Source organism: Camellia sinensis, chromosome 15 (genome assembly GCF_055761805.1).
Source record: "Camellia sinensis isolate YWXY chromosome 15, ASM5576180v1, whole genome shotgun sequence".
NCBI lineage: Eukaryota > Viridiplantae > Streptophyta > Magnoliopsida > Ericales > Theaceae > Camellia > Camellia sinensis.
In genome coordinates, this window is record NC_138975.1 from 117,556,301 (window position 1) to 117,628,389 (window position 72,089).

The window sequence follows — 72,089 nt, forward strand, 5'->3', positions numbered from 1 at the left end:
GACTAATTTCTACAAAAATTGAAGCCAAACGTAAACCCTAACTCTCCGAGTTCAGGTTTACCTTAGATCGCAAGTTGTCGTTCGTCCTCCGTCGTCCTTTGTCGTCTTTTGTCGTTGTTCATCGTCCTCCGTCGTCCTCTCACGTCGTTCGTCCACCGTCTTGTCGTCCTTCATATTTCTTCAAGAGACAGGTAAGAGAGACGAGAGTGAAGAGATAGAAAGGAGAGAGAGGCGAGAGCAGGTGAATGAGAGAGATGAGGCGAGAGATGTGAGAGAGATGAGGCGAGAGTGAGTGAATCAGAGGGATGAGGCGAGAGAGGAGGCGAGAGTGAGAGAGGTGAGAGTCAATTTGTTGAAGGTGGTATATTTGTACTTTCGAGCCATTCAAGCCCGAAATATTCGAGCTACGGATCATTTTCGTTTCATTCATCAAACCAAGAGAGAACCATATGATGAAGTTGAGAATTCATCAAACTATAATTTGATGAAACTTTAAAAAGATGAAATATTGAAAATAATTTTCTTTTATCAAATTTGATGAAAAGAGAAATTTAGAATAAGAGATGAATTTTAAAAAAAAAATTGATGAAAAAGTTGGGATAATTCTTATTAAATCAAACTTTTTTTACTTATATTTAAAATTAAATTAGATGAAAAAATTGATGAATAGGAAATGCTCTGAGATATTCTTAGTTTCGGCCTTGAATATAATCTCCGGGCCATTCTATTTGAACCCAAAAATTATCTTAGTACGTCCAATTCAAATTTTAATATTTTAATTCCTATTATACTCTAATGTGAATTTATTAATATGGACAACACATATTAAATATTAAAATAAAATATATTTTTTTCTCATGGTACAATCTAATTAATTATACGTATCATTCCTATTCAAATCTCTTCATCTTCTTCCTCAAGTTTTAATTATTTTCTATTTTTCTTCTTCCTTACTTCAAAACTCTATTCCACCCCACCAAGATTCACCAATATTATCAATATCATTGTTTTTTATTATATTGCTAATTGCAAATAGAAGAAAGTTTGAACAAAATCAAACAATGGATGAGAGTAATATCAAAACAGTTTTTTGAAGCAATTCATCAAAGAGAATGTAAGTATTCACATAAATATCAAAATACAATTATTGATTTATGTATTTTTTTTAACATAAAAGTGAGTATTCAGCCTGTTTTTTGTTATTATTGTTTGGACTTTCAGAACCGAATAATTTCACTTTGTTCGGTTCTGAAAGTCTGAACAATAATGACCAAAAAAAAGGTTAAACATTCGTCGCCCTCCTTCGCCGATGCTTTTTCGCTGGTGTCAGGTTTCCTAATCGTATTCTATGTATGTATGTGAACAAAAGAAAGGTTTTTCAAAAGTAATTTGAATTTCTTAACTTATTTTATTATGGTGTACCTCAAAAAGTTATTTTTTTTATTAAAAATATATATATATAAAAAAGGAGATGTACTGAATATTTTTTTTGAGTGTAAATAAAATCTCCCATGATCTCCTAATGAGTTTATAAAAAAACACAAGCGCAAAGCCTAAATGAATGAGGTCTGGGCTGTCTGTGCAATACGTTCAACAATTGGATCATTACAAAACAAAAACTTGTGGTTTTGTGCAATTTACTGAAACTATGGCATTAATATAGGTTTTATTGGAATTAAGATAAATTAGTGCTTTGGGCTTGGCTCATAAAATTTACAAAACTTACAAACCCAAAAAAAGAAATGAATAAATAACAATCAAATTGGCCTTTGACTGGTGAGCATTAGGCCCAGTGGCTCGGCCCTTGGTTGCCTCCCCTACAAAATTTTAAAAAATAAAAAAGTTCGAGTTCAAATTCCCTCTGTTTCGTGTAAGTATTTGAATAAATAACACGACAATTATGTCTACAATAAATAACTACAAATAAGTGATAAATATTAATAATTAAAATTATATTTTTTTTTATAAATTATAATAATTTTTAAAAGGGAAAACTTCACTTTAACCCTCTATAGTTTGTACCATGTGCGGTTTACCTCCCTGACATGTAGAAATGATCACATAACCCCTATGCGGTTTATGGATTGAAATGTACCATTAAATATTTTGTCTAATTTAACTAGAACTGTGAAACACATGGCAGACATAAGGGGTTATATGCTCATTTTCAAAGTTCAAAGGGGTAAATCACACATTGAATAAAGCACAGGGGGGGTTAAAATGCACTTTATCTACCATACAAATGACTAAAATATAAGAGTATTTTAATCTTTTTAATTAAATCGTTAACGAATTTAACGATACACTTCAGTACACAAATCACAAGGAAGTTATGTGATTATTTTCAAACGATAAGAAGATAAACTGCACATGACCCAAATTATAAGCATATAAAGTGAAATTTGCCCTTTTTTAAAATTACTGCTTAATCCTAATTTCTACTAAAATTTTCCAGTCCTGTAAGAAACCAGTAGAGGGAAGGGATTTGCCTACCCTTTATCACTACCCTACCTAATATATTTTTATGTATATGTATTTGTATGTGAGGCAAATATTCGTCGCTTTATGTACTTCTCGTGTCCAAGCTTCGCTTCTTTCCGAGTGACTTGAGAACACAAAGATAGTGAGTTATCCGGCAGTGTGCTGCTGGAAAAACCCTCTGACGGTCAAATTAGCACACTAAGAGAAAAGAAGAGAGAGAGAGAGAGAGAGAGAGAGAGAGAGAAATGGGTAGGTAGCTTTGATAATCAAATGTTCTAGACCTGTGCATGGAGGTGCAGCACCGTTTATATAGTTTCGGCACACTCTTCTCTCTCTCTGTCATCCTCCTGACACGTGGATATGTTTCCCTCTTACCTTCTTCTACGTGTAAGTGCAAATACTGCCAAACACCAAATGGCGAAACTGCCTAATGGTATTGACGCATACTATTGGCAGGTTTTTTTCCTCGTAATCCAATTGGGCCACGTAGCAGCTCTTACCATGCTATCCATGACCTGACGCAAAGCCGTTTACCAACTTCCATCAATCGGCTCAGCTTCGAGTTGTCCAACCGGTCAACCGCAGCTCGGCCAAATGTTGCTCGGTTCATACAGAGAATGGTATCATTAGCTCAGACTATCCTTAGGTCGATAGATTTCATATGTAGCCCGATCTTTTGTTCAATGTAAATTCCCCTCAATTGCACACAGCTCGACCTACACTTCTCGACCGAGCACATGCATAGCTCGGCCCATTCTGCTGATTGGATTTTTTCCTCTCAATTGCTTCTTAATTCCATCCGTATTGGTGTGACCGGAATTACATTACTAGGCCGGGCTAGACTCTTTGCTCAGTGGTTCGCCTTGCTCGGTTGTTGGCCTTTAATCCTTTCTGTTGTAACACAATTGAGATTACTCAACTTCAGCTCGGTTTAGTGTTCAACATTGGGATAGTTCGATTATGACATTCAAATGCCCATTTTTTTTCCTTTTCTTTTTTTCTTTTTTTATCTCAACCCACACATATACTACATCCTGGCCCCTATCATGGCATAACCTTTAATTGACGCAAATATTTTCAACTTTGCATTTGGTGGAATGGGTGTGGGGCCAGAAACTTAACTTTATAGTACCAAACCAATTTTATAATAAAAATGCTTGGTAGGTCAAGCCTTGCATGATCATGGAATAAATTTTCTCACTTGGAAATATTGCCGTGCACTTTTTCAACAACAAACATATTAATTAATATATTTGTGTTTGGAGGTCCCATCTTGAAACTTTGAAAAGAATCTCTTGCTTTGATCATGTGTTAATTAAGAGCCCATGTAGCCATTTTCCAAAAATTTCCCCCATGCAGCACTGAGAAGCAAAGGCCAATCTACTACTGGTTTTGGAAAACAAAAACCAAGGGCCATCTAAACCAGCTACCAACCGAATTTAAAATAACTTTAAATTCTCACCATCACCCCACGTGATAGCAGTAACAATAAATAACTTTGCAGCCGGTCAATGCTCATTTGGTGTGCTATCGGCAATGTATGGACATCACCATACTCTCCAAAAAAGAGACCATCATATTGCCAATACACTGAGGCTGGAGCACAGACAACCCATCATAGCCAGATTATCTTGACCTCTTATAGTTCTCAACCTCAATTCATTTGCAACAGCTCTGGTGAAAGCTTCACCACACGCCGGTGAATCAATAGCAAGCAAAACAAACTCAACATTAGCGACCCATCACGAGGAGAAGCCATTTCTGGTGAACCAAACCAAAACTCGATAGCGCACGACGTTACCAGCTACCACCACCACCTCGGAAGCTAAAAAACCCTAAGGGATAGTGACACCCACAACCTAGGCATAAACCTAGCATTTATCTCATTATTAAGAGACCATATTTTCTTACAGTTCAAACACTTCTTTTTACAAGACTGCCATGGTCACTGGAATAAAGATGACCACCGAAGTTGCAACACTCTAAAGTACAACAGACCCATGTAGTTCTATTCGTCTAACAAAATTCTCATTGTATCTCTCATGGCTGGGCTGCCTATTGTAGCCCCAAATCCATACTGAATTCGATACTTTTGCTCCACGGCCGAGCTAGAACAGAGTTCTCTCATAACTGAGCTACTTTCCATCAGATAGCCACTTGCCTTATGATCGAGCTAATTTTCCATTCTCATCATTTAAGCCGAGCTGAACGAAGGTGGAACAAAATCTTGCAGATGCTTTATAACTGAGCTAGGGAACGACTTTATATCCTAACCGTGCTATTTGCTCCGGTCCTAAATCTAGATAAATTTCAACACCACTCCTCCATAGCTGAGCTAAACTCCAATTTTGGTTTATAGGCTGACCTTAATGTGCTAAAGTCTTTTCACAACTCTATTTCCAAGCTAGGATCAAACCGAACGCCCAGTTCTTACCTCATTACCGAGTTAGTGACTCAACACTACTTTTTCCTTTAGCTTCAAAGCCGAGCTAGAAATATTGCCCTTACTAAAAAATCGAGCTAATTCTGCCATACAAACTTCAAACAAATATTCAACCTTTACTTTGCTGAGCTTAATCTAATTTTAAGCAAGAAATGCACATGATTGAACAAAACATCAACTTTTCCTTTTGTTAAGCTAAAACTACTCTAGGCAAGGAAATCACTTGGACAAACACACCATATTTCCCTCTTTTGCCAAGCTAAATTTGCTCTAGGCGGGAATTTCACTATGTTTGACAAATTACAAACTTCCCCTCTTGTCGAGCTGGATCTACTCTAGGTAAGGAATTCACTTAGTTGGACAAATCACCAACTTTACATCTTGCCGAGCTGAATCTACTCTAAGCAAGGAATTAACTTAGTTAGACAAATCACCATCTCTACATCTTGCCGAGCTGAATATGCTCTAAGCAAGGAATTCACTTAGTTAGACAAATCACCAACTCCCCTTCTTGCCGAGCTGGATCTGCTCTAGGCAAGGAATTCACTTGGTTGGACAAATCACCAACTCCCCCTCTTGCCGAACTGGATCTGCTCTAGGCAAGGAATTCACTTGGTTGGACAAATCACCAACTCCCCCTTTTGCTGAGCTGAATCTGCTCTAGGCAAGGACCAAGTTTCCACATGTCAGGCTTTATTTGTTCTGGCGAGGATCAATTTTTTCTCTTGCCAAGCTCAATCTGCCATAGACAAAGAATTAATTAAGTTGGACAAGACCCCATCTTTTTCTCATGTCGAGCTTACTCTGCTTCGGCAAGGTTAAAGTTTCCCTCTTGCCGAGCTTATTCGGCTTCGGCAAGGAATTTCAAAGTTGATCAAAACCATCAACAAACCTCTTGCCGAGCAAAATCCGCCTGGCAAGGAATTTCAAAGTTGATCAAAACCATCAACAAACCTCTTGTTGAGCAAAATTCGCTCGGTAAGGAATTCTAAAATTGAACAAAACACCAACGTTTATCTTGTCGAGCAAAATCAGCTTGGTAAGGAATTCTAATCCATCAAGATGATCGTCAGTAACCCCTTGGACCATGATAAATCCGCTTGGCAAGGCAAAAATACAACAATTTTCAAGAAAATGGTCTACTTGTTTCATTGCGCTAATGGCAAAAAGGGTTACAAAAATAGAGCTAAGAACAAAACTTTAGATTAACAAGTTCGATGTTCTGGAGATAGATCGGCATGTATATTCTATGAGTTTTATGCCTATTTTCATTGGCCTTCTTACTGACATCTTCCAAAATTGAACTCCCTCAATCTTTTCCATGGTGATTTGCATGGCCATTCTCTTGTCCGACTGCGTGAACCTTTTCCACTACGCTCTTGTCCTCTACTACCAGACTTGTCGTCATAATAGCTGCGGTTGCATCGTCTTTGACTTGGATGTGCTCATTAATGTGTTGCATGAGCAGTTCCATGGTCGACGGTTGATTCTTTGTGAGCGAGTCTCTCAGTCGATGTCTAACTAGAAGACCACGTTTATATTGAGTGATTGCAAGGTTGGTCAGGCAGTCAAGGATCTCGTTGAAAGTCTCCCAATACTTAGTGTTATACGCCTTCAAAGAGTCATCGAGCTCCATCTTTACTCCTAAGAGACGATTAACTTCCTTGGGCGTTTTGGTGTTTTATTGAATTTGGTGACAAATGCCTCTGCCAATTGTTGCCACTCCTCAATGCTCTCTTCCAACAGCCTTTCGAACCATTTTAGGCCCAATTTGCCTAATTTCAATGGGAAAATAGGGCACATCAATGCTTCGTTCCTCCTGTGTCTAGCCATACCTTGCCGGAAATGGCTCACGTGCATATAGGGATCGATCTTTCCGTCATAGAGCATGAACTTGGGCTGGTGGAACCCAGTTGGAAGTGGCTTGTTCTCTATTTCAATGGAAAAAGAGGTGGCACTTAATCTTGCCAATTCCCTGTCTAGTGGCGCGTGTGCCGCCGGGTGTGGTGGCAGCATTACGACCTCTTCACTGGCTCGCACTTCGGGGCCTAACAGTTGTAGTGTCGGTATCCTCTGTGCCTCGTGCCGGCGCACTCGCTCTTCCAAGACATCATTGAGGTCCCCCGATCGGCCAGAGTAAGAGTTCCTCGACGTCATTGGTGGACGTGAATGTTGATAGCTGTTGTCTTTAGTGCGAGATAATACAGCTAGCGCGATCGAGTCGCCAGCTCTAAAGCTCTTCATAATAGAGAGTAAAGGAGTAAGTCGTCTACTCCAACTGCTAGAGTGTTGGGACTAGGCGTGCTCACTGTGATTTCCCACTCCAGCAACGCCCTTTCTCTTTAGTTGGCGTTTCATGGCCTTTATCTTGATCGCCATCTTCTTGATAATGGTGTCTTGGTCCCCCAGCTTGCTCTCTAGGTGTTGAATGTTGGATTTTTGCTATCGGTGATGCCCTTAGGGCTCAGAGAGCGCCCAGAGCTCCTTGCGCATTTGTCTCGCGCTTCTCTAGAAGGTCTTCTGGTGCACGAGACAGTCTTCAAATCGGCCATTGTCGAAACGGCAGGCAAGCCATCTCTACACCAAACTGACTCAGGAGTGATGCCGTTAACAACGAACGTTGGAACATCATCGTTGTTCGCCATGGATGGTGATCAAAAAAGCTTGGAGGACAAGGTTTTGTTTGTCATAGATTTCCCACAGACGGCGTCAATTGTACGGGAGGCAAATATTCGTCGCTTTTCGTACTCCTCATGTCCAAGCTTCGCTTCTTTCCGAGTGACCTGAGAACACAAAGAAGGTGAGCTACCCAGCAGTGTGCTGCTGGAAAAACCCTCCGACGGTCAAGTTAGCACACTAAGAGAGAATGTGAGAGTGAGAGAGAGAGAGAGAGAGAGAGAGAGAGAGAGAGAGAATATGTATGTAGCTCTAATAACCAGATGTTCCAGACCTGTGCATGGAGGCGCAACACCGTTTATATAGTTTTTACACGCTCCTCTCTGTCTGTCCTCCTCCTAACGCGTGGATATGTTCCCCTCTTACCTTCTTCTACATGTAAGTGTAAATACTACAAAACACCAAATGGCGAAACCGCCTAATGGTATTGACGCATACTATTGGAGGGTTTTCCTCCTCGCAATCCAATTGGGCCACGTAGCAGCTCTTGTCGTGCTAACCATGACCCGGTGCAAAGCTGTTTTCCAACTTCCATCAATCGGCTCAACTCCAAGTTGTCCAATCGGTTAACCGTAGCTTGGCCAAATGTTGCTCGGTTCATATAGAGGATGATGTTATTAGCTTGGACTATCCTTAGGTCGGCTGATTTCATATGTAGCTCGGTCTTTTGTTCAGTGTAAATTCCCCTCAATTGCACACAGCTCGACCCACACTTCTCGACCGAGCACATGCATAGCTCAGCCCATTCTGCTCATTGGATTTTCCCCTCTCAATATTTATATGTAATTTAATTTGTTAAGTATAATATGACTACAATAACAAACTATATATTTGTCATCTTTAATCTTTTTAACTTTTATAACTTATCGATTGTTATTTCTCATATGTAATGTTATCTTTCTCTTTTAATTTCACTCATTCTTTTAAGTCAACAAATTATCCTGACATCTCTCATATCCCCTTCTTGTCACCTCTCTATTTATTTATCCCAATCGAGAGGGGGCCAGGGGTAGGACACCCTAAACCCAACCTCACTCTATTACCATCCCTTATATTCATCACAAAATTGTATATAATGAGTCACTCCATTTTACATTATTTTATCACTTTTAAATAAGAAATATCTTTTGTTACTTTTAAATAATAAAGATTTTAATAGAGAAAGTTAAGCCTTTTCTATAAGTTAAGCCCCCACGTAAAATCTAAACTGGTTATGAGTAACAAAACCCAACTATAATTTGGTTACAATAATAGCACCATGACAATCACACCTGTCAATCAACTCTTATTTTTGAATGCTCAAGAATGTCACACTCAACCCAATTATATGCTTTATATATTTATTGATAATGCAGTTTGGTTGGGAGAAGAGGAAATGAGAGGCACAGCAGGCTGCTGTGAGGCCCAATAGGGACGTGTCCCGAGTCTTTTTCGATGATTTGAACCGTTCATATTGTAAAGCTCGTCGAATAGATCATTTATTAAAAAAATCAAGTGAATTGGACATTTTTAGCCTCATAATAAAAACACATTTGTTTTTCAAAAAAAAAATGGTTAACATGATTTTAATAATTTTTAAAAAACAATTAGGACTTGATCATGGGGTTACAAATGTCCAATTAATTTGATTTTTATATGAATAATATACTCGACAAACCTTACAATATGAACGGTTCAGATTATCAAAATACAGCAAAAAAAATGCCTTTACGGAACTGCACAGCAGCAACCCTCAGTCAGATTGATCTAAGCGTTTTACAGGTTGACTGTTTTTCGTCTTCCTAATTGTACCTACAACCAATCCAGTAGGTAAGTTCCAAAATGGGGTTGGTTTGGACCTTGTTGGGCTATGCCCATCATTTATATATATTGACTACAATTTTTTATCCATTACTTTGTGCAACAAGGTCGCGTTTGTTTGATTGTAGTATATTATTTTTTATGAGATTAGGCTTTGTTTGGAAAATTGACTATTTCAATAGGTTATTTTAGTTTTTAACTATTTTAGTAGATTAAAATTTTTGTGTTTTAAAAGATGGTTGGATTTTTTTTTATAGTTGTATGTGATATTTGTGAAAAAAAAAGTGAAATGATTATGGATTTAATGTGACATTTTATTGACTATTTTAACTTATGTTGTCTTTTATAAATTCTAGCCAAAAACAAAAACCCACTTACCAAATGAGATTATTTATAGGATTGTGAGAGATAAAATTATATTATGAAATTAGATGAAATAAGGATTGTATATATAATAGAATTATGGATAAGATTGTTGTGAGGGATAAGATTATATCATGGGATAATAAATAAGATAAATAATTGGATAAAGTGAGTATATTTGGTAAGGATAAAATAAAAAGATATAATTATTTTTGATTGAAGGATGGATAAAGAGGCTTCATTCTTCTAATACCACATTATCTACGATATTATTTAATCCCTTTATTTTTTTCTATGTAATTATCCATATAAGTACTACAATTATCCGAAATTTAATATGCAAAACAAACACTAGAATTATCAGTGAAATCCACATGTTTCTTACCTTTAATTCCACATCCCTTATCCCACAATCAAATACCAAATTAATACCCCCTCTAAAAAAAAAAAATTTTACCCAATTGATACTTTCATGGACTGAAATATTTCCCCCACACTCAATGCGTCTTTTTATACTTCAATCAATCATCACCCAATAGTGTATATTATCCCTATCTTATAGTTGGCAGGTTTAGAAACTTCACTATTTTAATTCTTGTTTTGAAATTTTGACTATTTTAATTTAGTTAAAAAAAGTTGTATTTGAGATGATAGTCAGTTTTTTTATTGTAGTTGATTGGTGGTTGTTAGAGAAAAAATAAAATAATTATAGTTTGAATGTGACATTTTATCTTATTTACTATTTTAACCTATTTTATTTTTATTGATTATTTTAGTCAAAAACATATTCCCAAACACCCCAATTAGAGGCCTTGAGTTCAAATTTGGGCAATCCAAATTTCTTTTCTTCCCTTTTGTTTTTTAGATTTAGGTTGTATAATTTGTTTTAAAAAATTAAAAAAAATATTTTATTAATTTTTTATGTACAGTTTTTTTATTATAATTTTTAATAAAAAATATTTTAAAATTAATATAAAGTTGTGTTATTTATTTTAAGGAGACTTACCACGCAATACCCTTAATCACCCTTATTTACGTATAAGTCTTTTTTTTTTTAAATATTTTTTTAACCTATCTATAACTTAAAAAAAGTGTTGAGGCAACATAAACATTTTAAAACTTAGGTGATGTTTGATTCACTATGCTAAAATGATCATTTCATTAAAAAATCTATTTCCATATTTGATTAATTAAAAAAATAATAAAATTATATTATAAATGAAATCATAAATCATCCGAAATCATCCTTCACCTATAAGTTATAAAATATTTTTAAATTAACATGAAATGATTCGTGTTATTTATTTTAAAGAGACTTACAATCCAATTCTATTAATCAAACTTATTTCTGTATAAGTTTTTTAATTTTTATTTTTTACCTATCAACATCTTCAAAAAGTGTTGAGGCAAAATAAACATTTTAAAACTTAGGTGGTATTTAGTTCACTAGAATGAAATAATTATTTCATTAAAAAATCTATTACCATATTTGATTAATTAAAAAATAACAAAAAATACATTATAAATAAAATCATAAATCACCTTAAATGATCATTCACTACTCTCCCTATTCTAGTCCAATGCATTTCATTCTAATAAATCAATATTAAAAAAGGGTATAGAATTTATAAGCATTTAAATTCATTGTATAATACTTATCCCCAATTCGAATTAAAAAAATCACCTTATTTGGTTTTGAGTTTTCAAAAATAATTTTTTGAAATTTCAATTCGTATTTTTATATTTTAAATAATTTTTACAATATTTTAATCATTTTTTTTTTTGATCCACATAATCTTAATGCATTAAAAAGTAAAAAAATTGTACATTTAAAAAAAAAAATTCATTAAATACAAAAATACAAAAATATATTAAATTTTCATATTTTTTATTTAGTGAATCTTTAAATTTTTTTTCATAAACATTATACTTTTTAAGCATATTTTAAATTAGGAATATCTAAAAAATAAAAAATTTACCTAAAATATTAAAAAAATTCATTAAAAAACAAAAAAACAAAAAACTCAATTTTCTCAAACTCACCTTAATTTATCATTTATTTATTTATATATACCTTAATTTATCATTTATTTATTTATATATTATTTTCTTGGGCTTGGGCCAAACGGGTAAGTCCAATTTTTAGAATCTTTTTAGAACCCTGATTTGTTATATATTACAAAAAAAGGCCCGGAACTAGAACGATCGTGATCCTGAAGACCCCTCATTCTCTCTCTCTCTCTCTCTCTCTCTCTCTCAAAAACCAGTCTGGCAACGAGGGTTTCTCCGGAGATTCCAACGGCGAAATCGTCACTGGTGTCTGTGCTGAAAGCATACTGGTTTCCTCTGATTCTCTTCGCATCATCCATGTTCTATCAGCTCCTGATCCTTCCTCGTTCCTACCCTCCTTCTCACTACGATGGTCACACTCACTCACCCACTATCAAACTTTCTCTTCTCTCCCTTTCTTCACTACCTACTTTTCATAACAATCAATTTTTGTAATTTCAGTTTTGGGGATCAAGAGGTATAGTTCCATGGAACAAGTCACTGAAGCCTACGAGAAGTTATCATCCAAGTGGTAATAATGCTCTTCACTCTCTAAAATATCATCCTTTAGTACATCAAGTTTTCAATCTATATATGCATACATAGTGAAGTGTGATACTAAGCAGTCTAGCCTCTCTAAAATCTTATATTCTGTTTTAACCCTTGACAGTTTTATTTGTGACTTGTGAGATACTAAATTGGGAGGTTAACTTTGTGTCTTTACCTCTAAAATTACGAACACGTGACAAGACACGGTGGTGACGCAGATAGATAAATTTTTTAAAAATATAGGACACGATGTGTTGGGATACGTTTAAAACATATTATTTTATTATATATATATTTTTAAATATGTAATATATATTTTATGTTAAATATTTAATTTTATCAAATTTATCATATGCTATTTTAGTAAAAAAATTAAATATTTTAATTTAAAAAGAAAAAAATAGTACTTAGTGTGTCCCTAATGTGTCCCTAGAGTGCCCGTAGGTATCCTCAATGTGTCCCTTGTTTGTCCCAATGTGTCCGCGGCGTGTCCAAAGTGTTCCAATGTGTTCAACTCTTTCTAGCATGTCTGACATGTGTCCAACGCGTGTTAGTGTCCGTGTCCGACATGTGTCAAACACCTGTATGTGACCTTCGGAGAGGTGTCTGTGCGTCATAGCTTTACGTCATTTTTATTAATCAATTTTTTATATTGTGTTCTTTCTAATATTTTGAAGGCATACATTTCATGGAGTGGCTTTACTATGGTATACAATGGTATACGATATTGGTAGGGCTTGTTTGATTGGTTGGAGTAATATTGACGGGATGGGATTAATAATCCATGGGATTAACCATTGGATTGACTGTTCAACTCAATTAAGGCTTGTTTAATTAGGCATACTATACAATAAGATTGAGATTATTAATTCATAGGACTCACATTCCATTGCTTGGTTGCAAATTTTATTATTCGGATTAGATTCCAATAGTTATTCTATCCAACATAATTGATAATTTTTTTTAATCTTACAACTTTTACATATAATTGGGATTATAAATTTTTATATCTATTGCAAAATAAACTTGGATAAGAGGAAATTATGTATTTCAGCAATCCAGTCGGATAACTAATCCTACACTAATCTCATGGATTGTTAATACCCTCGCTATTAATCCTTACTAATCAAACAAGTCCTTAGTGGATTATTAATAATAATGCCTACTTCCATATGGTATTGAATATCCCATGATTTAGTGGGATTAGAAATCCTACGTATTACTAAGCCGGCCACCATTTATGTCATCCAAACGCTCTAATACTAGAATCAAACAGGCTCATAATGAAATATATTTATGTAAATGGCAGTGCAATGTTTATATAATATATTCTCAATCAACTTGACATTCAAAAGATGGACCTATGAACTCAAAATAGAGTAGAATATGAAGAAAGAGAAAGTGAAAACTCTTTATTTTAAAGCCTAAAAGGTGTGTATATTTATTGTTAAAGAAAAAGTAAAATATAATTGTGGAACCGTTGGGTTGGACTGGCTTGACCCATGTTTATTTCACTATAATAACAAAAGAATGGTGGGAATAGACTTGTGAGACCACACAAGCTTATTCTAATCTACCCTAGAACCTTAACATGTGAAAATCCTCCAAACAACTTGAACACTAAATATCCATACAATCTTGTTTGGGGTCTTTACTGCAAGGGAAGAAGTAAGCGAGAATCTCTCTTTTAATCTGTCAATTTGATAGAATCTGCACTTGGCCTTTCTAGCAATTGCCTAAAATAATAGAGGAAACATGAATGAACCTCTTTGCGCATACTTGAATCAAATATAATTGGAGTGTATTTTTTCAGGCAATTAGAAGAAAAGAAACAAGTAGGGTGACATGGGTACCCTTGTTTAAGGCCTTTGGCACTTGGGAAATATTCCTTTAGTTCATTATCATTGCCATTAATTAAAAAGCTGGGAGAAGTAATACATGTCTTAACCCAACTTATAAACTTTTTAGGAAACCCCGTCCATCAAGTGTCTGGAGCTTGGAATGCCAACTTACTGAATCATAGGCTTTTCTTAAGTCCACCTTCAAAGCACATTTCCTGCCATTAGCACTGTGATGATATTTCCTGAGAAAGCAGCACATTATCAGCAATCCTCTCCATCCTCCATAATGGGCAGTTTGACAATGTGACACAAATGAAGGATTTAAGTCTATCTGCTACAATTTTAGCAACGCACTTATAAATGATATTACAATAAGAGATAGGCCTATCACTTAGATTTGAAGGATTAGGCAGCTTGCCGATCCAATTAATCACTATAGATTGAACTTCTCTCAGCAAGCACCAGAACTGAAGAAAAAAGATATCCAAGCAATCACATCATCACCTATAATGGACCAAGCTTTTTTAAAGAACATAGCATTGCATCTATCAGCTGTTGGAGCTTTTTCATCTTTCAGTGAGAACATAGTGCTTCATCTCTGCAGGAGCAACATAACCTGAGTAACTCACATTTCCGACATTCAGTAAGTTGCTTCTTGATATAGTTTTTTATGCCACCTAAAAGTTTATCAAAAAATGAGACAATGTCTTTACTTCATTTGGATCAGTATGACGGAACCATCCTACTTTGTTATTCCCACTTTCCTATGGCTATCTCTTCTCTGATTTATAGCTTCAAAGTAAAAAACACTATTCTGGTCCCCTAAATTCAACTACTGAATTATAAAGTTCTGCTTAACATACTTTCCTCAGCCCTACGGCTACTTAACTTGCTAAAATTGAGCATAGCATTCTTGTCTTCGTGAATAAGAGCTACATCATTTCCACTTCCTTTCAACTATTTTTGTCTTCGTGAATAAGAGCTACATCATTTCCACTTCCTTTCAACTATTTTTGTGACCAGTCTTATTTCTCAACTCTTAACAATAATGACCACTATATTTAAGCCGTTTTTTTGGGTGAATAACTATATTTAAGCTTTGAACTGGTTATATTTCTCTCATTCAGAAGGAGAATTGACTTGTGGAAATATTTAGAAGTTAAATCTTGTAAGCATCAATTTCGTTGTTTGCAGGTTCTGAAGTTTGGTGATGGTTAAAGTTGTGCTCTTTAAAAGTTGAAGCATTAGTTTAATAATGGATGTCTATGATCACTGATTCACTACCAATATAGAAAACAGACTAATTTGCTTAATAATTGTCATATACTCAAGGTTCCACTTTGTTTGTTTGTTTGTTTTTAATTTATTTTTCTGCTGCAATATGTGTGTTTATATCACTTTGTGTCATTATATTAGTTGACATGATTATGCATTGTTGTGAATTAACCACAGTAACTTTTCTTGCTTAGTTGATGCTGATCTTTTCTAGAAGATGTTAATAAAATATGTAGCTAACTGTATACATGGTACTTTTTTTTCTCTCTAATTGGTGTTATACCAAATATTTTTATATTAAACTAACAAATGCATTGATTCAGGAATTCGGGCACAGAAGTTCCTCCTATAACTGAGTTTATCAAGGTTTGTAAGTCTCCATTTGCTTTACAAAAGCAGTGTCATGTGTATGTTCATGTATATATATGTGTATATGTCTCGTGTGGGGGGTGGGTTTTGAACATCCTGTAATATTGTTATATATTTTTATGTCGTGTGAAATATCGTTGTATTGTATATATGTTTTCCTGTTGTTATGCTTCTCCAATTTGACCACATTATTTATTGGAAGTTGAGAAACAAAATTTTTTCACGATGACATTATTGGAATAAATTTTCCAAGATGGATGAGTAGTAATACAGCAGAAGTATAGAACTGGAAGGTAGTGGTAGGATCAATTGGTACAGGATGAGAGACTTAGATTGGCTGATCATGTGAAACAAAGGCCAGTAATTGTGCCAACTAGAGAGAGCAATGTCTTGAAGGTGTTGCCTAATGAAGGGAATACAAAGAAAGGACTGGAAAAAACATGTTAGTTTATTTTGATTTAACTTTGGACCCTGTCCCAGATGAAATATTCATGAAATAAGATCATGGAAGCATAATATTTTATTGAGTTGAGCCATGTGATAATTTGTACAGATGCTTTGCATTGCACTTGATATTGCTTCTTGAAATTAAGAATAAATTTCCCCTTTGTTACTACTGGAATCTGTTATGACAATGAAATTATTCAAGGCGAAAGGATCTCCTTTGATAAATTTCCTTATGGTTACAAGATATCCCAATGCTTAATCAGTCAAATTATAAAAGTTCTCTTACTTATACAATCTGTGGCTTGTTTATGAGTCATTTTGAAAATTTGATCAAATTCTACATTTAAATTTTTTTTTGGTTGCTTCTTCAAAATATTTGAAAATTTTGTTTTCTGAAATATAAGGTTTTATTTATTTATTTTTTATTATAATGGTGTTTGATCTATAAATCTAATGCTTTATGAAGTTTTAATTGTCATGTGTACTTTCTGTCACAAAACACTGATGTGACACCATGCCCAGTTCGAAAGAGTTACTCAACGTGGAAGTCATCTCTGTTCATATGATATTTATATATTAAGAAAACCTTACGATAGGGTGCCTAATGATGTGATATAGTGGGTGTTAGAGAAAAAGAGTGTGGCCAAGGGATTTATTGATGCGATAATGGACATATATGATGAGGTTGTGACTATAATTACATGGAGGGGAAATTAGTAAATTTCCAATTACTAGAGGATTACATCAAGGGTCAACTTTGAGCTCTTATCTATTTGCCTTTGTTATGGATGAATTAACTATATATATTTAGTTAGCATGATGTCTTGTATACATTAAGTATGATGTCCCATGATGTATGTTGTTCGTAGATGATATTTGTTCTAGTGGATGAAATTAAGGGAGAAATTAACACTAGAATAGAACCTTGGAAAGAAACACTCAAGTGAAAAGGGTTTAAATTAGTGGGAGCTAAAAATGAATATTTGGAATGTAACTTTAGTATCGATAGTAGAAGAAATAATGAAATGAGAATTAAAAATTAGCAAATTACAAAGAGTGGACATTTTTTTAACCTAGGTTTGATTATTAATTAGGATGGAGAGGTTAGAGATAATGTGATCCATAAAATAAAAGTAGGTTGGCTCAAGTATAGAAGTGCTACTGACATATTATGTGATCGATGAATATTAACAAAATTGAAATGGAAATTTCGTAGCACTATGAGGTTAGTGATACTTTACAAGATAGAATGTTGGGCAACTAAAACAACATATTTATAAAGAGAACGAATTCTACACGGCTTAGCCGTAAACCACCTAGTTTACGGGCGGCCACTCAACAGATGCTATGTTGGCCATTGAACAGATGTCCACCACTCTGGTTTTCTCTTCTCTCTCGTTCTTTCTCTCGATGCTTTTTCTTCATTCCCTCTCTATACAATGGTACAAACCAAGCAATCAAAACGAAGAATCCTGATCATTGGTAGTGATGTGTTGATGAAGAAGCTGTCGATCAAGGCTGTATGGAAGTCAGATCTGGTGACTGGAGGAATGAAAAGCCACGCATGTTCAAGCTAGAAACGGAGCTCTTGAGTTCCAATCTAGAAAAACTGATTTGGTTTTGGGTTTTGTCTTGAAATTATTGTAATTATTTCATGGACGATGGAATTTATGATAAGCTCTACAAGATTTTGGGTTTTGTTTTGAAATTATTGTATTATTTTATGGAAGATGGAATTTATGATAAGATCTACAAGATTCTGCAATTACAAACTCATGGAAGGATGAGGATTTGCATCATTATCAACTGCAAAAAATTTATTTATTTATTTTTATTTTTATTTTTTTGCAATCCTTTGTAATTTTGATCTCCATGATATCATAGCTTCTGTATTCTTGCTCATAAAGTATTCTTAAGATTATATTCCCCCTTCGTTAGTTGCATCAGATAAATAATATAGTCTGAACATTGTAGATTATCAGTCAGATTTTTATGTGTGTATGTAGATCATATTATCAATAAGATGTTTTGAAAGAACTGAGTAAGAAATCTGGGAGAGAGAAGACAAAAACCAGAGGAGAAATTGAAAATAAGTAAAAAAACAAAATGGGTTTGACATGTCAACTATTGAATGCCTACCCGTAAAGTCCATCCATCACGGTTAAGTTATAAGGAATTTAATCTTGTTTATAAAATGAGTGTAGCTGAGATAGAGATATACGTAGAAGAACGTGTAGTAAGACTAGGAAATACACAATTAGAAATTGAATATATTCGTGACATGACTGGAGTAACACCGATCTAAGATGAGTTGAAAGAGAATATGCTAAGATGGTTTGATCATGTACAATGAAGTGTCTAGATGCAATAGTAACAAATAGTGATATGATCAGCATAAATAGAAATGTTAGGGAGAGCCCCAAACCTAAATTGATATGGGATGCTATAGTAAAAAATGATATGTATTTATTTAATTTAAGTTAATTGAGCATATAGCCCTTGACAAAGTAGAATGACGAAAAAGAATTCATGTTGCCAACACCACTTGATTGGATTAGTTTGGTTTGGTTTGGTTTGTCTAGAAATTATGTGGTTTTGTTGGCACCAATATCAAATCCTACTTTGGTTAACTTGAGTACTTCCAGTATTGTAAATATTTAAGTTATGTGGTCTGATTTCCAGATTCGATATGCTTTTGAGCTGCTGACAAATCCTTTATGGAAGAGGAATTACAACATATTTGGTATTGACGAGCTCATTGTGAGTTTTTAACTATCAACCTATCAATATGAAGCCTATGGTGCTTGTTTGAACCTTTACTATTTTTCTTTGCTCATTAGACTTTACTAATAATCTTTTGATGCGTGACATTGATTTGTTGACTGTAGCATGCTGTTGATAGCATCAAGGAGTGACATGCTGGGACAATTTTTTCTGAAATTGACCTTCCATTGCTGGAGTCTGCTTCCTTTGGTTAGTTGAGTTGTTCCATTCTAGACTATTTGCTTTTGTACCAAAGATTTTTATTTGGAAACATGTGCTATATGTTTCTTGTTGTGGGAAATACAACTCTAATATGATATCATCTCTTTCTTTTATTTTCTTTTCTTGTTAAATCAGATCCAGGGGATCATGATTTTGAGGTCATCACCTCTGGGAACTTTCTGTCTAAGTTTGAAAATTCAAAGGCATTGCTAATTCAGGTATTCTCAATAGGTACAGTGACTTGATATATCTTGGCTATTAGCAAAAGAGCAAGTACTTAGTGGACCAATGTTACATGGACTCTCTAAATAATTAACATTTTTAGTTGGACATTCACCTAGCAAGCATGTAAAGTTATTTAACTTTAATTATACATAAAACTCCGTTATTACATCAATTCTGTTACATATTTTATTCAAAGTGAGTGAAGTATAACACTTAATATCACTTGAAATACCATTTTAGCTTGTGAAATTATAAATAGTACTAGAAATCTATATGTAACATGCTTGATGACCTAGGACTTGGGAATTAGATGAATTGATGCTTAGACACATACTTGCACTCGACACTAGTACATGAAGCTTAGAATCTATGTACAAAGGATTGGCTGTGTTGTTTTTGTTCATTTTGTACAAATGATATTTCATGTAATATGTAACAAATATCTTAACTTGAAATATCCCAGAAAACCAAAATCTGAAAAATAAATAACAGTGAAAAAGAAAATCCTTGAAATTTAAACCTTTTTCTTTAATCTAGGGTTTCAATGTTAATGTCGGTGTGGATGGAAAGACTCTTCATGCTGATATAAAAACTTAGATACATTATTCATATGTTGGAATTTTTTTCTTAATAAGCAACAATTGAGTTTGTAGTCAAATGTTGAAAATGTGTGAAATACCAGCTATACAAAATAATCATAGAAGGCTGCTGTAAATATTATGAACTCTTGATCTTGTCTTTGTCATTCCTATTGTTGTCATGGTTATTCTAATATTAGTGTACTGGAAAGAGATCTTTTATAGGTGTTTATTGTTGTTTATCAAAACTTGGTTCAGGTATTTTCATTTGGGAGTAACTGCTCTGCCCATTTTTCTAATAACTGGAAGAAAATTGGTATGGATTTCTGATATTACTTGTTGCATATATTTGTTGTTGATGATGCTGTTTACTCGTGTTATATCTGCCTGCTTGCCCTCTTTTATTACTATATTTTTTCTTTTTTGATATGTTCTTTGCTTGCCTTCTTTCCTTCGTTGTACTTAATATGTCCATGATAAAGATATGGAACCTATATTTGTATAAAATGAATCTCTTTTCCATAGCTTGTGCTGCTCATTATAGGAAACTTAGTTCATTGAAAAAGATATGGGGTACAAAACCCAATTAAAGATTTTACTTTCAAAGTAAACTAAGTCGTTAGGCACGAGTTGTATTTAAATGAAACTTAAGTGAAATGATTTGATTACAATTTTGTGAAATAACAAACTAAAAAACTTATTTTTTCTCATAGTCAGGACATGTTTCTCCGACACAAGGCTGAGTAAACCTATTTACCTAATTAGTTTATTTACTTTTGTAACAGAATAGGTCTATCTGCATGCAAAATCTGATAATTCATTGAATCTCATTCATCCTTATTGGTCTTCTTGCATTCGAGTATGTGGCCAGCATAAGGTTTTTAGATATGGATGTAAAGTGGGAAGACTTGGGATTTTTGGAATATGGATTAAATGATATTGTATTCTATCATTTTAATTATTTGAAACATTTCATTTGTGTTCACTTTATGTTGGATAAGACAAGAGAAATGGGAGCAAGTATTCCAGTTCCTCCTTTGCGTATATTCTTTCCAACCTTAAAATTTAAGTTACAGTTGGACTAAAATTAACTCTGAAAGCATCTAAATGTTCTCCATCAGCACTGAATCAACATCACTCCAGGATAGCTTTCAAAATTTCCAAACCAAAAAATCACGGCAATGTAGCATTGATCCAGAAAATTACTAATATTCAAAAGCATCTGTAAACACTGATCTCGTACTACTGTTCAAAGCCCTAGAAAAATTAACTTTTTATTTCTGTTTCAGCCTAAATCAACCTTAACCCTTCCCCTTCCTCGTCTTATTGGCCCTCAATGGCCTCTCCCCAGGTCCTTCATTTTAGCCACTAAATTACTGTCAAATAGAATCTTTTTTGAAAATCCAGCAAACTGTTGTTTTTGAAATTCAACAAATTTAGTTTTTTTTTTCTTTTTCATTCTACAAACCCTAGAAGTTATCTTTTTGTCTTTTTAGAACCCTAACACTAAAACACATTCCAGCCCTAAACCCACCACAGACCCAAATGGAGGTGATTTTGTCATAATTTTCCTAAGAGTACAGTTATTTAAATTTAATGTCTCCCAAATGAAACACAATTTGTACGTTATATTGATGATAATTTATACTTTAATGTACATTTAACATTGACATGAGCGCTAATCAGCCTTTGAGAACATGGCATATGACACCCAAACAGAATATATATAACCATTAACCAATGATTTTGACATCATATGTTGGTAGCCTTTTGATAATCATTGAAGTATGTCAATAATAGTAAAAATACTAGGGAAATGGATGTCTCAATTTTGTCATCGCACATATCAATCAGAATATCTAATGAGACACTGTCACACTATTATTCCGTTTGGTAAGCCTCTCAAATTATAGTTCCACCCATTGATTTGAGTGTGGTGTTTGTTTTAAGCTTTCAAATCATAATTCTACACCGATTTCTCAAAACCCAATTCAAAACATAATCATTACTTTTCAAAACTCTTTTCAAAACTCAATTCAAATCAATATTTTTGCCGTTTGGTAACACTTACGTTTTCAGTTTTCTGTTTATATTTACAAAAATTTTAAAAACTCAAATAAAAACTTGTTTGGTAAAATTTTTGATTTATAAATTAGTGGTCTCAGTTTATAAATTTGGCTAAAAAATGAAAACACAAAAAATGTGTTTCTATTTTGAGTTTTCTGTTTTTTTTTTTTTTATCACCCAACACTAGCCACCACCTGCTACCATTTTCCACCACCGTCTTCCTCTACCACCACCCACCTGCCATCCACCTGCCACCACCCACCACCCGCCACCCGCCACTACCATCCACCGCCCGTCACCACTACCCGCTACCTACTTGCCACCACCACTTACCACCCACCTGCCACCACCATCCACCACCTGCCAACCACCACCACCACCACCACCACCACCACCACCACCACCACCATCACCCACCACCCACCTGCCACCACCACCCACTAGCTACCACCGATCACCAGCCATCATCACCTACCCACCTACCACCACCACCAGCTGCCACCCACCTGCCGCTGCCACCCACCACCACCACCACCACCACCACCATCACCCACCACCCACCCGCCACCCACCTACCACCACCGCCCACTACTCACCACCACCACCACCACCCACTAGCTACCACCGACCACCAGCCATCGTCACTCACCCACCCACCGCCACCATCACCTGCCACCCACCTGCCGCCACCACCCACTCGTTACCACCCACCACCCGCCACCGTCATCCACTCACCTACCATCACTACCCACCACCACCCGCCATCCGCCACCCACCTGCCACCACCACCCACTTGCTACCACCCGCCACCGTCACCCATCACCACCACCCGCTATTCGCCACCCACCTGCCACCACCACCCACCACCCGCCACCACCACCACCCACTCACTACCACCCACCACCCGTCACCCACCCACCCACCACCACCACCACCACCTACCTACCACCACCAGCTACCCACCATCTACCGTCACCACTTTCCACCACCGTCTTCCGCCGCCACTTGCCATTTCTTACTCTTTTTTATATTTTTAAATTTTTTTAAACATTTTGTCAATTACCAAACGCGTTTGTAGTTTATGTTTTTCTAAAACTAAACAAAAAATAAACAAAAACCAGTTTATAAAATTTTTGTAAATATAAACTGACAACGTAAACGTTACCAAACACACATTTTTTAAATATTTAAATATTTTAATTATGTTAAGATTTTAAATATTTTAATATTTAAATATGTTACGATTTTTTTAATTTTTTGAATATTTTTAAATATTACGATTTTAATTTTTAAAATTTTAAAATATTTTATAAAAATAAATTCAAACTCTATTTTATAAAAATATTTTTAAATATTTTAATTTTTTTGTTATGTATTTGGTTACGATTTGAGTGTAAAGTTGTGAAAGTAGTATGGAGTTTCGAGTTATGTGTTTGGTTATGAGTTTTAAAAATAATTTCTTAATTGAGTTTTGTTTTATGTGTTTGGTTACGATTTGAGTGTAGAGTTGTTTTTAAATTTAAAATTATTTAAATTTTTTGAATATTTAAATTATTTAAATTTTTACGATTTAAATTTTTAGATTATTTAAATTATTTAAATATTTATTATTTAAATTTTTTGAATATTTATTTTGAAAAAAAATTATTTCCTTTGTAGTATTTCAATTAAAAAATTGATTAATGTTATTTTCTGTTAATAATAATTTTTTTTAATTGAATTTTAAAAAGAGTTTGGTTATGAGTGTTGATCAGAATTTTCAATAGTGTGAAAGTAGTGTGTTTTGTTATGAGTTATAACAATTTGAATTAAGTTTTGAAAACTCTTTCCAAATCTCATAACCAAACAAATTTTCTTACTTCACATGTCAAATCAAACTTTCAAAACTCAATTCCACACTCAATTCAAAACTCAATTCAACACTCTATTCAAAAATCATAACCAAACAAATTTTCTACACTCAAATAATAATTTCAAAACACAAACTCAAAATACAATTCATATTCTCAAATCATAGTTAGAAAGTCTTACCAAACGGAGCCTATATATTGTATGTCTATGGATAATTGAGATAATTGAGTTACTATGTGATGGTATATAGTTGAACCACTTGTTGCTCTTTAACATCTTTCTTTCCTTTTTTTTTTTAACTTTCTTCAAGTTGTTCAATTTTGTAGTTGGAGCTTATTTATTTTCTTTCTCGATTTGTAGCTGTCATCATATTTTATTGACTCATTTTATAGCGAATATTTATTCATTATATATGGAGGATTAAAGAAAGTATGTTTGATGTAGTCTGTCTAATGAGGATATTGACATGATATTTGTTGATTTTGATAATATCATAACCTTAAAGTGTGGGTTGGTGGTTTAACCAAAGTTATAGCCCTTGAAAGAGTGGAATGGATAGGTAGAACTTTCATGCCCACTCGAGACAAACGGCACAAGGCTTTGTTGAGTGGGATAAATTGAATTGAGTTGTGTTTTAGAGGGGGGCGGGGGAAACCTAAGGTGGTACTTTAAATAGTGTCCCACGTATCAACCAAGGAGTTGAATGCTACTAAAGTAGTGCCCTTTTATATGGATGCCCTTGTCACCATTTGTCCATGGTTCTTGTATGACATCATATCAATTATTAATGTTCAATCCAACATCCATACACATTTTTGCTAGCTACTCTACAACATATAAGAGAGAAGATATGAAAGAATTCCTTGGCATCATTTGGCTTTTTCCTATAATTGGGAAAGAATAAACAAGTTGCTCTATTTCAATCCTAATCAAGGTTCTGAAAAGCGGTTGTGGTCGCCGTAACGGTGGCGGTGGCGCGGTTGCGGTTGCGGTTGCGGTTGCGGGGTGTAAAGGCCGTAGTGTAACGGTTGCGGTAATCGGAACCGTGAATTTTTTTATTTTTCGCACAATTTGACCAATGACAAAAATAAGAGAATAAATAAGAGTCTAATATATATATACACATATTTTAACCAAGCCAAATAGAAAATAACCACACTTATTATTATTATTATTTTCAAACAATATATAGATCGACACACACAAACAAAATGGTTGAGTGATAGCAGCGGAATAGAATAACATAGATCTTACAGCTTCAACAAATCAATAACATGTTCTTCATCTTCCCTCTTCTTTCTCTCTATCTCTTGCTCCTCCATTTTCTCTCTTTATATTCTCTCTTCTTTCTATCTCTCTTTCCCCATTTTCAGCTTTTTTTTGTGTGTTTTTTCGAAGGAAACAGTTTGGAACCGTTACGTAACGGTGCATAACAGGCCGTTACGGTTGTTACGGCACCGTTACGACCACTACGGCAGCCGCTACGGCCGACACACCTATGAATCTCAATCACAGTGCAAAAGCGGCCGTAATGGGTGGCGGTAACTACCAAAACCGTTACGTAACGGCGTTACGTAACGGTTGCGGCCGCTTTTTACAAACTTGATCCTAATACTACGATTTGATTTTCTAGAAGGATATAACTGGAGGATGGGAGATTATTTCATGTTATGGTGTTTGGCACAACAAACATAACATGAAATAAGGCAAGTAAAATTCTTAATAAAACTCAATGCATATCATAATTGGTCCACCTTGAAACTAGAAGTTTTGAATTTTTTTAAGGTTCATGCAAAAGTCCATTGCCATGGAAACCAACCTGAATTGGCACGTCATTGTGTCTTGTTATGTGTTTATGAAAATGTCCTAGAAGGGGGTGAATAGGACAATTCTTTTGTTTTTTTCTTCACCAGTCCTCAATGACCAATCTCAATTTTTCTAGCCATTCGGTATGTTTAAAACTTAGTAAGTGATTCAATGTGATAGAAAATATCTATCAAAGGTTCAAGTTTTATTTACCTTCTCGGTTGAAGTATCCATGAATCATCCAAACAACTGGTGACTTGCAATGGGCATGCCAGTACCCACCTAAATTCTCCTCACAAAGACAATCTCTAGGATTTGAGGAATGTTTCTCCTAGTCTAACCTAAAACCCACTAATCTACCTATTGTCTCCTATTCATGTATTACATTTGCATTTGATGAAGGTTTCTCCTAGGCTAACCTACATGCTACTAAGCTACCTAATATTTTGTCTTGAAGAACAACACTACTATTTTTTCTAGGTTTCACACAAAAGGCTCACCTAAAACCCACTACTTGAAGTCTCTAGGTTTTCACTCAAGGGCTCACCTAGAACCCACCACACTGGGTTTTACAAGGTCACCCTTAGCCTCTTCCTCAATTCAGAATTCAACGAGTTTCTAGGATCAGCTGCAATCTCAACCACAGTCCTTCACTCACAATGGGTTTGTAGGCTCCCCCACAACCTCTTTCACATTGTACAACTCACAATGGGTAGCCTACTACCACAAACTATCAGAGTCAAACAGGCACCAACACTAAGAGTTTTCCAAGTCTTGCCCCAACCTTTGCAATTTACAAAATACATATCAATGGGTGGTAAAGGTACCTCAACAATACACTAATAGGAAGAATTTATACCTTAAATTGAAGCCCAAAAGTTGTCCAAAGTTTGCTTTTCAAGATTCTCAAGCTTGGGCCAGTTGTTGATAGTTAGCGTATGATGCATACTCTTTCTAGGCTCTCCCAAATCTCTCAAGATATGTTCTCTAATGTATATAGGTAATATTGGGTCTCAAATCATCAAGTTCTGGGTTTAAAATGAAAGAAACTTATGTATAATGCGTGTGTTCCAACTGCTAGATAATGGCTAGTTTATTTTTTTCAAACTGCACCCAGTTTGGCCAGCCAAAATAGTTGATCATTCAAGTCTCTTTGATTTCTTCCACCCGCAACACAGGGCTAACTTCAAAAGATCATTAACTCTCATTTTAACTCTGTTTTGGGTGAAAATTGTGCTCAAATTGAAATTCTGTAAATCTAGTTTCATTTGAAATTGGTCAGTACTCAAGGATTTAAAATTTTAAACTAGGACCAACGTTATGGCCGATTAAAAAAAAAAAAAAAAAAGAAGCCTAGATCCTAAGTTATGGTTTTGGATGGCTAGGAGGTCATACTTAATTTACCAAAATGGTCACCAATCTTGACCGGGACCTGCATAAATGTCTTCCAAAGTCAAGTCTTTACCCTAGGTGGTTCTATTTAAGACATTTTGGTCTTCTTGTGTCACTTGGACATCCTTCTTGTCTATGACTTGAGTTCATTCATCCTTCCTTGACTCTTTGATGCCTCTTTGAAATTGTCAAGTGCTTGAGGCTTGTATGAGTTTTCCCTTTCCAAACCCCTCTATGGATATTGGATTCTTCACCCTTGCTACAATATAAGTCATGAAATTTCCAAACCCTATGGTTCTAGACTTTTACTGTTTCTTCATGTTATAGATTGAAAGTTAGCATTGTGATTAGAAAGCATAAAATGAGATCAACATATTTAAATAAAAAAAGGGGCAAAATCCATTTTACCTCCCTGTGGTTTGTGGTTTGGTCCAATAGCATAGCTCTGTCTTTTGAAAATAGCCAATTAACCCTCATGCTAAGAAGCATGGGTGCGGGTACGAGTACGGTTCGGGTACGCCGATACGGCAAAACCCCAAAAAAGTAGAGTACGGGTACGCTATGAAGCACGGGTACTCCAAAAATAGTGCCGTACACGCACCGGGTACTTACCGGGTGCGGGTACGTGTACCGGTACGGCTGCACGGGTACCGGGTACGGGAAAAACTAGTCGGGTACTTCTGCCTCAGTTGGGTACGGCTCGGGTACGGCAGGAGTACGCCTTTGGTGCGTTTTGGGTACAGCGGGGGCAGAAACCAAATTTTCTGAAAAATTGAGGGGTATCGGAGCAATATTAAGAAAAATTTAAAAAAAAAAAAAGGAAAAAATGTGTATACTGCCCTAATCTCATCACTTTTGTTGCCTTAATCTCATCGAAGCAAAAAGAGACGACTTCGACCATCTCCATCTCCCTCTTCTGTGACTTCTAAACAGAGATCGACCCTCACCCTCATCTTCGACCCTCACCCTCGTCTGCGACTTCGAAACAGCAGAGATCGACTTCGACCCTCACTCACCCTCGTCTGCGACTTCGAAACAGCAGAGATCGATCGACTTCGAAACACCAGAGATCGACTTCGAAACACCAGAGATCGTCATCGTCTTCGACTTCGACCCAGAGATTCGACCCTCGTCTTCGACTTCGACTTCGACCCTCGACCCTCGACTTCGACGCAGGTATATCTCTTCATCTGTATTTATTTATTTATTTTTCTTGTTTCTTCTTTAGTTATTAATACTGAAAATGCTAATAAATAATCATAAATGGTAATAATCGTAAATATTATTATTAGTTATTAATAATAAAAAATTACTTCATCTTTATTTATTATTTTTTTTTCTTGTTTCTTCTTTAGTTATTAATACTGAAAATGCTAATAAATATTAGAGATGAAAATGCTAATAATCATAAATGGTAATAATCATAAATATTATTATTAGTTATTAATAATAAAAAGTTAGAGATGAAAATGTAGGTTTGTAGGTTATTAATATTATTATTAGTTATTTTTTTATTTAACTTCAATTTGTAGGTTGAATCTTTTAACCATAATTATAAAAAAAAAAAAAAAAAAAATATCGGCGTACAGCAGCCGTACCCGTACCCTACTTTTTTGGGATTTTGCCGTATCGGCGTACCCGTACCGTACTCGTATCCGCACCCGTGCTTCATAGCGGGTATGGCTGCGGTACGCCGATATTTTTTTATTTTTTATAATTATGGTTAAAAGATCCAACCTACAAATTGAAGTTAAATATCAAAACTAAAAAGAGAACTATAAAACTAAAAGACAAAAATATTAATATATTTGAATTCAACATAACCAACACCAATGCAGTCCATAATCCAAGCAAAGGAATAACTTGGTTCTAATTTATTAATTTATTAATTTTTTATTAATATATTTGTGTTCTAATTTATTAACTTGGTTCTAATTTTTTATTAATATGTTTGTGTTCTAATTTATTAATTTTTTTTGATCTAATTTTTTTTTTTTGTTCTAAATATGATTGAATAACTTGGTTCTATACCTCTCTAATTTTTTTTTGGTTCTACACCAACATTAGATTATACCTCTTTGAAGAAGAAAGAAGAAACAAGAAAAAAAACAAAAAAATAAAGATGAAGAGATGATACCTCTCTGAAGGCGAAGAAGTCGTACCCGACGCCGTGGGTCAAAGTCGAAGTCGATCTCTGGGTCAAAGTCGAAGACGAGGGTGATGGTCGAAGTCGCCTCTTTGCTTCGATGAGATTAGGGCAAATCCGTATACACATTTTCTTTTTTCTTTTTTAATTTTTCTTAATATTGCTCCGGTACCTCTCAATTTTTCAGAAAATTGGATTTCTGCCCCCGCCGTGCCCAAAACGCACCAAAGGCATACCCATGCCGTACCCGACTACTTTTTTCCGTACCCGGTACGCGTGCAGCCGTACCGGTACGCGTACCCGCACCCGGTAAGTACCCAGTGCGTGTATGGCACTATTTTTGGAGTACCCGTGCTTCATAACCCTCATGTGATTTTGGATTAAATTGCTCCCGTTACATTTTCTGTCTAAAACTAAAACTACTATAAATTATACTACACATGCATTTTGAGAGAGTTGGGAAGAAAAATAATTAAATAAAGTCAATTTTTTAAGGTAAAAAGACAAAATCGCCCCTTTCACCATTTTTTTCAAAAAAAAAAAAAAAAAAAACCTAAATCTAAACCTACCATCACCTCCTCCACCATGCCAGCCACCCCTTCCTTACTCTTCCACCTCCCAGCCACCCCTACACCCTCCCATTTTCCCCTACCATCCTCCCCACCTTCTAGATACCACCTCCCTCCCTGCCGCCCAGCCACCGTCTCCCTCCCCTCAACCACTATACAAACTCCCCTGTCACTGCAATGCAATTGGCAGAATCTGCGATTCCTGCAAACCGAACGACAAAACTCATTCTTAGCTTATTAAATAGTTCATATATATACGCACTATATATACACAGAGACTTGGGTAATATGTAATCTTGTTTCTGTGATGAAGAAATAATATGATATCGAGTTTGATTTCGGTCCCTTTTTTTGAAACTGTAATGACAAATCTCAGCGTTTGTCTGAGATTCACCAACCCTCCCATGGTTCTACAGTTCTTCTATTGTTTAGCCATTTGTTTATTATGTTTCTTCTTTTGTTTACACTTTCAATTTTTTTTTTTTTTTTCAAACTCTGTTTTGCTTGGTAATGGTAATATATATATATATATATATATGTATATGAATATATTACAACTTAAGATGTGATTAAATTAGTAATTAGGTTACAAATTTAGAAATTAAGTTAGAAGTTAAAAAAATCAAGTTTCTTAATTGAGGCAATTTTGATTTATTTATTTATTTATTTTTACATTTATTCTTACACAAATAATGAGAAGTAGAGGAAGAAAACAAGGGTATAATTGTCTTTTTATCGTTAAAGCTAACAGAGTTAGTATTGCAATTTAATCCACAACCACATGGGGGGCTTGTGGCTAGTTTTAAAAGATAAGGGGTAAAGTGCTACGGGGACCATACCATAGGGCTTGTGGCTCCTTTTTTTTTTTTTTTTTGGACCATTGATTTAAAAGAATGCCAACACAGTTCTTGTCTATTTTTTTTTTCCTGATGCAAGTCTGGAAGCAAAAGCATATGCATTTTATCTTTTGTACTCGGTGAACATTGAAAAAGGAGTTGTTCTGCTATAAGAATCAAAGTAACAAATTGCTTACCTTGGCTAATATTTGTTTTCTTGTATCATTCTTTATTCTTCTCTTTTGTCTTTTTCCTTTTCTTGGTTGGACTGATCAACTTGGTTCTATTTCATTTTCTCTATGAAGTTTTATGTTTCTAGATTACCTTGTTGATAGAAGTGGTTTTTGTTTTCGTTTCTTTGTTTAGCTTCTCTATTGGATGGCATGGCAAATACTGGAATGGTTGAACTTGGAGAAGTTTAGCTTGCTACTTACCTTGCTGAGAAGACATTTACAGGGTAGCCTTCCTTTCAAAATGGTAAATAGTTTGTCAAATTTTTTAAATTTCAATTTTAGAATAATTACCAAGAAACTAAAAAAAACTAGGACTCTTGCCTCTATACACCTCCAAAATAGTTCATTGAGCAATCTTTAGGATTTTATAGCACAAAATCTCACCAAACAGATATTGATCTCCTAAGCTATGGATAAAATATTTGCTCTCTTTCATATAATTTACATGAATTATATGCAATGTGAATGATTAAGCACTGCAGACTAAATTTTTAAAAAACTGCAAATGGAACCGCAAAAAGATAGGACTGCATCTTGACATAAATGAACTGCACAAAGAATGTACCTAGTTAATTGTGCGGGCTTGGGATGTAGAAGTATTTTTAGGGCCGAATTTGGGATGGTTAGATTAGGGCCGAGGTTGGGCGGGCCTTGGGATAATGCATTTATTCTTGCTATAAAGTTGAAGCCTGACCCAAACCAGTCAATGCCCACCCCTAGTAGACAATCGATCTGGATTTTATGACTGAAATGATTGTCACTTGATTTTCTCCCTATTAAGAACTTTCTATCACTTTCTGGAATTTAGTCATGCTTTCAATTGAATAAATTATTTTATATTTTCTTGTTTGCCATTTATATATATTGTTTGATTATGCTTGTTAAAGAGTTGAGAGAACAACTATTATTGTTATAAGCACTTGACTTCTTCCCCTATTTTAACTTCATTTGATATGTAAAGGCTTGCCTTCACTCATTGCATTTCCCTCTGGATGTAACACTGCAAATTGTCTATATAGGTGAGTTTCTGCCTGAGGTTTAAATTTTGAAAGCTGCCCTCATGCTGCATTGTGAGTTTTAAAGTCAACACACAAGCTTTATAACTTTGCACATTTCTATTTATGCCCAATGCAATCTCTCTCTCTCTCTCTGTATATATATATATATATATGTATACATATATATATATATATTATGGGATTTGTCTTATAATTTTCTACTTGATGGATTCTAAAGGAAATTTTAACATCGTTTTGATTGTTTGATGCAGGTATGAGGGAGTTTCTGTTGATGCTGTTACTAATTGGTTTGCAACCACAATCCTAAGTTTGCCTTGCATTCTATACTACTCAAAGGATTCATTGGTAATAAATACACTCTTTCCTGGGTCCATATACACATTTTGTTATGACTAAATTGTGACGTAGGATAGTTTAGGAAACTTGGATGATGCTGTCTACACTTGAATTTTTAGTAGTTTTAGGGCCAAGAAAGGTTGTGGGTTTAGAGTTCAATAAGGTTGGATGGTTCTAGTGTTTGTGACCGTAACAGATTATAATTATCTTGAATTTTGAAGTTAATTTGTGGAGAATAAGGTAGAAGGAATGAACTTTTGTTGGGAACGATTGACTAGGCTTGCATTACGTTGTAATGCTGGAGCGGAATTTCATAGATTGATGCACTAAAAAAGCAATAAGACAAGAAATCATTATTTAGTTAGGAGTCTTTTCTGATAATTAGCATTTGATCAATATCATGCAATATTCTCTTGAATTTAATATTTGCATAATCATGACTAAGTTCATTATTGGATGGGGACTCCAGCATTTTTTTTTTTCTTTTCTAAACCCTTCTTTTTGTCTCACTCATGCTCTCTATTAAACTGATAGAGGTTTGGGTAAGATGGGTAACAATTTGACCATGTTCTTTTCACTTAAACAGAGAAGGTAAAAGAATTTTTTATCGCTAAATTACACTGACCACTCCTAAGGTTTGGCCATAATACTCTCATTGACCCTATCATATAAAAACTACATTGACCACCCTTGTTAGACTTTGTTGGAAACACTATTAAAACATGATGTCAATTTATTCTTTAAACTTTATGAATTAAAGCCCTTATTATTTCCTCCAATTTAGCACCCAAAACCTTTTTTTCTCAACATAATCATCACAACCCTCTTCTCCAAATGAAACCTGAACAAAATCATCTTTGATGATTCACTTCCACCAACAGGTCCAAGACCCATATTTCTCTAGCAGCCTCTTTCCCTCCATCTTTTATCTCTCTCTTTGATTTTTGATAGATCCACCATAATATGAGCCATAATAAATCCCATGCCCTCCACCTTTGACAATGGTAATCGGGTTGCTGTGTCCAATTAATGTATATGTGGAGAGAGAAGTGGTGGTGATAGATGATCTGGCTTAGAGTGACACATGTCACCATTTGGGCTAGTTATAATTTATATCAAGGGTAGAGTAGGCATTTCGAAATTTCAAAATATGATGTCATCATATTTCATTTTTATCACCAATGGTCAGTTAGCAACAGGAGGAAATCTATTACATGATTTCCCAAATAGAGGAAGCCAGTGTAATTATTAATACCATAGGGTAGCAAGTGTATTGAAGCCAAACCCTTTGGGGTGGACAGCATATTTTATCTTTAACCACTGGAGTTAGACAGTGGCGAGAACCAGTTTACATCATTAGGAGGTTATGGTTTGATTCCCTCCTTTCCTCAAATGTACAAGGAGAAAAAAAGAAAAAGAAAAAAGGAGTAACTGATCCTCCTCTTTTTCATGTATGCTGAATTTACCATGCACACGAAGCCATTAATTGGGGCAATTGTAAAAGGTTGGCAGACAAGTTTGAGAAAATCTGTTCAGCTGTGAAGGCTGCATCTCTGTGCGAATGATGGCTGACATTAGAGTTTTACCTAGTTTAGTCCTTCCTACTTCTCAATTGTCAAGCTGCATGCTTGCCTGACATAAATCACTAATGACTTTTGATATTCCTTTATCATTTTGCATAGTACTTTTAACTGAAACCAGCTTGCATTGGAGATAATAATGTTTCTCTTGCTTTCATGTTTTTTAATGGCCTTTTTATTGGAACTGATATGGAATTATATATTTATTCCAGCTACAAAGTTTTGTGGGAAAAAGCAGTCCTCATGAGGTACAAATTATTTTCAGTTCCCATATATTCCTTTATCATTTTGCATAGTACTTTTAACTGAAACCAGCTTGTATTGGAGAAAATAATGTTTCTCTTGCTTTCATGTTTTTTAATGGCCTTTTTATTGGAACTGATATGGAATTATATTTATTCCAGCTACAAAGTTTTGTGGGAAAAAGCAGTCCTCATGAGGTACAAATTATTTTCAGTTCCCATATATTGCTAATCAGTCTATTTTATTTACTGTGTACTATTTAGTATTATTTTTCACTTTGATAATTTTGATTATAATTTATTGTCACACCAATAAAACTATTTAACAGTTACTACTTGACCAAAAATTATGATCTAGCAATCTTCTTATGGACCCTTGAAACAAATAAGAGGAAGAAATGATACGTGTAATCATGTCTTTAGTTCTTTTATTTCTTTCCGTGAAATCCAAGTTATATATTTTATTTTAGCTGACTGTGCTACCCATCCAAATTGATACTTTACAACATGATGATATGTGAGGCATGTGTTCCTTCTTTGATGACACTGCCATGCTCATTCTTGCACTGTTTGGTTTCAATACCATGGGTAGATTCATGTTTTTTTATTTTATTTTTATTTTTTATATCTGTTATCATCCTTAATTGATTTTTCAATTCTGGATGACAGGTGAAAGTCATTTTCTTCTCAGAAACAGGGGAGCGTGCAGCTCCATTCGTGTGTCAAGCTGCCCTAAATTATTGGCCATATGCCGCTTTCACATTTGTGCCATGGCGAGCAGAGGAATCTTCCTTTTGGTGGAATGTGTACATGTATTTTCTTTCTTTTCTTTTTTGGGAGAACGTATAGGAATGCTTCCCCCCCCTCCTTTTTTTAAAAAAAGAAAAAGGAAAGGAAAGATTAATGTCTTAAATGTTCTTACAAGCTTCCTTCGGAATAATTTCCTAGTTTTGTGAATAATCTTGTCTTTTTTTTTTTTGATTGGCACCGGGTTGTTCGGATCAAAGCCTGACAAATCCCCAAATAATCTTGTCATTTAACCAGCAATAAATCTTAGAATAGTATAAGAACTATTTCAAATTTCCTTTCTTCATCGAATAGAAGTAGCTATCATTATTCTTTCTTATATTGGCTTGAAGGATTGATGATAAATGGGGAATTCTTTTTGTAGCAAAACCAGATTTTTTTGCAGTCACAACTATCTACTTCATGTTAACTTCTTCTTTGATCTGGAAAGCTGTTATATCTGGGATAAGTGTAGTTATGAAATTTCTTTATTTATTGCAGTAGTAGGAGGTAGAAAACTTCTGTCGTCATGTTACCCATGACAATAACAAAGTGTTATGTGTGAACAAACAAAATCCTACTTATGTTATGATGGAAGAAGAATGACAAGCTCAAATTTGATAGTGAAAAAGTTTTTCTTGCCTCACATGGAAAGACTTTCACGAACTTTTTCTTTCAACGATGTCTTTCTAAATTTCATTATGCAGTTGTATCCTCAAAGGGGATAACAATTTTCATTTCAGTATTATATGAAATATAAGGCATTTGAATGTTCAGGATGTTTCCCTGTAGCCCTACCCAGCCCTTGTATGTATTTTGAGCCTAGTCCCATCATAAGATCTGGGGTTCTGGAAGAGGCTTGACAGTTAGATCCAATATATCTACCAGAGTCCATGCTACACAGCTTTAAAGCTGTCAGGGTCTGATTATTCATATTCCAATCCTTTGAAAAATCTTGTGCAAACTTTTAAAATTTCATTTCATTCTTCTGTTTTGTAATCTCAATTAGGATCACAAATGTTCTATATCATTTCATGCTTTTGTTGGCATCTCCTTAAATTTCTATGTGAAGATTATGAAATCAACCTCCAAGCATATGTGTTTCTTCTATTTTGCTTTTGACTATAAAATTACAGAATAAGTTTTTAGATGAAAATCATGTGACGCAAATTACAGAATAAGTCTTCAGATGAAAATCAAGTGAGGAAAATTCTTTTCGCCAGTGTTGTTGAATACATGTCAAGTGTTGTTGAATACATGTCATGTATTGTTATATCACTTTTGTGCATTGTGTATCATGTCTCATGTCATATCATGTATAATAAAATACATTAACATATATGACTACAGATTGTGGGTAAGAAAAGTTAGAGGCGATCGGTCATTGACCTCTGGGAAGATGGTGGGCACTTAAATGGCCCGAGATCATCGGAGGTCGAAGAGGAGAAGACCAAGGTAGGCTTAGAGAGGAAGGGGGTGGCAGTGAGAGATCTTGAACACTTTGTATATGTTGTATGATTCTTGTTGCTCTTGTTATGATTGTGGTTGCTCTTATGATGCCATTATATAGACTCTAGGAGTATTGGAGCCCAAGCAACCTCAAGACAGATAGCGAGTTCTCCTCAACTCGACAGGAGGGTGATATCAGCCCTACTAGCTGTGTATTATGATTTAGGTCATTGGGAAGGTTGCATCATAGGAGCTGCAGGTGTAGGTATGATATCTTGAGAGGCGTATCGTATATGCAATAGGTATAAGTGTAAGGTTAACGTCCCTTTTCTCTAAGCTAGGTCAAGGTGGAAATGTCATTGCAGGGAGACAGTTACCCGACCTTGATGATCCCGAGGTCTTAGCCTCCAATCCACAATCCTCCAATGATCCCAAGTGGGAGTGCTTAGGTCCTGCTTCCAACCTAGGCAGCCAAGGGGGTGAGTGCATGGGTGAGCCAATGGCTCATCCTGAATAGCTAAGTAAACATAGGTGAGTCAAGGGTCCAACTATGTTGCTATGGAGTTGGGGTGAGTGTATAGAGAATATATTTCTTATGAGTCATGAAGGGCCATGGAGAGCTCTAGGTGAGCTGTGGTCCTGTTTTCATACTTGGTAGTGTGCATGCCCGTGCTTAGGCTAGGCATACAACCCCAACTCACCATGATGCCTCAGGGGTCTGTCACGTGGATGTGTGATGGTGATGACGTGACGCCCGTAGGGCTCGCCATGTGCCAAGCATGATATAGATACCCACACAGTTAAATAAATAAATAAAAAGTACTTTCATATGATACATAAATATATTGAAAAAATGAAGTACTAAAGCATATAATCAATGACATGAAAAATAATCTCTAAAAACTTACAAATTCGACAAAAAGGTAAATGTGCATTCATGAGAAACCCAAATATCCAACTAATAAGAAATTGGAAAGAAAATTCAAAATTTAATATAACAGAAGGATTAATGAGATTTCATTGCAAATATAAAAATAATACAAGATTTTTGTTTTTCAATTGAGCCCAACTTCTTGGTCGCTAGTTCGTTTGGTTCCCAGTTTGCAGCCAAAGGCTTTCTTTAGGACTTGGATGATGAGTATAGCTTAAACATACTTGTTATGAGGTACATGGTCATAATCCAAACAAGCCTTTTGGCCCAAATCTTGGGTCTCAACCCAATTCCAAATGGTCTGTGTGTGTGAGCTCTTTGTTTCTTTCACCTGAATTAGATTCATGATAGTTGTACAATTTTTTTGTAGCAAAGGGAGTATGAGAGTCATTTTTGCTTTTGGGTTTATTTGGATTTGGGTCTCTTTGGTATGGGTTTTTTTGATAATATGGTTTTGGATTGTTCAACGAGTGCGGGCAATGGCAATTGACATTGCGAAATGCTGTTAATAGGGCTAAAGGTGAAAGAGAAGGTATTGATAGCTAATCAAGAAATACATGTTAAATTGTGATACAATATGAAATTGATACAATGCAAGACGTATCTCACGATTCAATCTACCAACACATGAATCCGCAATACATATATTTTTCATAACGATTCTGACAACACTACTTTTCATATTTAATCGTCATGTCTTTTCTGAAATTTTCTTTTTCTTTTTCTACTTTTTTGTTCCTTTTTTTCTGGAAGGCATCTATTTTTTTGTTCCTCATTAAATAGTTCAGAGAAGAATCGATTGTTCTTTTTTCGTCTTTTTTGTCAATTATGCATCAGGCTAATGGGCTTATTGGTTAGAAAGATTGGTTACTCTAACCAGCATACTGGACTGTACTTTTTTTTTGGGAGACTAATTTTGGTTCCCTTTCCCCTTCCAATCTTTGGAAACTTGATCGTGAAACGCCACCTTAAAAAATGTGGCGCTTCATAATTTTTTTTTTCCAAAATAGAGTATGATCTTGATAGTGTTCTTATTATCAACAACAGGTTTGGAGTGGAATCTGCACTTGCAATTGTATTTTTAAAAGAACATGGTGTTAAACCTGTTGTGTACCATGGTATGTCACTCTCTTTTTATTTCGTTTCATAGTATTTCTTGGTACTCTTTGTAACATAAATAATGTGTACATAACAAGCTAAGCAGTGCACATTATCTGCAGGACCTGCCAACAATTCATGGTTTGCAGATATAATGGCACAGAATAAACATCAAGGTAATGCTGTTTGTTTGTACTTTATCAAGTTTTATAATATAGGGCCTTGACTTGCCACTATAGCAAAATTTGCCCTGTCATGTTACTTGAGTGAGTGCAACCATTGTGTAAATGGCTTGTTACAGTGATTCTAACGTGCAAGTAAACCTCATGTGATTGACAAGTGCAAACTGTTAGCTTCATGATTATTTGGAGGTTCTTGCTGCCATCAGTCTTTTTATCCACTGACTAGAGTCCTTCATGTAGTTATTTTCTTCAGCAAAAGGGGAAAAAATCTAGATTATATTTTGATATTTTTTTTCTGGGAACTGTACCAATCATTTCTCTGTCCTTGAAACATTGGATCAGCTAATCTGACTATGAAGTGTTTCCTCGGTACTTGTTTTCCTATGTAGAAATCTTCCTTGATAATTTCCTTCACACGAATTGAATTGTACAGAACTTGTCAGGTTATGATTTTGTTTTCATTTGATAGGATGTTGTGTTGCAACCTTTTTTCTGTATTGTGTAAATTTGTGGTAGAATCTTTAGTCAAATGTGGCCTGCCTTATAAAATAATCCTTTTTCTTCAGATTTTACGAGAGTACAAGCCTGCAAAGTGTCCACCATTTTCCCCACATAGTAGAATAAATGACTCTGCAATGCATCCTGCAAAGTTGCTTGTGAGGGATCGTCTTATGTCTGCATTTGAGAGTTACTGGGAAACTGATTAGGTTGTGTTTATTGGTTCCAATGAGCTGTGCTATTATGCAAATATTATTATAGATATCCTTTAGTTGATTTAGTTTACTTCTGTGATCTACTAAATGCTCGTAAGTTGTTCTATGTTGAGATTATGGTTATCATGGATGAGAGATTAGACAAAGCATACTTTGTTCCCATGAAGCAAGGCATAAATACAACCTTTTTAATGTATTAAACTATAAAAACACGAATGATAAACGATAAATAAAAGGAAAGAGCAAAACACAGGATAGTCTCATCAAAATTTCCAATCCGCATTCTGACACTGGGTTGCAAAGGAGTCAGTTTTGTGTTGCTTAAATCCCTTTACATATATGTAAATTCTTCGCTTTAGTCAGAATATGTTAGCTTCCTTAAATTTAAAAAAAAATAATAATGCTACAATATACCATAAAAAAGTTTGAAAATGAATATACTAATTAAAACAATGAGAAAGTCACAGATTTGTTAGCAGAAATCTTGACATTTTTGGGTTGGCTTAAAACATGTTCCCAGGGAGGGAGGGAGCACAAGGAAAAAAGGTAGAAATGTTAATGAATCTCACTGCAAATATCAGGGGTTTTGATCCCCACTTGTGAATGTTTGAACCTTAACGTTGTGCATATTGTGTTGTATTTGAAAGTAGTGGTGTTATAAAAATTTTAAGGTTGGAGTGCATGAATTAAAAAGTGGGTGATTGTTTTAGTGATTCCACTAATTAATTGGAGTTTGGCGATTGTTTTAGGGAATTCCTTGTTGGTTTTTTGGATGAACTAATTTTACGTTGAGTTTGATATATATATTTATTTATTATTTTAAAAAAGGTGGTAGCCTTGCACTGATAAAGATGGTTGTTATGTGCAACAAAGACTTGTAGATGCAACAGTAAGTACAAGTGAGATGATCACCATAAATGAAAACGTTAGGAGGGGAAGATCTAAATTGACATGTGATGTTGTAGTAAAAAATGATTTGAATTTATTAAATTTAATTTGTCCTATAGCCTTTAAGATGTGCAGAAAAGTAGAGAGGTGATGTGACCTAAAAAAGATAAAAAAAATAAAAAAATATGCTATTATAGGGGATGCCAAAAACCCCATTTGGTGACATCTTTGCTGTGGAGAGAATTTGGAGCTGGCCTGTCTAGCTCGAGACAGATAGCAATTAACAGAGGGGTTGCTGTTAGTGATATATGAGGAGGGAGAGGGATCAAATCTTTTGGGACTTTTGGGCCTTATTTTAGTCTTGTTTGACGTGGCTTGGGTCTTCCTTTCAAATGTTTGGGACCTTTTGCTTTCTTGGAGGGTAGCCAGAGTTGAAAAGAGAAAAAAGAGGCGATTGGCAGTTAGGACCTCCCATTTTATTTTGGAGCATCTGGATGGAGCTTAATAGAAGAAATTTTGATGGTGTTAAGAGTCTTAAGGCTTTCATTTTTGTTTTAAAGAGTAGAATTCTTACCATTTTTTACCATTGGATCTTGAGGGGTGTTGAGCCTTCATTGAATCCTTTTTTGAATTTTGTTGACAATTTTGAATATATTGATGGATAGGAGTTGTTTTTTATTGGGATATATTTACATATACATGTATAACACAAACCCGATTATACATTCTAAGATTTTGTGAAACTAACTGTAATACATTGGTTTATTCTCCATTCCTTATTTTTAGAGCTTCCACAATTGAGAAGTGTGACGTCCATGGAGCTGGGTTGTCATGCCCGTGGCTATTCTCGTGCTGGAAATGAAACGGCAATTTGGTACTGTGTTATTCTATCAGGAAGATCAAGCCCAGAACTCAACAAAATGCGTGCAGTGAGTTTGTTTGCCCTGCTTGTTATGTTAAATTAAATCCCCACTTGGTAGTTATTTCCTAGAAATGATTTAGCTACTTCGTTGGGAAATCATTGTCTAGTGATGCCAGCTGATTTTTCTAAACTTTGAAGACAAATCTTCATAAATTAAAATAGACAACTACCTAATAAAGAATAGAAAAGGTAACTTAAGGAAAATAGTAGAGAAAGCGGTTAGAAAGAAAACACAGAATGTGAAAGAACTTTATTTGTTGAATCCTGACAAAGATCCTGATGTTCATTTGAAGTTATGACACAGAAAGTGTGCTCATTCAAAATTTAACATTGAATATAACAGAAAGATTCATGTATGCATGCCGAAATGCTAGTATATTCTTCTAGTTTACTAAATGGAGTACATTACTCTGATAAAGACTCTGCGCAGGATCCAAGAAGCACTGTCCGCAGTTGATAACGATCCGCCATCGTCGCCAGCGGCTGTTGCACTGAAGGAAAAGCGGTTGACATTTACCTGGCTTGATGGGGAAGCCCAACAAGTAAGTGTCATCTTTTGTTTGTCTGGCATGTCAATGTTTTCCAAGTTTAGTTGTAGTTGAATTCACATTTGTAGTAGTGAATGGATTAATTAATTTGAGGGTCATGTATGTGATGCTGTATGTATGGTACTTGGTAGCAATTTATTCTGAAATTTAATCTCTTTGTCGAACTTAGTTGGGATCACTATTGGCATTGGAAGATTTTTGCCAAAGTGCCAGTATCTTAATCCAAATGGTGGCTAAGTTGGAAGAGGTGGTCAGTGATTATTGCTGTTATAAATTCTGACACTGTTATACTGCCATAAAATGATGTGAAATTATTTACATTACAAATCATTCAATCTAATAGCAGGATAAATTCTGAAACATTAAATGCTAAAACCACATGTGACCTTTGGCCTGAAAATGCAGGGTATCAAAAAACATCGTCATAACTTCCTTATGCGCTATACTCTCGTGCTGTAAGGAGCTGAGAATTTCTACTTGAAACTTTTGGAAATGTCCAAGAATCTGATTGCATTCATAAACCTTTTGACATCTGAATATGGTTTTTTGAGAAGATTATAGAGGCCTGTCACTGATTTGGAATTTTAGGATGTAATTCTCATTTTTATGGCTCTTCTTCTACTTTCGTTAAAAAAAATAAATAAATTCTAGTACTTTTTAATAATCTTTCAAAATATGTGTTATTAATCTTAGAAAATTATTGTATGATTTGAGCCACAAATCCTACAATATGTCATGTTTATACAAATATATTGTGTATTTAAAATATGTATTGAGGCTAGCTTCGAGGCGAGGCTAAGGTAAAATGCATTGAGTTCTTTTTATTATTTTTGGGCGAAACTCTCCAAAGACTTGCACATCACAGTTTGAGGCGTGCAACACGTGTGCACCTTGTACTCCTTTTGCACATAAATATGAGGAGCTGTGTTACATGGATTCTTCTATTTCCCCCACAGTACCTGTGTCCACTGGATATGACATTGGTAAGGGTGTGAGATATGTGTCCGACACTTGTACCCAATTTAGGCACTCAGATGCTTTAATTTGTGACAATACATGAAGAAGAAGAAACTCACATTTGTTAGTAAAGTAATATTTTTAGCCTCTCACATGAATTAGATATAGAAATTTCATATTTTTCCTATCTTATTTAATTTCTAGTATATTTCTACACAATTTATCACATCTCATCCGAGAATATTATATAAAATATAATATGTGCATATAACATGTCCCAGTGCCCATATCCCAATTTTGGATACGTATCCCAAGATTTAAATTTATGAAGGTTCGATGTTTGGATACACACCTGCACCCGATACTCGTATGTCAGTCCCATGTAACAATACGTATACGGAGAGCTTGTCTTGGTTTGTTGTTAAGCTTATTATAATACCTATTTTTTTTTTTCTTTTCTTCTAATACCTAGTTTATATTTAAACATAAAAAAGAAGAGTCTTCTGTAACCATCATATTCCATGGAAAAAACCAAGAAAAATATAAAGCAAAGCCTCAAGTAAGAAGTTCAATAGCTGAAACTAAGAATGTCAAGTTCATCTTCGATGAGGGCAAGTTTCCTATTCTGTAATGAAATGTTCAACACCTAGAGGAGAAAAGTATTTATACATTTATATTTAATTTTGAATAAAATTAAAATTAATGTGTACTAATTGGACGTTTTTTTTTATTTAGTTTTAAATAACTTTTTCTCACTAAATATAAAAATTTGAAATTTGAAATGCATGTGTTGATGCCTTGAGGCTTGCGCATTCACATTTGAAGGCTTTGGTATATACATATTTAGCCATGGCTTGTCTAGTGCAAAGCATGTACACCTCAATTGTTTGGTGTAGTAGATTATGTTCTCCATGTGAGACATGGCCAATTAAAAGTATTCATCATTCATTGTTATCCTATATGAGTTCCAAACCAACTTTTGGAACTCATAATTGTTTTGTTTTTTTGTCTTCAGCGATTTTTTTTTCCTTCATATTTTAGTTTTTATTTTTTATAGATCTGCCTAATTAGACACACTTAAAATTTAAAATATTTGAAAAAAAATCTGAAAAATGTTAAAAGACAATTTCATATTTTTTTACAAATATTTTATTTTTTAAGTACATCTAGATTAGGTGCATCTAAAAAGTGAAAAATAAAATAAAATAAAATATGAAAAAAGTTCACTAAAAACCCCCTTCCCCCCCCAATTTTTTTTTTTTAAAGAACAACAAAAGACTCAAAAGCTATTCATAAATTAAACCAAAGTAAGGTGTGAGTTTTTCATTATGCTTCTTGGTCATTTTAAAAGCTTTGCAGGTTATCTTTGACAAAAAAATTGTACTTTTGTCGGTTGATTCTATTTTGTGGATCGAGCTATATGTACAGGGAAATGTGATTCGTCTCAAAGAATGAAATACAAAGAACTGTAGGAAGTACATAGAATGAATTTCTATGATCAAGCCATATGTAGGAAGAATGTGATTCCTCTCCAGCTATACAAATAATACTATTCTGTAGGTCAAGCTATGTAGTGTAGGAAACAGAATGTGATTCCTCTCACAGAAGGTGTTATATAATAAAAATAAACTAAAGTTCACCAGGTTGCGTATACGAGGCATGTATTGCAATGGTGAAAATTATTCATAAACTCCAATAGTAATTGTGTAAGACGTCATCGCAGCTGCATGGTACATATGATTAGAGGTTGTTTGCTTCCGCTTTATTCAGTTGAAGGAATGATCTTTCCATCTCTCCACTGTTATTCCTAGAACCATTTGTAGGTTTTTTTCTTTTTTATGTAGAAGTATGTGTGCTTACTATTATGGATTATAATATTTTAATTAATAATGATCATGATGGACTAGTCTACGCTGGAACATTTAACAAATGATCTTTTGCAACTGTATTAGTCACTAAATTTCTCTTCTTCTCCAGCGATATTGTTTTTTCCACACTCAAATAGAGAACAGCTATGAAACATGTGGACCTAGGAGGGATATAACGGATATACCGCAGTTAATTATTGTACGTTACAAAAGGAATGCTACAAAAGATAGTAATAAAATTGAGGAAAAAAAGCCAAAAAACATATTGGAGGCATTTTTGAATGATGATGTGGATCCTGCATCACAACTTGTTGCGAGGTACAATGGTTCTGAAGAAAGTTCAGAGGTTTGGCCTTCTATCTGTTGTGAGATGGATTTTACTACATGGTTTAATTATTGAGTTATATTTCACTCTGTATTGAGCAGTTAACGTAAATGCAACATTCTTTGTGATTTAGTGTACCTTTTCACGTTGAGTTGTTTCTATTTATTTGGTTGGCAGATCATCAAGTGGATCTCTTAGATAATCGAAGATGGTGACTCTAGTTGAAGATGGTGACTCTAGGGAGCTCCCCTTTTTTGTAAGTTAGCATAGACAAACTTTTTTTAGAATTAAGCTTCCTTTTGGTGCTTGAATGGATGAATTTGTGTATTTTGCTGAGGAGTTTAATTACCTTCACTCCATTATTGATACTTAAGAAGCACGAACATGTGACATGACATTGACACACCGACACACGGACATGTAAATTTTCAAAAAATGTAGGACACGACATGTTGGGAACTTCTGCAAAATATATAATTTATTTATGTATTTATCAAATGTATGTCATATATAAGGATAAATAATTATTATGTCTTATATATAAATATTTAAGTAAAAGATATTCATTTTTGAAGTATAAAGGAGGAGAATAGGTATAAATTTACTTAATTTTTGTTGTATCATTGGATTCCAAGTTATTTATTCAAACTCGTAATATGTTTCATGTATGTTTAAGTGTTGGAAAGTGTCCAACTATGAAGCACGGGTACTCTGAAAATATTGTCATACTCATAACGGGTATTGGTACGCGTACCGTTAGGGTTGTACGCGTATCGGGTACATGAAATACGTACCGGGTAGTTTTTATACATTTTAGGGCAGGTGGGTACTTCATAGGTACATGATGGGTACATCGGGGGTACACCAAGTTATGGAACATTGATAGTGATACATTTAATTTATTAGAGAGTTATGATTTACTTGAAATTGCAAATCTTTTTCTTGATGTGTCAAAGATGAATTGAAGTCGACGGAAGTGAAAATTGATTTTTCAACTTTCCAAATTTTTCTAATTTGCTTTTGGAATGAAACTTAATTTTGTAATTTTTCCTATTTAATGGCATTAAAATAGCATAAGGCTATGAAGCACGGACACGGACACGGGACATGGCAATTTTCAAAAAATGGGGACACGGACACGGCGGGGGACACGGACACGGTGGGGGACACGGCGAATTTTATTTTATTTATTTTTATGTATTATGTAGATTCATATTACATTCATCCTAAATTAAAATTAACAAACACTAACATAGTAAATAAACATAACCATTACATTTAAACAAATTAATATATCATCTATTCACAAAAAAGTCATAATCAACGATAACAAGAACTAAGATGAGAAGGGAAAAACATTCAACATCCAACAATATTTTTCACAAAAGCACTAAATAAGAGGCAAAAGATTAAAAAATAAATAAATAAATAAAAAATAGCCCTGCCGTGTCCCATGCCATGTCCCCGTTGTGTCCCATGCCGTCTCCCCATATGGACACGCGTGTCCCTGCCGTGTCCCCTACAAAAAAATCATTAAATTAAAGGGACACGCCATCTGGCGTGTCCCCGTGTCGGACACCGCCATGGCACTGATTTTGGAGTGTCCATGCTTCATAGGCATAAGGACTTTGCTTTGATATTGGTATTGTTAAACTATGATTTCTCTTTTGGTTTTGTAATTTTCCTTTTAGTTTTGGTATTGAACTTTGATTTGTAGATTGAATCTCAAACAATAAACTATGAAAAATAAAAAATTTGTTGACATAGTACCCGTATCTTTTTTTTTTTTTTTGGAAAGGTTTTGCCGTATTAGCGTACTCGTACCAGTATCCATACCCACACCCGTGCTACATAGGTATTCAATGAGTGTCGGACACGGCACTTTACGTTCTTAGAAGTGTCCATGCTTCTTAGATTGATACTCATTGAACTTTGTGGTTTTTTTTAAGGATGTATACGCTCTGGAGCTTAGAGTTGCATCTCTTTCATACGAGATGTTGCCTGCTAAAACCTTTTTTGTTTTGTCTCATCGCAGAGAGCAAAAACTCCTGCACTTGTTCCTGAAGATGCAGATCCTATTTGGTCAGTAGGTGCCAAAACCATTCTATCCAAAGGGACAGGAATGAAACAGAGAATTGGTAGCATCATGAATGGAATCCACAATCGCCTGGGAGATCCAAGGATCGGCCCAATCTTACTCTTGGGAGCAATGATGTCTTTTGGTGGCATCTGGTTGCGAAGGAGCCAATCAACTCATCCAAGTCAATCAAATAATCAAACTCAACTGAGCAAAAAAGTAAGTCATGGCAGATTGTGCTCCTGGGAGCATTGTTATTGTTATTTTTTGTTCCAGCTATTATCTTCATCTCCAATCCAATGTAATTTCATTGATATTCTTCTGACTCATGATTATTCCTTTCTTTTATTTCCCTTTTCTACTTTTCAGCATCATTGTTTTCCTTGTAATTACTTTTTATATATGTAATGTCTTGGCTGCATTTTAGCGTTCTTTGTCTTGGCTACTTTACCTTTCTTATTTGGAAAAGGAAGCACATATGTGATTGTATCACTAAGTTATAAAATTTTAGTGAAAAATTCTCATGAAGATTATGAGGAGATATGTAAAATTTTAGTAGGTTAATTCCTATAAAAGAAAATTTTCAACAAGTATAGATTAATATATTGTTCAAAACTTAACGGAGTCTTGAGGTTAATTTCATATTCCTCCCTGAGATTTTGTGATGACTAAAAAAAATAAAATAAATAAATAAATAAATAAATAAAAGAATGGAATATACGCATGATGATGTTTCGGTGGTGGTAATAAAATAAACAAAAGATGGAATAAAGATTATGATGATGTGTGTGGGTGGACAGTATTTGTTAAAGCTAAAGAAGAGACATGGGGTGGGGCCATTAAAAATAATACTTATCTCTCTCTCTCTCTCTCTCTCAAACCCACATTTATTTTTTTTATCATCACCCGAATATCTTGTATCTCCAAACAGCTCTTTGCTTGCTGGGTTCTTTTCAAATCGAATCTTTTCCTTCTTCATCACTCTCGAATCTCTCAAAACCTTGAAAAAAAAAAGAAAAAGGATTCGTTTGCATTTTAAACCCTAGACAGAGGCCTTTTTCACGAGATGCTGATTAATGGGTAGAAGAGATTTGTAGGTTTTGGAGGTCAAAAAAAAGAATGGGGTTTTTTTTTTTCTTCTCAAGTTCTGGATTGGGGCTTCAATGGGGTCTCCCAGAGGGTTCTTTCCACCCAGGAGGCTTATTTGCTAGTGTTGGACACGTGGGTAATATGGGTTTTGGCATTTCACCTAATTCACCAAATTCTCGAGACAACAATGGTGGATTCAAGGTACCTTACACAGATTTACATGTCAAATATGTATCTTCCCCAGAAGGTTTTCGAATTGTTGGTGTTCCAGAATTGATAGATGAGGAAGGGGTCGGACTAAACTTAAAATCGAGATTGCAAATCCTTCATTGAGGAGGTTGATAAGCGGGGTTGGAGGCAATTAGGACACATTTGATGGTTGGGAGTAGTGGCAATACTACTACTGAAGTGTTCCATAATATTATGAAAACTGATGGATGGAAAGGATTGTTTAGAGGCAATCTTGTTAATGTGATTCGGGTTGCACCAAGCAAAGCTATAGAGCATGTGTGGGAACATCACTGGAATCGCATATCTATTGCAGATATTGAAACTACTGTCAACAGCAGGTCAGCTGTACCTTACTCGCGGGCAGAGATCATGTTTCTGTTAGAGAAACTCGGGGATGATAAAATTATGATACACGAGGATACAGTATATATTCTTTGAAAAAATTCAAGTGGAGCCATCCTTAATTTAGTGTGTATTCTTGTTATTTTCTGAAGGACTGTTTGGGACTTGGATAGTCATTAATTGAAGAAAAGTAAACAAACATCAATGGTCTGTTTTTCTCCCTGCGGCTGTGTATGCTAGTTTTTGGCACTTAATTTTGTCAGAGAACGAAATTGAGTAGGGATATTGATAGTTGAAGAATTAGATGTTTAATTCAGAAATTGTGACTCTTTAAGCTTTTAAAAAGAAGTACCATTTCTCAATCCATATTCGAGCTACTCTGATTTCATTCTTTGTGAGGTTACATCGGGAATGGATGCTAAGAAATTGAAGTTCTTGAGGCCAAAGTGAAGAGCTTGGTGAGTGCAATGTGTTGACCGGTGGAGATCGGAACCCAACAAGTAAAAAATTGGGGTTTTTGCTTATTTCCTCGTCAAACTTGAGGTAGGGATTTTCTACACTCTAATATGACTTTTAGCTTAGTTATTTGCTATTGTGTATAAATGATGAGATTTGGTTGTGGTTTGGACAAATCTAAGATTTGGATGTGAAATGAAAAGAGGGTTTTTGATGAATATGAGGTAAATGAGTATGGGGTTTGAATATAAGATCTTGGTGTACCAAAATAGTTGATTTTGGGTGTTTGGGTCAATATTGGAAAAATGGGGATTTTTGCCATAACTTGATAAAATGATTATTTTGTTTAAATAATTGGAATTAACATTTAATATGTTAAATTGAATGGTTATTGATGTAGGTGGTGAAATTGGATATGTATTATCTCACACCTTTGGAAATTTTAAATAATTATTTATCTTGAGATTTAATATTTGTCTAGAGATAAATGTATTGGGCTATCGGTGGAGAATAGTCATGATTGTTGTAGAAATTGTATGAGGACTAGACGATTTAATGCTAATCTATTGTTGATTGTCATTGAATATGACCATACTATAAATACATTGTATATGTATGTTTATTGGGAGGAGATAGGGGATGTACTCCATATGTGATTTTATTTATAAATACATTACGTATGTATATTTGTTTGGGAGGAGAAAGGGGTTGGACTCTATTTAAAGCAAGTTGGTCGGAGTGTCCTGGGTGAAAGACCCGAAATTTTATATATAAATGGGTGCCGACTCCTTTGGACGAAATATCCGTAAAATGGCAAGTTTGAAGGGTTTATGTGTGTTTTGCATAAATGGAAAAACTATTGAGTTGTAATCTCATATTGGTTGTTGAAAGATATAGAATTTAACTCATGAATTGAGTAGTGCATATGAATTGGAAATGAATTGAAGGAAAATGGAGTAAGATTGATTTGAGTGGCATATGAATATGCAGGCCTTGTGAATACTTCCGTATCGGTATTGTGGTATTTATACCTTTGCTAAACCTTATATATTGTGTTAGATTATTTCTACTAGGTTGTTGGCTCACCCTATACAGGAATATCATTTTCAGGTGCAGGTGAAATATTTCCTCAAAGGCAATAGCATGGGTGGACGTTTGGGAAGCAAGGGCTTCTTATTTATGCCTTATTTGTGTATGTTTGTTATTTGTAAAGCCGAGGGCTTAAGATGTAATGAGTGGGACTCAATATGTGTAACCAAGCAATGACTTGGAAAGTTATAAGCCTACATGGCATTTAACTGTTTGTTAAACAATAAACTCTGATATATGAAAGTATGTTGTTTCTCATATTTAAATCCGCATATGAGTTATCTTTATAGTATTATTTTGGGGGCATTACAGATTTGGCAAGATGATATCTGGCACCCGAAACTTTCTGAGTAGGAAGGGTTGGACATGGGTGTTTCCATTGAGTCTCGTTAAAATATTAAGGCTACGTTTAGATTATAGAATTGAAGAGAGTAAGAGAAAAATGTGGGTGAAAATAAGTGAAATGTAGTTATATTTCATATACATTTTATCGAGTTTTTTATTGTCTTTTCTAAATACCACTTAAGTTCATGATCTAAATACAGTTTAAAAAAATAAATATCCTCCTTTCATGATCTTAACCAAAATGTCCACATGTAACAAATTGTTTTTACATTTGAAATTTTGATTTACTACGTTCAATTGCGTGCTAATTTATCTGTTAGAAGGGTCATATGGCATATGCATTGCATGCATTGGTAATTCAAAAAATATAAAAATTTTCGTTTAGTTCTTTAATGATATTCTCTCTAAAACACATGAGCATAGGACGAAATAAAACAAAAAAGAAAAAGACACTACACATAACAAAAGTTTGTACCTGATAGTGAGCGTGATACCTCTTTTTATCGAAGTTTTTTTAGCAACCAATGCTAATTTTGCATTTTATCCCTCTAGTTTAAAATTTTCTATTTGATGTCAATAGACAGTGAAATTTCTTTCTAATCTACAAACAATGAAATATGGTTTTTCATTTTGTAGCACTTAATTTTGGATTTTTAATTTTTAATATGAAATAGATAATAAAAATTTCATTGTTCGAAAAATAAATAACATTTTCTTTAATATTGCATATTCAATACGAACTCTTACTAAATGGATTTTGATGAGAGTATTCCAAAAATTACTTTCAAAAAATAAAATTTTAAATCAAAAATTAGTATTTAAAAGTTTAAAAAATAAAATTATTTATTCAGTAATTGGGTTGGGTTTGTTGCATGTGTCGTTCTCCTCACAATAAAACTTATGGGCTCGTTTGTTTTCTTATAAAAAAATCTTATTGTAGGGGATCTATTATAAAAAATCTCAACTTTTATTACTCAAGTCTCGTATTAATTTTTTTTATGGATATGAACCAATAGAGGGGCCAGTTTGGTTTGAATTGATATTAAATTTAAAACATATTTAAATGAATCGTGCACTTGAACCAAATAATTAAAATAAACAAGTCTTTAATATTTAAATTTAACACAAACATAAATAAATATTGTTAATACAAGCCAACAGTTGTGAATAGTATAGTGAAGTCCAACTCAAGTTTAAATACAACCAAAATAAATCAAATCCAGTAACACAACTAATAAAATAAAATTAAGTATTGTAAATTCCAACTCTACCTTCTAGTATTTTCTTCTTCCACTTCCCATTCTTCTTCTTATGCTTCTCAATATCAACTGAAAATCAAAATAAATAGTGAGAAATGATTAGTTGTAATCAAGTTCATTAGAATAGACCAATTAGGTAAAAACATGCCGATATAGATTGAATCTTATAATATAAATAAATATATAGATTTGGTTATCAGGTTTGTTCGAGATAGATAGAACCTAAACAAAAAATTAATCCAAAAATTGAAGACTCAAAACTAAACCAATGTATTAAAAAAAAAAAAACAAACCAACCCAATAATTTTGGTTTGGTTTAGTTTTTTTGATTCTATGATAATTTGTCCACCCCTAAACCAATATGAAGGCAAAAAAGCAAAGAGAGATATATGTATTAACAAATTTTATGATGAGAATTAATGAGGGGGATGTGAAAGAAACGATAGGGTGTGTTTGGTAACGTTTACGTTTTCAGTTTATATTTATAAAAATTTTATAAACTGATTTTTGTTTATTTTAAAAAAAACATAAACTACAAAAGCGTTTGGTAATTGACAAAATGTTCAAAAAAATTTAAAAATATAAAAAAGAGTGAGAAATGGCAAGTGGTGGCAAGTGGCGACGGAAGACAGTGGTGGAAAGTGGTGACGGTGGGTGGCGGGTAGGTGGTGGTAGTGGGTGGGTGGGTGACGGTGGCGGGTGGTAGCGAGTGGTGGCAGCAGGTAGGTGGCGAATGGCGGGTAGTGGTGGTAGGTGACAGTGGCGGGTGATGTGTGGTAGCAAGTGGGTGGTGGTGGTGGTGGTGGCAGGTGGGTGGTGATGAGTGGTGGTGGATGGGTGGTGGGTGGTGGTGGGTGGATGGGTGACGGTGGCAGGTGGTGGGTGGTAGCGAGTGGGTAGTGGTGGTGGTGGTGGTGGTGGTGGTGGCGGGTGGTGGGTGGCTGAGGCAAATGGGTGGCGGGTGGTGGTGGTGGTGGGTAGGTGGGTGACGGTGGCAGGTGGCGAGTGGTAGGTGGTAGCGAGTAGGTGGTGGTGGCAGGTGGGTAGTGGGTGGGTGGTGGGTGATGGTGGTGGTGGTGGTGGTGGTGGTAGTGGGTGGGTGACAGGTGGCTGGTAGTGGTGGGTGGCTGGTGGTAGCAGGTGGTGGATGGTGGTGGCAGGTGGGTGGTGAGTAGTGGTGGCAAGTAGGTGGCGGGTGGTGGTGGCGGACGGTGGATGGTAGTGGCGGGTGGTGGGTGGTGGCAGGTGGATGGCAGGTGGGTAGTGGGTAGTGGTGGTGGTGGTGGCGGCGAGGAGTGGATGGTAGTGGCAAGTGGGTGGCAAGTGGGTGGTGGTGGCGGGTGGTGGAGGCAGGTGGGTGGTGAGTGGTGGTGGCAGGTGGTGATGTGAGGCGGGTGGTGGGTGGTGGTGGCGGAAGACGGCGGTGGAAAATGGTGGCGGATGGTGGCTAGTGTTGGGTGGTAAAAAAAAAAAACTGAAAATTCAAAATGGAAACACATTTTTTGTGTTTTCATTTTTTAGCCAAATTTATAAACTGACATCATTGATTTATAAATCAAAAATTTTACCAAACAAGTTTTTATTTGAGTTTTTAAAATTTTTATAAATATAAACAGAAAACTCAAAACGTAAGTGTTACCAAACAGCACCTAAGAGACCCAATAGTTGTTTCGTCTCTTGTGAAAGAAAGGATTATCCAGAATTAAGAAATTTACCAAATGTCGAGGGAAGACACATGTTGCACTTTGTAAAACTCTTCTCCTTCTTCACCATTGACCCTTCGAAGCTTGTTATTGAAATTTTCGCTCATATCCTTTGTTGTAAATCGTTGGAGGGTCGCAATGAATCTCAGTCCCTCTGGAACCATTTCTAGTCCTCGGCAAAAAACAATTTCTAAAGCAGAGAGATTGGGCATGGCTCCTTTTTCCACCTCCCACTCCTTTAAGTGCTCCAAATTAAAGAGATGTAGGGTTTTGAGTTGGGGTAAACCATTAGCAGAGCAAACCATTTTGTCCCCCACAAAGGCACAATTACCTAAATAGAGATATTGTAGGTTAGGTAGCCTCTCCAATGTTGGCATAGGGTCTTCTTCAAGTTCACATCCCACCAACGTTAACTCGATGAGGTTGGGAGAGAAACCCTGGCAGTACTCTGGTAACTTGGGAATAATTCCACGAATACTCAATCTGTAAAGATGGTGACACCCTAAGAGTTGTTGGAGAAGAGTCAAGTCTTCTTCTTCTTCTTTGCAAAATTCAACAATTGATAAGGATGTTTGTCGGAGGTGGTCAGCACCGACGCTTAGGTAGTTGATGAAAGCCGCTAAGTCCTGATTGTGCATCTTCCAGAAAGTTGCATCTTCTAGTTGCCGAAGATTGATCAATTTACACAGATCATTGACATCACAAGACCCTGTGTTAAACCCTCCTAATGTTTCGAGGTTGCTCAACCCATCAAATTTTAATTTAACATTGAAATTCAACGGAATATACAAATGCCTCAATTGTTCCATTCCATGTATGACTATCACTTCACCTGAGTTGAACTTGCAAAATTGTAAATCCAAGGTTTGCAGGTGTTTCAACTTGCAGATAGATGAATGCCATTTCGGTATCAAACAACCTCTAAACCTCAAGTACCTCAAGCTAATTAGGTTGCCTATTGATTCGACTGACTTTTCATCAAACTTAAATTCTTCAAGATCCAAATTCCTAAGCAATTTGAAGTATTTCAAATGGGAGTTCAACTCTATTGAAGACTCCTCGTGGACACTCCTTGAATTGCAGAACAATATGGATTTTAGATGTTTAGTTGTCTCCAATTCAGAGAGGACAACTCTTTTGACATCCCTATTCAAATGAATTGCAAGTTTGCGTATTTTAGGAGCAGTAGTTGTTGATGTGGTGGAAAAGCAATTAGCTAGATCAGTTTCGCGTTGGAGATGAATGATCCCGAGAAAATCATTCATTTTTGCCTTTGATAAACACAACTCCAACATAAGGTCATGAATGCGGCAATAATTGATCCTTTGAGTATACTCCTCTACTTCTACTTGAACCATGCACCTCTGTGCAAGCGCACCCAAGTAACGTTTTGCCACATCCATTATTGTTTCATCTCCCACTCTATCATCATCTACAATTATACCGTCACCTATCCACAAGTGATATAGTCTTTCAGGACTTATCCCATAATCCTCTGGAAAGTGACCAAAATATAGAAAACATGGCTTCAATTGATAAGGCAAGTCATGGTAGCTTAAAGCCAACACCTTTGATACTACATTGTCATGTTGTATGGGGTCGTCATTCCATTTATGCGAACGGACATTTTGGTATACAACCTCCCATTCCCTTAATGTATGCTTTGTTGCCAAAAGTCCACCAAGCACAATGATTGCTAACGGTAAACCAGCACACAGCTTTACCATTTTCCTCCCTATTACCTCCATATTTGTGTCAAGCACTCCAGAGTCTACGAAAATAACAAAATGCAAAATTTAAAAACAACAAAAATAGATTATTGTCTAGAGTCTATAAAAAAAAATGAAAATTCTAATGAATGCATGCGTGAATAAGCAATAAAAAATGAAAATTTGCCGACTTTTTTGAGACCCAAATCAAGTTTTTTAACATGGGACTCTCATACATATATAGATAGATAATTCTAAAGCGAGCTTGTAATATGGATTGATTTTTAAACTTTTTTTTTTTGTGCAAAATAAAATCGGTTGGTAATTTAAATTTTTTCAACTTTCGTATTCTCCAGTATAAAACTCAAATTAGTAGTTGTAAAATTACTAAGGCTTTGTTTGGGAAGAAGGGTTGGGTTGGGTTGGGTTGGGTTTGGGGCTATTTTAGCCACAAAAAGGCAAAATAGGTTTTTTAGCTCAATAAGACAAAACATCATATCCAACCCGTAATCATTACATTCTTTCTCTCACAAAAAGTCAAAAAAGCTAAAAAAACCCTTCCCAAATGAGGCTTTTTAAACCCAGGCTAAAATAACTAAAAATTCAAAGAGCCAAAAGGCCAACCCACTTTCCAAACGAATCCTAATCAAACTTGCATAATTCAATTTAACAATCAAATCCATTAAATCATTCTTGTGACAAAGTTAACCAAAGGTAAGATTTAATCAATTTCAATCTTAGAAAATTTATTTCTTCAGAAACAACTATCATAGGGATAGTCAATAACATTCTATACACAAACCATATATTTGGAAAATAATCATCCGTTAATTTTAAATAATTTACTACACCAACAAGATTTTTTGTTTCTATTTAAGGGATGGTTCTTTTTCAACCAATTTTTGGGGTCCAAAACAGCCGCGCCCTCAACTTTGCCTCAAAGTCAGCACTGTTTACATTGATACTTGCATCTTTTCAATCAAAAGTTCTATATCAACAAAGAAGAAAAAGCTCAAATTCATGCATGCATTTGGTGCAAAGGGAGTGATGTTAAGGAGCCAAGAAGTAAACTATGGCCCCGTTTGAGAATTTATTATTTTAATCAATTTTTAATTTTTTACAAAAAGATGAATAAAAAAAATAAAAAGAGTGATGCATGTACCCCTAACTTTCCTTCTAGATTCCATTCTTCAAGCTAGTATTACAAAGTTATCATACATGACTTACGTCATTCAAATTTTAATCAATAATTAGTGACTAGTCTTGGAGTATTATGTGTCATTGTCAACATGGTGTTTCATATTAATTGCATAGCAAAAACTTTTATGAATGGAACATGTTAACTCATCTTTGTGGGGATAGTTAAGAGACAAATGATGACTATTTAGTTTTTATTGCGGTTTCTCATTGACCGAGAGTATATCATGTAGACAACATGATACTCTGGATGTATCTAATAATTCTAAATAGAGATATTTGTATGATATTTTAAAATTAAAAGGTTTAACTGTACAATTTTGTAGTTTAAGAGGATACTAATATTCAATACTAGTTCACGAGATGTTATTATACTTAACACTAAATTTTTTAGCATCCAATTATGTTCCGGTCTTTTAGATTAGTAAATTACATAAAAGAAGTAGCTTTTCTTTCCAAGTGAAATGCTTGGACCACATTTTTTTTTGGGGGATGGAAATGCTATTTTATCATTAATTTACAAAATATTTAATCAGAATGATATGGTAGTTGTATTTTTGAAATAAAGGCCACTCCAAATGGGGGGAAGTGCTACTTTCAAGGTCTATAATTTTTGTGATATTTATAAACTATTGTATTGTTGGTTATGATTTGGTTATAATTTATTGTTATATTATTTATGATTCATTGTGATATTGATTATGAGATTATTTTAGATATGATTTAAAATATCTTTAGTTATACCTTCTGTGGTGTTTAGTTATGACTCATTTTTTTTTTAATTATAATTGAAAATAATCTAGTTAAGACATTTTTGATAATCAAAATTACAAATGTCATAACTTGCATATAGCATGACCCATCCAAATCTAAAATGAGAAGACTTAAATATGTCACATCATATATCTGTATATATATATATATATATATCCTAGTAGATGTTAATTTTCAGCAACAGTTTAAAAATTTTGTCACAAAAAATATCGCTAGATATAAGTTTTAACGACAATTTTAAAAATTGCCACAAAAAAGGTTACTAATTTTCAACTTTCAGTGACAGTTTGAAAAATTCATCTTAAAAAAATGTCACTAACTGTAAGTTTTAGCGATAATTTATAAAAATTGTGACCAAAAAAAAAAAAATAATAATTTGCAAAAAATTGTCACAAAAAATTATTTTTAGCGACGATTTTACTAGGACTTATTTTCAGTTGGACTTGATGGAAATTAAGTCCAACTATTAGGACTTATTGATAGTTTACCCTATACATATTTGTATAAATTTTATGTTTCTATCTGTGTGATATTCATTGAGTTCTTGGTGTACTGGGAATGCTGTCATAACCCGTCGTGTGGGACAATTTGGGTCTATTTCGATTATTTGAATAATTTATATTAAGATTTATCAAGTAAATTAACTATGAAAAAAAATCATAATTCATCATATATTTATAACCACATAATACTAAGATCATATACTATCTATTTTTAGAAAACAACTATGGATCATGTGATTTTGAATAGTGATTAATTTGATTTTTTTTTTTTCTTTTGTACGAGTCCTTCCCTATTCCAACTATTGAAACTTGGGGGAATTACAACACAATGGGATAGAGAAAAAAAAATTATAAAAATACGGGGGTGCAAGTGATTATGTGATGAGATGCAAGTAAAAAAGTACAGAGGTGCAAACATGTTTATGTAAAATTTTATTTTCTATCCCACTGGAAAGTAATTCCTTGAAAGTTTTCAATTTTATGTAGTTTTTGTAAAATGAATATTCTAAATACATTTGGTACGACCCTATGGCCAGTAGAGCTAAAGTATTTTCCATCTTTCCCAAATTTCTGCCCATGGGTCATTAATCTTTTTAGATGATAATAGATCACACAGATGATGTGAAAACTAACATTGAAATAATTTAATTTGTATCAAAATATACAGCAATGTGGACTGATTAATATTACCTCTACCATCTCTTCTTAGTAATGATTTCTTTTGAAGTAGATCCCAACTTTCCTCGTTATTTAAACACTGTGGTTCATGGAAGATACAATATGGATCTATCTGTGATGGCAATGTTTTATTACGAGTCGTTAGCAATATTTTGCTGCCCGTGTTTCCATTTGGGAAGGCCGGTTTCAGGCTCTTCCAAGCCTCTATTGACCAAATATCATCCAGTACAACTAAGCATCTTTTCCTTTGCTGGATTTTATAAAGTTGCTCAAACAACTCTTTATTTGCCATCCGAACAACATCTTCCTTCCTCTCTGGAACAAGATTGATGAAGATTTCTTGCAGAATGTCTCTTGTTTGATACTGTTGAGATATGCATACCCATACCAAACCATGAAAGTGACTCTGGATATTTTTGTGATGATATACTTTTTTAGCCAGAGTGGTCTTCCCCAAACCACCCATGCCGCAAATGGAGACAACTCGACTAGGAGTATAGTCATCAACTTGCACCAAATGTTTCACAACCTTGTTCAAGTCTTCCTCAAACCCAACAAAATCCTCTTCAACAACATGCTGATATGATTGCCTCAATTCTTGTTGCTTTTCAACTGCCAAACTTCTTATGCCTTCACCTATAGCAATATTAGTTTAGCCTTTCTAACGGTCGGTATTCAATAATTATGTTTTACAAATAGAATTTTCATGTAAAAAGCTCACATAAAATGATTTTTTTTTTCTTTTTCTTTTGTGATTCTTTCATTTTGAAGAGGGAAAAAACACTTATTTTATGGTCCAAAAAAAACAGTGTCACATAATTTGTATGAATTTTGTATGTAAAAATTCTATTTTTTGAATCATTTTTCACCATATAATAATACATCCTTTATAAAATATATATTAAAAAAAGTGGAGGTTAAAATTGTGAAATAGTATTTTTATATGTTTCTATAAATTTACGGGATTTTTTATTTATGATTTCTAGTAATATTTTTTTAGAAGGATAAGGATAACACAAGTTTTTTTTTTTTTTTAGTAACATAGGTCCTCCAAGGTATAATGTGACAAAAATACTCTCACTATACCGCTTCAAGTATCAACTATTACTTTTGTAACTCCTTTTAAAATTTCAAAATTATATAACTTTTGATCTAAATCTTTTTTCCATTTATAAAATTTGTATTTTTTGAATTGTTTTATAAAGATCCGTAAAACACGATCCATGATGAATATAAAATTTCAAAAAAAAAAAAAAGATAACGAAATTTTATTGACCTAAGACAGGTCAGGAAAATTTCGGTTAGTCAGTGAAATTTCGATGACCAATCATTGAAATTTCTAAAAATATATATTTTACAAAAAATTGAGATATGAATAAAAAATTATTAAATTTTAAAATTTTGAAATCACTTCAACAACGTAAAAAGGTCACACGAGAGAGAAACCACGTTATGAGAAAAATTAGGATTTTTAAGATCATAAGGGCATTTTGGACTATTAATGTTAAAAATTGTCATTATTATTTTAAGATGAGGACTGCTATTAGTACCTACTTCTTTACTTTAGACCTCCCATTTCTTTGAACCCCATCCAACAAAACGAATCTCATCCCTTTTTTCTTTAAACCGCCACCTTAATACCATCTATACCCCTCATGTTTTTGACCCCAATTGTTTTTCTACAATTTTCTACCGCTGGCAGTCCCATCCCTTCGGTGACCTCCCACCACCTCCCCTACCAGCAACCACTCTTCCACAACCTCCGACCACCGCGACCCCTTCCTCTTCCCTTTGTGTGTGTGTGTGTTTCAGATCTAGTTCATGTTCAACATTTTATCTTCAACACTTCCACATTCACCAATTTTATCAGTTTCTTCACCTCCACAAACGACATACTATTATTATTCGCTCCTCTTCCTCCTCCGACCACATCACTACCACCACTTCCGCCGCCTCCATTAGCATCCCAACACAACGCCTTTAGCCCTAACGACGGCTTCGGCTTGTACTGAATCGCCGACGACAGACTTTGTTTCAAAAAAATACACGACACTCTCCACATCATATCTCTCTCTCTCTTTCTCTCTAATACGCCCAAATTTATTTTCTGTCTTTATCTATACATATCTATATGTATCTATCATATGCTATTCCATAATGTTAATAATGGTAGTAATTGATTTGAATGCGAATGCCTTGGATCTCAAAGACTAGTGGATGAGAGGAGAGACAGAGAGAGAGAGGGGTTGCGGGTGGAGATGGTGGTGAAAAGGTTGGTGGATTAGGGTTTGAGAAATTAGGGTTAGGGTTAGGATTTGAGAAATTAGGGTTAGAATGTTAGGGATGAGGGTAAAAATGTAATTTTATATTTGGATAAAATTGAAATTAAAAAAAATAAAAGAGATGGGGATCCAAAGAAGAAAGGTAGGTGCTAATAGTAGCACTCTTTTCAGATTTCAAATTTCAAGAATTTTAACTAGCAATCAAATTGTTGTTATCCTTAAAGTTTTACACAAACTTGTAGAGAGATGTCCTTTTAATTTCTCCTAAATTTCCCTGAAAAATTAAAATATAAAATATTATTCTTTCCTAATATTGATTATGTTACACGAAAGAGTAATGGAATATATCTCAAAAGAGAAAAAAAAATATACTTCAAATAAAAATATAACAATAATTGAAATTATTAACAAATAAATAAATAAAAACTTAAATTTAAAGAACTAACTCACCTATACTTTTCAAGCCGTAAGTATGTAAACTAGCGGTGAGGTCAGTGATCTTGTTTTTAATGGCACCGAGCTCACTTCCGACCCTGTGAACGTCTATCCATTCATTGAAGATGCAAGCGAATCTTTTGAGGGTGCTTCGGAAACCCTTTTTGTTCTTTTTGGATGAAACTTGGATGACAAAAGTTTCGAGGATGTCTTCAGTTTCATAAGCAAGTTTTCTGATTTCCGCAAGCCAGTTGTTGACCCTCGCATCTACAAGATCAGATTGTATTGCATAATCTGCATCTTGTAAGAAGCATTGCATTCGATTCAACTCGACTTGGATTTGTTCAACTTGGTCGCTTACTCCGTATAAGAATTTTGCTTCTTCAGTTAACAAAACTCCAAGTCTGTTGACAATGAAGGACACAACAGGCACTTCCATTATGAAACTATGCTACTTCAATTAAATTCAAACCCACTCCAACAAAATCTGGGTTTAAAGAGTAGGTGGTAACCTAGGATGAAGGTTGGAGAAGGGGTTGGGATGTAGGGTGAGTGTAGAGACTGAAGAGAGAGAGAGAGAGAGACATTGATTAATTGAGACACAGTTCTTAGAAATAGTAGGGGTTGCACAATTTTGTGGTGGAGTTGATTTATGGAAAGTACATTATCTATTCCTTTTTCTTTTTTCTTTTTTTAATTTTGTCCTATTTATCTTTAAAAATAAAAGGTAAAATATAAATACACTTCTTAAGTTTATTTAAAATATAATTTGTCCTTATAATTTAAAAAATTACAAATATTATTTTTTTAATTTTTTTTAATTTAAGAGAATGAATTAAAAAAATAAAATTTCTAATTATGCTCAGATACAACAATAAAATTATTTAAATAATTAATTGAATATATTTATAAATTATTAAAAACTATTAATTGACTTGATGATCTATTAATAAAAATGGTAATAAATTGTGTGATCAGAAACTTGAAAGAGTGAGATATAATTTTCAAAATCATATGAAACAATCTATGTTTTAAGCAAACGTCAAGAGTGTAGTTGTAATTTACTCAAAAAATAAAATAGATGATTAAATTTTAAATATATATTTAGCATTTCATAAATAATTATATAATATAAAAAATTACAATTATTAAATTAATTTAATTTATTTTATTAATAATATATACATAATACTCTAGAATGATTTGGATCATAGAATTTGAGTGTCAATTTTTTTTAAAAGTATATATGTAATTTGTTATTACGTACCACAAACGAAAAGGTGATTCAACGCGAGACGATGTGATTCACAAATCAACATATGAGATGAGACCCAACCCAACGCGGGACAATGGGACTGGGTTCACGCGTTGAGAACATGTGGTTACCACATACTTTCCTTCCACTTGAAAGGAAAATTCTATTTTTACGCACATATTTAGTTGTGTACATATATTTAATGAAATATTATTTGAATGATAATTATATTTTAAAACAAAATTATTATAATGGACATTAAAATACACTCATAATATTATATCAAAAAAAATTTTATGCACATTTTTTTTTTATAAAAAAAAAAATCTCATTACACATCTTTTGAGTAAAAAAAAAATCTTAAATCCTAATTTCTTTATTGTTTATCCTTTCTTTCATTATTTCCTACTTTGTATATTGTCCATAACTTACTACACACTCTATAATTTTTTAGTGTATTGTCCTTTTCGATTTTGAAGGTTTTATCTTTTATCCCAATTCCAAATGGCTTTGAATTATTATTTTGATAGACATACAAAAACAAAACAAAAAGACAGATGACGACATTAATCAATCATACAACTCAATTGCATTAAAACCCGGTCTAAACTAAAGTAATATCATCCACAAAATTATGTACGAAGAACAAATAGTCAAAGAAATGCAAATGTAACATCGAATTTATTCTAGGCAAGTAGTAATCAATTTATAGGTACTAGAGGACCGTCATGTATTCATCCTCAACAAAACATCTCTCTCTTACAGAGTTAAACATATCTTGATTTTTTTATTAGGATTTGGATTTTTGTTCAATCCATTTAATGTTCTATCAAAAACAAGGGTTCCCAAGAACTTCTCTCCCTTGAACCATTAAAAACAGAGTACTGTAAAACCAAAATGATAAAAACAGAGAAAGAAACAAAATAAAATCTGTTACTGAAGCTTGTTAGGGAAAATATGTGATTCCCCACAAGTAAATCAATCAATGAGAATAAAAACTAATGCGGAAAAATTAAATCAAAAGCAACACAAGAATTTTTACGTGATTCCCTCAATGTGAGGTATGTCCACAGGATCGAAATCTGATTCCACTATCAACCAAACAAGTTCCAAACCATTACAAACGAGACACTAATGGTCTCACAAAACCACCCTTAGGTGAATTCCAAATAATCACAAATAAACAAAAGGAAATACCTCACCAAATAGATGAACCAAAATCTTCAGAACCAGAGTTGAAGAAGACTCAAAATAACTTCACCAAATCAACTTCTTCAATGCCGAAGTTATCAACCGAAACTTCAAACAGTGCTTAAGGAACAAAGCCCACCAAACTTGAAAAACACTGCTAATAGTTCACCAATTCCGAAACTGTGTATATTTTTTTCCAAAAACCACGCCACATATATATATATATATATATATATATATATAATTAAATCTTAGGTTTTGTAATCAAACCCTAGTTGTTTTCAAATTGGATTAGGTCTCCACAAATTAAATATAATATATATAAAAATATATTATATCTAAACCAAACCAAATTAAAACTCTTTTATCAAAACCAATTGGGTCCCACACTCCAATAAAGAGGTATACCCAACAATTCTCCCCCTACCGACTTAGGTGGAGATATCAACCATACCCGCCAAAGTTCGACACTTCAAATGTTTATCCCTCGACAAAGTCTTTGTCAACATGTCTGAAATATTATCATCTGTGTGAACCTTTTCGAGTTGTAACAATTTCGAATCTAACACATCACGAATCCAATGGTATCTCACATCAATGTGTTTTGATCTCGAATGAAAAGTAGAATTTTTACTCAAGTGAATAGCACTTTGACTATCACAATAAAGCACATACTTTTCTTGCTTTAAACCCAACTCTTGCAAAAATTTCTTCAACCATAACTCTTCTTTGCAAGCTTCCGTAATGGCAATAAATTCAGCTTCGGTAGTTGAGAGAGCAACACATTTTTGTAATTTAGATTGCCATGCCATAGCTCCCCTTGCAAAAGTCATCAAATACCCCGAAGTAGATTTCCTAGAATCAACATCACCAGCTATGTCAGAATCTGTGAACCCATCAAGCATCGGCTTACCATCCCCAAAATACAAACACACCTTCGAAGTCCCTCGAAGATATCTTAGAATCCATTTTACCGCTGCCCAATGTTCTTTACCCAGATTAGAGAGAAAACGACTCACCACACCAACGGCGTGAGCAATATCTGGCCTTGTACAAACCATGGCGTACATCAAAGAACCAACTGCTGAAGCATAAGGAACTTCCAACATCTCTTCCTTGTCTTTCTTACTTGTCGGACATTGATTCGAACTAAGTTTGAAGTGACCCGCAAGTGGACAACCAACCGGCTTCGCTTTATCCATATTGAACCTCTCAAGAACTTTCTCAATGTAGCTTTCTTAAGACAACCAAATCAGCCCCTCTTTGCGATCACGAACAATTTTCATACCAAGAATTTGCTTTGCCGGCCCCAAATCTTTCATAGTAAAAGACTTGCTTAACTCCAATTTCAACCTGTTTATCATGGTAGAATCTTGACCCACAATTAATATGTCATCAACATAAAGCAAAAGAATAATAAATTTGCCATCCGAAATTTTTTTCACAAACACACAATGGTCCAAAGTGGTTTTAGAAAAACCATTATTCATCATGAAAGAGTCAAATTTTTTGTACCATTGCCTCGGGGCTTGCTTGAGACCATACAAACTTTTCTTCAATTTGCAAACAAATTTCTCTTTCCCTTTCTCTACAAAACCTTATGGTTGCTCCATGTAAATTTCTTCTTCAAGATCACCATGAAGAAATGCGGTCTTCGCATCAAGTTGCTCAACTTCAAGGTTCATACTTGCAGCCATGCCAAGTACAACCCGAATAGAAGACATCTTCACAACCGGCGAGAAAATCTCATCAAAGTCAATGCCTTTCTTTTGCCCAAAGCCTTTCACAACAAGACGTGCTTTGTACCTCAGATTCTTGCCATCATTCTTCAATTTGAAAACCCACTTATTTTTCAGAATTTTCCTCCCCTTAGGCAACTTCACTAAATCATAAGTCTGGTTTTCAAGCAAGGAATTCATCTCCTCTTCCATGGCCTTTTTCCAATCACCTTTTTTTGTATGCTCAATTGCTTCTTGGTAGTTCTCCGGTTCCCCTTGATCAGAAATTAACACAAATTCATTGGGAGGATACTTTCTTGAAGGTTGTCGGTCCCTTGTAGATTTCCTCAACTCAAGTTGTGGTGGCGGTTCTTGAGTTGGATGCTCTTCCTCAATTTCTGGCTCAACTTCATTAGGATTAGCATCATCCTCTACATCTTCAATAGGTGGCTGCATATCTCCCCCGTTTTCATCATCAACTGAAGATGAAGGAGATGAATCCATGTCAATGAGATCACTAGTTTTTGGCTCCGGTTGATCACCTTTGCCAAAGTCTTCAATTGTTTGGTCTTCAAGAAACACAACATCACGGCTTCGAATGACTTTCTTGTCGACCGGATCCCACAATCTATACCCAAATTCATCACGCCCATAGCCAAGAAAAATGCATTGTCTTGACTTACTGTCAAGCTTGGACCTCTCATCCTTTGGAATGTGAACAAAAGCTCGGCAACCAAACACTCTCAAGTGCTCATAAGTCACATCTTTACCAGTCCAAACTCTTTCAGGAACATCACCATTCAAAGGATATGAAGGAGACAAATTGATCACGTCAACCGCTGTCTTCAATGCCTCACCCCAAAAGGATCTTGGCAATTTAGTTTGTGAAAGCAAACACCTTGTTCTTTCCACAATGGTGCGGTTCATCCTCTCGGCAACTCCATTTTGTTGAGGAGTCTTCTTAACTGTCTTTTGATGCCGAATACCTTGGTTGCGACAATACTCATCAAATGGCCCAATGTATTCACCACCATTGTCTGATCGTATGCACTTTAATTTCTGCCCTGTTTCTCTTTCAACCATGGCCTGAAAATGCTTAAATACTTCTAGAACTTGATCTTTAGTTTTTAGTAGAAAAGCCCAAACTTTCCTTGAATAATCATCAATGAAAGTGACAAAATAAAGTGCACCACTATGTGTTCTAACTTTTAAAGGACCACAAACATTCGAGTGAATCAACTCCAAAACATTTTATTTTCTAGAAGCAACATTTTTATGAAAAGAAACTCTATGTTGTTTACCCGCCAAACAATGAACACAAGTTTTAAGATGTGTACCTTTCAAACCGGGTAGAAGCTCTTTCTTGAACAAAACTTGCAGCCCCTTTTCATTCATGTGGCCAAGCCGCTTGTGTCACAATTCGGTAGAAGTATCATCTTGAAGTGCATTGACAACACCTTTACAAATTTTTCCTTGCATCGAATAAAGTGTATGAGTCTTCTTACACTTAGCCACCACCAAAGAACCCTTTGTGAGCTTCCATATTCCATCACCAAATTTGTTGTTGAAGCCTTCATCATCTAGCTTCCCGGTAGAGATCAAATTGAGGCGAATGTCGGGAAGATGCCTCACATCTTTAAGCAACAACTTGCAGCCCAAATTTGTTTCCAAGCAAACATCACCCATGCCAATAATCTTGGACAAACCTTCATTACCCATTCGAACAAAACCATATTCTCCTTCGGTGTAGGTAGTGAAGAAATCAACTCGAGAAGTCACATCAAAAGAAGCACCGGAATCAATCACCCAATTGCTCTCTTGGCCCACAAAATTGATACAATCATCTTCACAAATGACCATAAGATCACCATTGGTAGTGACTGCTGTTGTGTCTTCTTGCTTCTTATCCACACTTTTGTCACGCCTTTTCTCCTTGTTCTTGAGCTTTCGGCATTCCCACTTCATGTGCCCTTTCTCATGGCAATAATAGCACTCAATGTCTTTCTTTGAAAAAGAACCATCTTTTGATTTGTCATGGCTTTGATCACGACCATGAGGAGTCTTACTCCTCCCCCTTGTTTTGCTTCGGCCTCTCACAATGAATGCTTCCGAATGAGAGGAACCCGCTGATTTTCTTCTAGTTTCTTCATTCAACAGGCTACTAGTGACTTGGCCCATTGTGACAACTTCATCAGGTGCCGAATTACTAACCGTCACAACCAAAGTCTCCCAACTTTCGGGCAAAGAACTAAGTAGCATCAAAGCCTGCAACTCATCATCAAAAATAATTTTCATAGAGGCAAGTTGGTTAACAATACTCTTTATTTCATTCAGATGTTCCGGAATAGGGCTGCCCTCTTTATATTTTAAATTAACCAACTTACGAAACAGGAAAGCTTTATTTGTGGCTGATTTCCTATCATAAAGGCCTTCTAATTTTTTTTCCATAAATCATGTGCTGAAGTTTCCGTAGCAACATGATGAAACACACTGTCATCAATCCATTGACGGATAACACCAACGGCTTTTCGATTAAGCTTATTCCATTCATCATCTTTCATACCCTTGGGTTTGCCACTATCACCCTCAATGGGTCCATACAAATATTTACAAAATAATAGGTCCTCCATTTTAGTTTTCCAAGTTACCCAATTACTTCCATTGAAGCTAGACATACGACCCACATTCCCCTCCATTGATTTACACAAATAAATAAACTCAAATAGACCGTATGCTCTGATACCAGTTGTTAGGGAAAATATGTGATTCCCCACAAGTAAATCAATCAATGAGAATAAAAACTAATGCGGAAAAATTAAATCAAAAGCAACACAAGAATTTTTATGTGGTTCCCTCAATGTGAGGTACGTCCACGGGATCGAAATCCGATTCCACTATCAACCAAACAAGTTCCAAACGATTACAAACGAGACACTAATGGTCTCACAAAACCACCCTTAGGTGAATTCCAAAGAATCACAAATAAACAAAAGGAAATACCTCACCAAATAGATGAACCAAAATCTTCAGAACCAGAGTTGAAGAAGACCCAAAATAATTTCACCAAATCAACTTCTTCAATGTCGAAGTTATCAACCGAAACTTCAAACAGTGCTTAAGGAACAAAAGCCCACTGAACTTGAAAAACACTGCTAATAGTTCACCAATTCCGAAACTGTGTATAGTTTTTTCCAAAAACCACGCCACATATATATATATATATATATAATTAAATCTTAGGTTTTGTAATCAAACCCTAGTTGTTTTTAAATTGGATTGGGTCTCCACAAATTAAATATAATATATATAAAAATATATTATACCTAAACCAAACCAAATTAAAACTCTTTTACCAAAACCAATTGGGTCCTACACTCCAATAAGGAGGTATACCCAACAAAGCTGAAATAATCGGTTGCAACAATGAGCTCAGTTCGATTGAAGTTCCTTCATGATGGTTTGGGCACGCCCCCCCTCCCCTCCCCCCCCAAAAAAAAATTTCTTTATCAAATTCTTCTTCGAAATATTATACCTAGACAACAATGGAATGGTGGTAAACCGACTCATCGATTTCATCTTTACGGTGTTAATGAAACTTTTCCACTACAAAGCACTTTGACTCTTCCCAAACAGAGTTCTGTAAACCACCGATCTCTCTGATACCGACGATTCACAACTGCTGATATTACTATTATCAGAGAAAATGCCTACTTACAAAATCGAAAATAAAAAATACTCACCTTCAACAATGCAATGAAGGGTCTTCAATGGAGGGTTGAGGTGGTGGGTCTTCACTGCGTGGAACCAAAATAAGGGTCAACTGTTGGTCTACAATTTTGAAGAAGTGTGTGGAAAGAGGGTTGAGGTAAAATAATTAATAATCAAATTATTCATTGTATGTATTGAGAAATGATGTGCATAAAGATATATAGGTGTGTGAAAATAGAATTTCCTCCTTTCAAAGCTTTGAAAGTCGGTGTGGAAAAATTATTAGGCCTAGTTTAACATCTAATTACAAAAATCATCATTATTTTTTATTTTAATTTGTATTTAAAAAATTATTATTTTTTGATTTATATATCATAAAAGAATGTAAAAAGTAAAAAAAAATAAAAATAAAAACTTATTAAAAACTTAAAAAAAAAGAAAAGAAAAGAAAGAAAAGTCAACAAAAAAGCTTAAAACGTCAATGGTCAATCCCAAACACCTGTGGAATTTTATTTATATATATATATATATATATATTTTAAAAATTAAGTTTTTAGAAAAAAGATGGACTGAAAAACTAAAAAAAAGAAAAAGAAAAAAAAGATGACTAAAAAGAAACATCCAATTTGATACTTTACAACATGGTGATATGTAAGGCATGTGTTCCTTCTTTCATGAAACTGCCACATTCTATTAACGTCCTTGATTGATTTTTTAATTCTGGATAACAGGTTAAAGCCATTTTCTTCTCAGAAACAGGGGAGCGTGCAGCTCCATTTGTGCGTCAAGCTGCCCTAAATTATTGGCCTTATGCCGCTTTTGCATTTGTGCCATGGCGAGAAGAGGAATCTTCCTTTTGGTTTGGTGGAATGTGTATGTGGATTTTCATTTCTTTTTTGGGAGAACGAATAGGTATAGGAATGCTTTTTTTTTTTTTTTTTTTCATCCTTTTTTTAAAAAAGGAAAAGAAAAATAAAGTTAACTTCTTAAATGTTCTTACAAGCCTCCTTCAGAATAATTTCCTAGATTTGTGAATAATCTTATCATTTAACCAGCAATAAATTTTAGAATAGTATCAGAACTATTTAAATTATTCCTTTCTTCAGTGAACAGAAGCAGCGATCATTATTCTTTCTTATCTTGGCTTGAAGGACTGATGATAAATGGGGATTTTTTTTTGCAGCAAAATCAGATTCTTTTGCAGTCACAACAATCTATTTTATGTTAACTTCTACTTTGATCTGAAGTTGTGCTTTTGTCCTATGTGAATTTCAATTTGTCTGGAAGGCTGTCATATCTTGGATAAGTGCAGTTATCAAATTTTTTTATTTATCGCAATGGTAGTAGGGGGTAGAAAACGTCTGTGATCATGTTACCCATGACAATAATAAAGTGTCATTTGTTGTGCGGACTCAATTCCACAATGTAGAGAGTGTACGAGCCTCATGGATGAACCACCGTGCTCCGAGGGATGAAGACCTACATAAGTAACGAATAGTGAGCTTGTTTGACCGGGGGTTTGGTTAAAAACCCCTCTAATAGTAAAGTCAAGCCAGAGAGAAGGTAGGGAAAACGAGTGTAAAGAGAGAGTGTAAAATGAATTCGGATCCTTTGTAAAGGGGTGGGGTGAGGTTACCTTTTATAGGGAATGCTTAATTTGCTCATCAAGTTTCTCTTTCTGTCACTAGACACTCAGTCATTTAGCAAGGTCACTTCTCATTGGAGGAAGGCGGAGACTCTGTTGAACGGTTCCTTTACTCACGGGCACCACGCACCCTTCACTCACATGGCATTTGTTGATCCATTAGATCCATTAGAGATCAACTCATTTTAACTCACTTTAGAGTGAGTAAGAGTCTTGAAGTTTAAGTCATTGAGTACTTGCTTCGGAGTGGAGATGGGTGCTAGGGCTTGGCCCATGGTCTTGCTCACTCTGGAGTAAGGAAATGACCAAGGCTGAGTCTCTAGCTCGGCCCGCTTATGAGTGAGGGAAGGAGCTTAGGCTAGGCTGTGGCCTTGCCCACTTCAGAGTGGGGAAATGGCCAAAACTCTTAACTAATTTTTTCTATAATTTTTAAAAACACTATTGGTTAGCCCATTAAACCAATAATCACAAAAATTTTAATTACACCATGATTTATGCTTCTTAAAAGGAAAGATAAAACAATCTCCATATTTGTCAAAATCTATTCTCTCTCATAAAAATTCACAAGAAAAAATTAAGAGAACTCCAAAACTAATATAAAACTGTCAATTTTATGATTTTGATTAAGAAATACACATATAATAAAACTATTAATTAATCCATCCCACATGATTTAAAATTTGAAAATATTTATATGAAATTCCAAAATAAAATTGTAATCACATCTAAATCATATGAAATTTAAAAAATTTAAAAGATAATTTTAGCATGAAATTTTATTCATATTTAATTCAAAACTGTCTATTATTTCTATATACTATTAAGCATTTCAAATTTTTTAATTTAAATTTATCCATATATTGCATAATCTAAATCATATCTAATTCAAAATTTTAGAATATTTAGATGAGCCTTGTCGAATTCATGACTAATTTTTAATTTTTTTAATTAAAATGCAATATTAAAAAACACTATAGGTTAATGTTCAAAATAATTAAGCCAAATCTAATTCGAAAATTCTTAAATAAAATTTTCATAATGTTATATTTTTTTTTTTTTTGGGCACACTCCTACACTTTAGATTCAACTATTTGAATAAAAAAATATATAAATTTTAAATTTTATAACATATGACATAATTTTATTTGAAGAACTATTTGATTATGTGTAAATTTTGAAATAAAAAATATTTTTACCAATAAGGTTATACCATACAAATTGAGGATGCATCACGTTAATTTTTTAAATTATTTATTAGTAACTATCAAAGATTTATAAATTTATTAACAAACAAAAAACAAATCTATATTCACATAGTATACAAATATATTTTTTTATTTAAAGTATAGATTATGCTTATTAAAGGGCCTAAACGGTCTCTAGTCGGAACAATCCGATCTAGTTTAGCCCATTGGGCTCACTTTTACAACCCCTTTTCGACAATCCGAGTCATTCACATTTTAGAATTTATTGATTACATTATTCCTGTAAAAAATCACGCTAATTGGATGACGGATGTTATGTATTCGGATCACTTTTGTCTGGAAAAAAATGGACGGTCAGAAAATTAACAGTTTA

The 72,089-nt window shown here is 34.5% G+C and overlaps 2 protein-coding genes across 10 annotated transcripts; one reads left to right on the forward strand and one right to left on the reverse strand.

The window, feature by feature from the left end:
* Window positions 1–11,942: 11,942 nt before the first annotated feature.
* Window positions 11,943–47,334, forward strand: LOC114264327 (uncharacterized). 8 transcript variants are annotated; one of them, XM_082910076.1, is made up of 20 exons: window positions 11,943–12,185; window positions 12,275–12,344; window positions 15,801–15,843; window positions 18,976–19,053; window positions 19,182–19,266; window positions 19,414–19,496; window positions 20,340–20,397; window positions 31,115–31,205; window positions 31,943–32,000; window positions 32,252–32,345; window positions 34,129–34,164; window positions 34,321–34,356; window positions 34,828–34,970; window positions 38,372–38,442; window positions 38,545–38,598; window positions 40,992–41,134; window positions 41,547–41,669; window positions 44,610–44,846; window positions 45,003–45,081; window positions 46,861–47,334. In XM_082910076.1, the coding sequence occupies exons 8-19, from the start codon at window positions 31,127–31,129 to the stop codon at window positions 45,021–45,023; spliced, it is 1,095 nt and encodes a 364-aa protein (XP_082766202.1). In that variant the 5' UTR covers window positions 11,943–12,185; window positions 12,275–12,344; window positions 15,801–15,843; window positions 18,976–19,053; window positions 19,182–19,266; window positions 19,414–19,496; window positions 20,340–20,397; window positions 31,115–31,126; the 3' UTR covers window positions 45,024–45,081; window positions 46,861–47,334. The 8 variants fall into 8 exon arrangements, with proteins under 8 accessions (XP_082766202.1, XP_082766206.1, XP_082766199.1 ...); XM_082910080.1 differs by lacking the exon at window positions 44,610–44,846; XM_082910073.1 differs by lacking the exons at window positions 45,003–45,081; window positions 46,861–47,334 and having other exon boundaries at window positions 44,610–44,996.
* Window positions 47,335–51,543: 4,209 nt separating this feature from the next.
* Window positions 51,544–61,622, reverse strand: LOC145813863 (putative disease resistance protein At1g50180). Of its 2 annotated transcripts, XM_082910071.1 has the most exons (4): window positions 61,010–61,622; window positions 58,290–58,913; window positions 53,429–55,187; window positions 51,544–51,782 (listed from the first exon to the last, which is right to left on the reverse strand). In XM_082910071.1, exons 1-4 carry the CDS (start codon window positions 61,431–61,433, stop codon window positions 51,779–51,781), a joined length of 2,811 nt encoding a protein of 936 aa, XP_082766197.1. In that variant the 5' UTR covers window positions 61,434–61,622; the 3' UTR covers window positions 51,544–51,778. The 2 variants fall into 2 exon arrangements, with proteins under 2 accessions (XP_082766197.1, XP_082766198.1); XM_082910072.1 differs by lacking the exon at window positions 58,290–58,913 and having other exon boundaries at window positions 61,010–61,621.
* Window positions 61,623–72,089: the final 10,467 nt, after the last annotated feature.

Excerpts from the sequence above, each read along its gene's own strand:
- LOC114264327 (XM_082910073.1), top strand. The coding sequence starts at position 31,127 with ATGGCATGGCAAATACTGGAATGGTTGAACTTGGAGAAGTTTAGCTTG. Across the intron at positions 41,135-41,546 it reads AACTCAACAAAATGCGTGCA|ACTCTGCGCAGGATCCAAGA; the intron begins GTGAGTTTGTTT and ends ACTCTGATAAAG. Across the intron at positions 41,670-44,609 it reads TTGATGGGGAAGCCCAACAA|CGATATTGTTTTTTCCACAC; the intron begins GTAAGTGTCATC and ends CTTCTTCTCCAG.
- LOC145813863 (XM_082910071.1), bottom strand. The coding sequence starts at position 61,433 with ATGGAAGTGCCTGTTGTGTCCTTCATTGTCAACAGACTTGGAGTTTTG. Across the intron at positions 58,914-61,009 it reads TTACGGCTTGAAAAGTATAG|GTGAAGGCATAAGAAGTTTG; the intron begins GTGAGTTAGTTC and ends ATATTGCTATAG. Across the intron at positions 55,188-58,289 it reads ACTAAGAAGAGATGGTAGAG|ACTCTGGAGTGCTTGACACA; the intron begins GTAATATTAATC and ends TTATTTTCGTAG.